General features: G+C 51.1%; 2 protein-coding genes across 5 annotated transcripts in view; both read right to left on the reverse strand.

Moving 5' to 3' along the window:
* Window positions 1-16945: 16945 nt before the first annotated feature.
* On the reverse strand, window positions 16946-39675 carry MATN1 (matrilin 1; the record flags this gene model as incomplete). The annotated part of the gene is made up of 8 exons (XM_084222732.1): window positions 16946-16995; window positions 18930-19010; window positions 21182-21334; window positions 24177-24590; window positions 24836-24961; window positions 28845-29067; window positions 34216-34562; window positions 39588-39675. 8 exons carry the CDS (start codon window positions 39673-39675, stop codon window positions 16946-16948), a joined length of 1482 nt encoding a protein of 493 aa, XP_084078858.1.
* A 10848-nt stretch (window positions 39676-50523) lies between these two features.
* The window catches only part of LAPTM5 (lysosomal protein transmembrane 5), a 26742-nt gene continuing 6730 nt past the window's right edge, over window positions 50524-70535 (reverse strand). Inside the window, exons 3-8 of one of the 4 annotated variants that reach the window (XM_084222697.1) lie at window positions 63671-63747; window positions 62147-62236; window positions 59977-60102; window positions 58917-59012; window positions 54761-54904; window positions 50524-52043 (exon numbers count right to left, since the gene is read on the reverse strand). In XM_084222697.1, coding sequence (XP_084078823.1) covers window positions 51969-52043; window positions 54761-54904; window positions 58917-59012; window positions 59977-60102; window positions 62147-62236; window positions 63671-63747 — 608 coding nt within the window. In that variant the 3' untranslated portion in view covers window positions 50524-51968. Of the gene's footprint in view, window positions 52044-54760; window positions 54905-58916; window positions 59013-59976; window positions 60103-62107; window positions 62237-63670; window positions 63748-70535 lie in introns of all 4 variants that reach the window. The other 3 variants (XM_084222696.1, XM_084222698.1, XM_084222695.1) reach the window with 3 other exon arrangements.

Genomic DNA, 70535 nt, shown 5'->3' on the forward strand with positions numbered 1-70535 from the left:
GGTTTGGGTGGTGCCAAAGCAGCCCGGTCACCTCCTGCTGCCGTGCTGCAGCTGCCGCCCTTGGCTGTGACAAGGACCTTCCAGACTGCTCCTTGCTGGTCCCAGCTACACCACACGAGGAGTTCCTGGTGCTCTGAGTTCCCGGGAACGGCTGATCCCTGCCCCAGCTCTGAGAGCAGCATCGCTGCCCTGATTCCTGCACAGACATCCTCATTTTATCCATTCCCTGGCAGGAGCTGCAGCTGCTTTCCCAGCGCTGCCAGGGAGCATTAGGAGATCTTTGATTGCTGACCTTGCCCCTGCCTGGCTGATTTGCTCTTCCCTTGTACTTCCTGACAGCTGCCTCTTTTCCAGCCGGCTCCGCCCGGGGCTGCGCGCTGCCCTCGGGCAGCTCCGCTTTGCGGGGAGCGCGGACGGCTCCGGAATCGCTGATGCTCCGGCAGCTCAGCGCTCCTCTTCCCCCGTCCTGCTCACGGATCATCCCTGCGGCAGCCGGGCAGAGCTCGCCAGGAGCTGCCAGAGCCCTGGCATTGCCAAGTTGAGTCCTGGTCCCTGGGGCTGCTCCTCCGAGAGATTCCGGAGCGAGGGGAGCGGCGCCCGGCGCTTCCCGGCCCCTCTGGGTGGCGGTGGCTGCGGAAGGGAGGGGGAATTTCATCAATAAAAGCCGCGATTTTGCCTCCCCCGCTCTCCTCCCTCACGCCTGGCGTTTGAAAGGCAGGATTGAGAGCTCGCAGCTCGGGGGCTGCTGCAGATGTGGAGCGGGGCCGCTCCCCGGGAGTGCTTCCAGCAGCAGAATTCCGATGGGAGGAAATGGGCCGGCGACACCCCGCAGACAATGCTCCATTGGAAGTCTCCTCTGCAGATGTGCTTCCTCCTCATCAGCACTCGCGATCCGCATTGAGGCTCCTTCCCTCCTGCCCCGCGCTCTAAAGGGGCTGAGATTTCATCTTGGGTTTCTTCCCAGAAGGATGAAAGAAAGGAGTGAAAGGGAAGAAAGGGAAAGCAGCCGCTCTGGGTGGGACCGGCTCCCGCTGAATGGGAATTCTGGGTCACACCGGTTCCACTGAAGGTTTGCCAGGCAACTTCTGGAGCTCAGATGGAGCTGGGGTGGGTCTGGGCTGGATTTTGTGCTCCCAATAAAAGGACAGAGCGTTTTTTTCCTTCAGAACTTCCTGTGAGTTGGTTTTCATTGCTCCCCCAAGCTGAGAGTAGCCTTGAGGTTCCCAGGATTGCTGAGGCTGGATAAAACCTCTGGGATCATCGAGTCCAGGCTGTGTCTGGTCCCCCCCTTGTCCCCAGCCCGGAGCTCTGAGTGCCACCTCCAGGAATTCCTGAGACACCTCCAGAGGTGGGGACTCCAAACCTCCCTGGGCAGCCCCTGCCAAGGCCTGGCTAAAAGGAAATATCCTGCAATCCTCCTTTATCCTGGAGCAAAGGAGGCTCAGGGGGCCCTTGTGGCTCTGCACAGCTCCTGGCAGGAGGGGACAGCCGGGGGGTCGGGCTGTGCTCCAGGGAACAGGGACAGGAGCAGAGGGAACGGCCTCAGGCTGGGCCAGGGCAGGCTCAGGGTGGGCACAGCAGGAATTTCCCCATGGAAAGGGGGCTCAGGCCTTGGCACTGCCCAGGGAGGGTTGGAGTGCCCATCCCTGGGGGTGCCCAAGGAATCCCTGGAGGTGGCACTCAGAGCTCTGGGCTGGGGACAAGGTGGGGATCAGGCACAGCTGGGATTTGATGGTCTCAGAGATCTCTTCCAGCCTCAGTGGCCCCAGGACTCCACGATCCCAAGAAAGGGATGGTGCTGTGGGGTGGCACCTCCAGCATTTTGGGACCTGCAGCAGAGCAGGGCTGGAGGCAGAGCTGGTGCCAGTGGGGATGGAGCTGCACTGGAACGGAGCTGGAATTTGGGGAATGGTGATGGATGGAATGAGGGGAATGGAAGGAAATCAGCAATTCCCAGCTCCTGCCACAGAGACCTTAGGGCAGTCAAAATTCCCATTCCTGGTCTTTGTAGGGCTGTGGAAGGTCTGGAGTTGGGAAGGCAGAGCCCCAGAGGCCATCCCAGAACTTCCCAAGGAAATGAGGCAGGAAAACCTCTGGCTGGGCGAGTTCCAGGTGAGGGGAATATTTTGTTAACCTACAACACCTTTTTTAAGGGTGAGGAACAGGAAAACCAAGCACAAGGAACTCCCTTGGATCTTCCAACACCTTGAATGGTGCTGGTTGTTTGTTTTCACCCAAATCTGTGCATTTTGATTTTTTGTTTTAAGCAAAAAGCGTTTTTTAAATGTCTCTGTCTGTGCCCTTCTTCCCCATTGTCTGCAAACCCAGCTTCTTTTTCCCAAATAACATTTTTTTCAGTCCCCAAATCCCAACCAAAACATGCTACATTAATTTGAATTCTGAGTTATTTTCTGATGGTTCTTTCTGGAAAGTGTTTTATTTTTTTGTCTCTTTTGTACTGGAGTTCAAATATTTTCAGAGCAAAACAGTGGCTAAACATTTTTAATAGGGAGCTCTTTTATCCAAATCCTTCATTGAGGAAACAGCTCCAGTGTGGTTTTATTTCCCTGCATCTAATTTAATGTATTAAACCTTCTGAGCACTGGCTTTCATTTAAATGACCTTTTTTCTTTATTTGATTCAGGGAGGGTGAGTGGGGGGAAAAAAAATCCGATTCTTTTCTGATGAAACAACTGCAGGAAAAGGTTTCTGTCTTGAGCAGAATGAAAATGAGGATCTGAATGCTCTCTCCCACACTGGGACTTGTGGAGGAGCTTTAAAAAACACAAAACCAAAATAAAACAAAACAAAACAAAAGAGACGACCTCAAACAGTTGTTTCTGTTAGAAATGTTTTGGTTTGTTCTTCCCTGAAACAACCCCAAGCCTCTGGATGCCCAGACTGTTGGGGAAATCATGGAATTACAGAGCAGTTATGGCTGGAAAAACCTCCAAGAGCCTCAAGGCCAAACTTTGACTGAATCCCACTGAACCGAATCTCCAAGTGCCACATCCACCCATTTTTGGGCACTTCCAGGGATGTGGCTCCAGCGCTGCCCTGGGATGTCCCTTCCTGTGATGAACTCCTCTTTCCATGAGGAAATTCCTGCTGCTGTCCAGCCCCAATCTCCCTGGGACAACCTGAGCCTGTTCCCCTCGTCCCACCCTCGCCTTTGCAGCACACCAGGGCTGGCTCTGACTTTTGGGAGCTCCAGGGATGCAGGAAAGCCTTGGGATGCTCCATGAAGATATCCAAGTGGTCCTGGAGGGATCCAGCTCCAGGGGCTGGATGGGGGCATCCTTTGGGTGCCCCCATCCCTTGGACACCACATTTCCCTGGATATCGTGTTCCCTTGGACACCTTGATCTCTTGGACACCACAATCCCTTGGATTTTGTGTTCCCTTGGATGTCTTGATCCCTTGGACACCACATTTCCTTGGATATCGTGTTTCCTTGGATACCACACTTCTCACTGGGCAGAGGCTGGGCTTTAAGCAGCCCCCAGGCTCTGGCTGCACAGCCCCAGCCCTTCCCAGGGGATTTTTCCTGGTCAGAGCAGAACCCTGCAGGAGCCCAGGCTCGCTCCTGCCACAGTGGCCACCAGGATGAGCCACCTGGGATCCCTGGATGTGGGCAGAGAATGGAAGGCAGGAAAAGTGGATTTGCCTTCCCAGCCTTTGTCCTCCTCCTGGGTGGGGGTTTCAAGCCAGGACCAAGCAGATGATCCCTGGGATCTGCGCTCCAGCCTCACCCCCGAGATCCCAGCACTCGAGCAGGCACAGGGTGACCCAGAGCTGGCTCTGCTCTCCTCCCACCCTGCCCAGGAGCTCTCCTTGGATCCGTGTTTTCCTCCTTCTCCTGCTGCTCTGGACAAAACAAAACAAAACAAAAAAGAGCACACAGCTTCATCTTGCAATCTCCAGAGATGTCGGAGCAGAGGCAGCCACAGAATGAAGATCTCGTGTTCCCAGGAAATAAATCAGATGTTGATTGGCAAGTGAAATCCTGCCCAGCCTGCCTGGAATCCCAGATGAGCCCACCTGCAGCACGGCTGGGGCCATTCCTGCTCTCCAAATGCATTTTTCACTGCGTTCCTCTGAGCCTGCAGGACCAATACCACATCCCAATTCTCCATTTGGACAGAAACACTGAGCTCCCCTTGGGACCTTGGGCTCGTGTCTGGGATTTCGGGGCAGATCAGAAGGGCCTGGGGCTTACCAGAACCATTGGCAGCAGATAAGGGGCTGCTGTTACAGCAGCTTGGGTTTTTATTTTTATATTTCCTCCTCTGATGGCTGTGGGCCATTTTCCTGTGATGTGGGAAACCATGTCATGCAGTTCCCAGACATTTAATGGGATCAGCCTTGTCACACAGCCCAAACACCTCTGTGAGCTCTCTTTGGAGGGAGGAAGATGCAAAATGTGTCCTGGGGACATTGAAGGCTTGTGTGACAAAATCAGGCACTGGAGAGGGAATAAACCCCGAGCCTAAGGATCAGCAACCCTAAAGACCAGCAACCCCAAGGAGGGCAGGAGCAGCAGGAGGATCTCCCATGTCATCACCCTCAGTTTCCCAGGAAAACTGAGCTCCCAGCCTGGGGAAATGAGAGTGCAAAGCCCAACGGTTGATCAGCTCCCATCACAGTCTCCACTGCCCTCTCCTCAAGGAAATAAAGCAGCTTTAATGAGCTGGGAATATTAATATCCCAATATTGATATCCTGCTGCTGGACCCCTGAGCCCTGGAATTCTCCCATCCAGCCCTCACCTGTGCCCAGTTCATGCAGTTGGGTTCCTCTCCCTCCCTCCCAGCCTGTCCCTCTGCCCATCCTTGTTCCCTGCCCCCAGGGCAGTCCCCTAACCCTGGGAATTCCCATCCCTTCCTTCCCTGCACCTGGAGCTGCCTGGCCTGCCCTGATCACCTCGGGGTTCCCAAATGCTCCAGGCACAGGCAGGGCCGTGGGAGCCGTGGTTATCACAGGATCATGGAATCAGCTGGGCTGGAAAAGATCTTTGGGATTATCGAGTCCCACCTGGGACCCAACACCCCCTTGTCACCAGCCCATGGCACCTAATGCCACATCCAGGCTTTCTTCAAACACCTCCAGGCACGGGGGCTCCACACCCTCCGTCCCAGTACCCAGTGCTCCCATCCCAGTGTTCCCAGTGTTCCCAGTGTTCCCATCCCAGTGTTCCCAGTACTCCCATCCCAGTGTTCCCAGTGTTCCGATCCCATGCCCAGTGTTCCCATCCCATGCCCAATGTTCCTATTCCCAGTGCTCAGTGCTCCCATTCCAGCTCCCAATGTTCTCATTCCAGTGCCCAGTGTTCCCATTCCAATTCCCAATGTTCCCATCCCAGTGTTCCCAGTGTCCCCATTCCAGTGCCCAGTGCTCCCATTCCAATGTTCCCAGTGTTCCCATCCCAATGCCCAGCGTTCCCATTCCCATATCCAGTGTTCCCATTCCAGTGCCCAGTGCTCCCAATGTTCCCAGTGTTCCCAGTGCTCCCAGTGTTCCCATCCCAATGCCCAGCGTTCCCATTCCCATATCCAGTGTTCCCATCCCAATGCCCAGTGTTCCCATCCCAATGTTCCCAGTGTTCCCAGCGCTCCCAGTGTTCCCAGTATTTCCAGTGTTCCCAGGGTTCCTATGCCAATATTCCCAGTGTTCCCAGTGTTCCCATCTCAATGCCCAGCGTTCCCCGTTACCATATCTGGTGTTCCCAGTGCTCCCAGTGTTCCCAGGGTTCCCAGGGTTCCCATTCCAGTTCCCAGTGTTCCCAGTGTTCCCAGTGTTCCCAGTGTTCCCATTCCAGTTCCCAGTGTTCCCAGTGTTCCCAGTGTTCCCAGTGTTCCCAGTGTTCCCATGCCAACCCAGCCCATTTGGCTCATTTCGGGAGGAACCAGCCCCGTTTCCCAGCTCCCGGGCAGGGCTGAGGAGGCAGCTCAGGGCGGCATTGCCGGGGCCCGGCGGTGCCCGGGGAGGGACGGGGAACATCCCTGGATCCCGGGAGCATCCCTGAATCCCGGGAGCATCCCTGAATCCCGGGAGCATCCCTGAATCCCGGGAGCTTTCCTGAATCCCGGGAGCTTTCCTGAATCCCGGGAGCATCCCTGGATCCCGGGAGCATTCCTGGATCCCGGGAGCATCCCTGGATCCCGGGAGCATTCCTGGATCCCTGGAGCGGCTCCAGCCTCCCGCAGCCTCCTGGCGCCGCGCACCCCGCGGAGCTGCTAATTTCCTCATTTATTGATTTATTTCGTTATTTATTTATTTATCTATCCGTTCCACTTTGTTTGCGGCGGGTTAAACAAATCAAAGCTCGCCGCTGCGGTGCCGATGAGGAGCGGCTAATGGGTGCTGTCATTAATTACCGTCAGTGTCGCGGACAGGAGCCGGGCGCGGGCTTTGGGGATGCCAGCCGTGATTTCTATTCGCCTGGCGACATCTAGTGACAGCGGCGACACGGGTGCGAGCATCCCGGGGATGGGGAGCCTGCATCCCAGCCGCTCCTGCGCTCCGGCTCTGCAGTCCCTGCTGCTCCGGCACCCCAGGGCACCCTCGGGCCGTGTCCCCAGTGGGTTTTGTCTCGGGCGTGTCGCCATGGGGCAGGGCACCCCCAGAGCTGTGTCACCCCCGCGGGATCCCTGCCGGGATGTGATGGGGGCAGGGATAAGCCTGGCTCAGCTTTGGGCTCCTCTGCTGCCCAGGGGGAGTCACAGGGACAGAGGACACCCCTGTGCCGGGGGCCGGGGGTGTTGAGCCCCCACTGACCGCGCCGGGGGTGACACCAGGCAGCAGGAGGGTCCCCAGTGCTCCCAGTTCAGCTCCTGCAGGTCCCGGTTCCCCTCACCTCTGGACAAATCCCACCCCCGCCGGCAGAGTCTGCCTGGCTCCCGTTCCTGTGGCCCTCCCTGGGGCTGAGTCTCGTCCTGTGCACGGCCCGGGCTGGGGTGTCACCTGGAGTGGGGTGTCACCTGGAGTGGGGTGTGACCTGGAGTGGGGTGTCACCTGGAGTTAAGTGTCACCTGGAGCTGGGGGTCACCAGAGTTAGGTGTCACCTGGAGCTGGGTGTACCCTGGAGCTGGGTGTACCCTGGAGCTGGGGGTCACCTGCAGTTAGGTGTCACCTGGACTTAGGTGTCCTGTGGGCACCTCTCACCCTGCAGCTGCTGCTGGGGGGGCTTCCCCCGTCCCTGCTGTCCCAAATGTCCCCTGCTCACACAGCCTCCCCTGCAGAGGACAAGTTTCATTTTTTGCTACTCCAGGCCTGGAGCTTTTCCCCCCTGGATCTGTCACTGTCCCTGTCACACCCCAGCTCCCTGTGCTCTGGGCATCTGCTGTTATCCCAGAATGGTTTGGGTGGGAAGGGATTAAATCCCACCCAGTGCCACCCCTGCCATGGCAGGGACACCTCCCCTTGTCCCAGGTGCTCCAGCCCCAATGTCCAGCCTGGCCTTGGGCACTGCCAGGGATCCAGGGGCAGCCACAGCTGCTCTGGAAATCTGTGCCAGGGCCCAGAGAAATAGGACAAAATGTGCCAGGGTAAAAAAGTTCTTATCCCTAATAAGAAATAGGTTTATGGCTTTTTGCAGAGCAGGCTGGTGTATGACAGACTGGAGGGTTTGGTGAAAGGAACGTGCCCCACATGGCACCACAGAGTGAGAGGTGAGGCTAGAGCTGCCCTCCAAGCCCCAGCGCCCATCTGGAGCAGCACCTGGGGCTGTGACACACTCATGTCCCTGTTACTGTCTCTGGGAGCTCTCCCTTCACCCCCCATTTCAAGGGGGAATGGCTCTGTGGGCTGAGGATTTTCCATCTCTGCCCTAAGGGCTGCACTGAGCTCCAAAACCACTTCCACCTTTACCATTTTATCTCTCTGCTCCAATTTACATCCACCTTAAATTTTTGCCTTCCACCTGCTGCTATCAAGATCTCCCCCACACAGGTCTGAAATTAATCCTTTATTTCCCAAAGCAGACCTTGCTATCAGTAATTAACTTTTTTCCAATTAGCTGCTGAGACACAGTGGCTAATTTATGGACACGGTGATAAAATCCCAAATCCAGATGATTTGCACTGGAGGCACAGGAAAGGGCAGGGAGTGACTTTCCCATGGGAATTTTTAATTTTGTGCTGTTCTGGAAGGTCCAACAACAGAAACCCCAAGACTCCAAGGAACCCTGGCCCAGGATCCTGGGGTAACCTCTGGGATTCCCCAGAGCTCTGGGCCAGGAGCTCCCTGTGCCACCTGAGCCCTGCCAGGCTGTGCTGAGGTGCCAAACTCCCTGCTCCCACTTCACAAGGAGTGTGCAGTTCCCAGTTTCCAGCCCTGGCACCAGCTGGGTCTGGAAGGCAGAAACAGCTTTTATCCTGCTTTGCCCTCTCTCCAGAGTGGGAGCTGGTTCACCAGGGTAAGGTCACACCAGGGGGCACAGGGAGGGGGGGCGCAGGGAGAGGGACATCCCTGCTGTGACCCCAGGGACACCCTGCCACCTCAGAGACATCCCTGCTGTGACCCCAGGGACACCCTGCCACCTCAGGGACATCCCTGCCACCTCAGGGACATCCCTGCCAGGTCAGGGACATTCCTGGCACCTCAGGGACATCCCTGCTGTGATCCCAGGGACATCCCTGCCACCTCAGGGACCTCCCTGCTGTGACCCCAGGGGCACCCTGCCACCTCAGGGACATCCCTGCTGTGACCCCAGGGACACCCTGCCATTCAGGGACATCCCTGCCACCTCAGGGACATTCCTGCTGTGACCCCAGGGACATTCCTGCCACCTCAGGGACATCCCTGCTGTGACCCCAGGGACATCCCTGCCACCTCAGGGACACCCTGCCACCTCAGGGACATCCCTGCCACCTCAGGGACATCCCTGCTGTGACCCCAGGGGCACCCTGCCACCTCAGGGACATCCCTGCCACCTCAGGCACATTCCTGCCACCTCAGGCACATCCCTGCTGTGACCCCAGGGACAATCCTGCCATTCAGGGACATCCCTGCCACCTCAGGGACATCCCTGCCACCTCAGGGACATTCCTGGTGTGACCCCAGGGACACCCTGCCATTCAGGGACACCCTGCCACCTCAGGGACCTCCCTGCTGTGACCCCAGGGACATCCCAGCTGTGACTCCAGGACCATCCCTGCCACCACGGGCCGTGCCCAGAGCTGCTGCTGGGGCCATGTTCAGGTCCCAGCAGGCAGGGTGGAGAACCAGAGGGGATGAGGATGCTCAGGATTTGCCTCAGGACAGCCCTTGGTCCCCAGGGCAGGAATTCCTCCTTCCTGCCCATCCCTCCAGCCCTTTGAGGGCATTCCCAGCACTTCCCCACACGCTCTGAATTCTTGGGGTTCACTTCCTCCAGTCAGGATGGGGGAAACCAACCTGATCCTCCCCAGGAAGCCCTGAGGGCAGGAAGCCACTCCTGTTTATTGGGATCCCAGCCTGATCCGTGCAGGAAGGTGGGAACTGCCAAACACCACAAACCCCACAGAACAGCTCCTGCCCTGAGCGGTGACTGAAACATCAATAAATCCCAGAGACTGCTGGCAGTACAGAGCCACTTCCAATTTCTGGCCAGAGCTCTGATCCTCAGGAAGTTCCTCGCTGCAGGAATTCCAGGGGAGTATTCTTGGCCCTGGTGAAGCTTCTCCCTGAGTCTAAGTGAGAAATAATAATTTCTACATGGCTCAGGCTGGAAATGCAAGAAGTCTCTGGGTATGTGTTCTGTCCCCCCGTCAGAGCTGGGCAGTTCTCTGCTGTCCATGGGCAGTTTTCTTTCTCTCTCCCACAGCCCATCCTCCCTCCAGCAGATCTCTGCTGTCCATGGCCACTGAGTGTCCCTGCAGGGCTGATCCAATTCCATCATCCCATGGGGAGATGCTGCGCCCAGGGCAGGAGCCAAGCATTCCTACCTGGATACAATCTGAGCCTGGAGCAGCACAGCAGCCTTTGCCCCCTGCATTCCCAGAGGAGCAGCTTTCTCCTGCCCTGCATTCCCAGAGGGAGAGCAGGCCCATCTCCAGCAGCCCTGCAGCTGCAGAGGAAAACTCCCCCCTTGTGCAGGATCCTGCTGCAGCAGAGCCACAGCTGGCACTGCAGGAGGGCTGAGCCCCCCTGGGATGGGGCTGTGCCCCCAGCCTGACCCACAGCGTGCCAGGGCTGCTCTCACTCTGCCTGGCCTTTGTTTTGTATTACTGCATGTTTTAATATTGTTTTTTTATTTTCTTCCCTAATAAAGAACTGTTATTGTAATTCCCACATCTTTGCCTGAGAGCCCCTTCACTTCAAATTTATAATAACTCAGAGGGAGGGGGTTTGCATTTTGCATTTCAGGGGAGGCTCCTGCCTTCCTCAGCAGACACCTGGCTGTTCAAAACAAGTCAGCACAACAGAAATCCAGTAGCACCTTCAGCTGCCCAATCACTGAATTACCTCACAGGAGGGAGGAGAGGAACTTCAGTGCTGTTCCCAAAGAACAGGAAATTCCTCCAGCCCCAGACAGATTCCAGGCCCTGGAGAAAAACCTGGATGCTCTCAGCACCTCCTGATGCTGTGAATTCCTGGGGTTCACTTCCACCACCCAGGAAACCGGGAAACCAACCTGATCCTCCCCAGGAACTGCTGGGGACAGGGAACTGCTCCATTTATTGGGATCCCAGCCCATTCCAGGGCCTGGAGGAAAGCCACAACAGTGCCTGGTGCTCCCTGCCCATTCATTAGCAGCAATTACAGGGTGTGAGAGTTACAAATTGCTGCTGAAAGATGTCAGTGAGCTCCCAGCCCTGGGCTTAATTGAAAGCACTTTTTAATTTGATTACTAATGGCCCTGTGTTATGATATCAGTGCCCTGCAGGAGGAAATGGCTTCTCCAGAGGGAGAAGAGCTTCCCTCTGCCTTGGGGAGCTTCAGGCTTCCTGTGGCTTCAGCACCAATGGGAGGCAAGGGAAAAGTGGCCAAGGACTTTTTTCCCATGCCCAAACCCCAATAATTTATAAATTATTTTTTCTGAAGACCGAAAGGATCTTGGGACTTCTGGTGGACAGCATTTTATAAATCATTTGGCCGTGAGATCTAAAGGAATTTGGGATTTTGGGAACAACATTTTACAAATCATTTTGCCTGAAAATCTAAAGGAACTTGGGCATGGTGGAAAAGTGAAAAGAAGGAGTGGGATATGTGATTAGGAAATTATGGAATGGTTTGGATTGGAAAGGGCCTTTAAAGGTCATCTGGTCAGTGAGCAGGGACGTCCTCAAGGAGATCAGTTTGCTCCTATCGCCATCCAAACCAGCCTGGAATATTTCCAGGAATGTGGCATCAGCACCTCTCTAGAAAATCTCCCATAACCATGAGGAAGCAAAGAGAAGGGAAAGGAGTTCCCTGTGTGCAGTGGGATCATCTCACCCTCCTGCACCCAGACCTCTCCCAGCCCATTCCTGTGGATTTGGGATATTACACATTATAATACTGGCTTTTTGCAAATATTAAAATAGATTTTATATATGTGGTGTCACAGTAACTTTGCTATACAGTTTTTGTTTCTGCTGCTCATGAAGCTCAGTGCCATAGCTGGTATCAGTGTGCTGTGTTCAAATGCCTGCTGGGATGGGATAACACCCAATGCACACAGGATGAGCACACCTGGACAGATGTGCCAACCATCAGCACTCAGCGGCTGGAGGCAGTGTGGGCCAGGGCCCAGAACTGGAGGGGATGAGGATGGACTGAAACCACAGCCACGGAATTGACATGCTCTGAAAAGGCAGATCTGAGGAGGAGCTGTGCTGAACAGTTCTTGGAACATGGAAACCAGTTTGGAGGAAAGTTTACTATGCATAATTGTTTATAAATATGCAACAGGCTGATGCACTAGAAATGGTCAATAAAGGCTGTTTCCAAAATAGCAGGGGGCTCCTGGCTGAGTGCCAGGATGCACCCAGCTGTAATCTTTGCTTTATTGTCTTTGTCTCCTATTGTCCTTTATTAAACTTTTAAACTTGCTTTTACTTACTTTAGTTTTAACTTAAAAACTATTAAAACTTTTAAACGTTAGACTTTTTAAATTTTCACATGGCAGTGGAGTGTTTTTCACAGGGACATCAGGTGGTGTTGGGCTGTGCAGGATCCTTTGTTTCCCAGATCAGCCACACTGAGCTGAGGATTCTCCTCTGCCAGCTCCATCCCGCTGCCCGGGGCAATCCATTAATGACACTAATTAGGACATCAGAACCCGGTGACTAATTGACTTCTAGGCTGGCTTTTGTTGTTTTAAGGGGATGGGAGAAGGGAGGAAGAAGGATTGTTAATTAGTTTAGTTCTGCTTTATCTGAACCACAATATTCCTCACGGAAACAGTTCTGGGCCTGACAATGATCTTGGCCCTGGAGCACTGGGAGGAAAATTTCATTTTGTTTTTGTTATTTATGGCCAATTCTGAGGTTGGGCTCCTTGAGGGGCATTTTCCTGGGTGAGGGGTGATCCAGAGTTTAGCTGGGATTGGGGTTTTAATGAGCAATAACCAGAGAAATCTGGAGATTGCTCCTTGATTGATGGAGGGGATGGATGGGCAGAGAAGCTCTGGGAAAAATGCAGAGCAAAACAAGGATATAATGGTCTTCTGTTTGTAAAAAACCACAGGGAGGAAGATCTGCTGTGTCTGCACTCCTGAAACAAGGAAGGATCCACTGCCCCAGGTCCTGCCCCGAGGTGCCTTGAAGGAACAATGCTCAGGATCAGCCCTTTCCACCTGAGAATTGGGATTGCAATCCCTGCCCCAGGAATGGCCCTGCCTGGCTCAGCCTCCCCAGAAAGGGCTGGAAATTGTTTTCTTTCCCCCAAAAATGAGTCTCATGGAAATTGATGGGTTCAAAGTGGGCTGAGTGGTGGAGGCAAAGATCCAGCCAGGAATTTCTCCCATTTCCTGAAAAATCAGGGAAAAGCTTCAGCTGCAGGATGGCAACAGTGAAACCCTCTAATGTGGGCACTTCCATGGTCCCACGGCAGAAACTAAAATCAAATCCATCCTCCAGATCCTGAGGCCATTAACTTTTTACTTTTAGGGCATTTAAAGAATAAATAAATAAGCACATAAGGGAATTACCCATGGGAGCTCATTTTCTTGATGGGGAAAGGGATTATAGCTGGAAATAAAAGAAAATTAATCAATGATCAACCTTTTCAGATGGGGATAAGTTTTGATCAGCTGATTGAAGAGAGAGGAAAATGGAAGAGGAGAAAAACAGAGTGAAGGATGAGAAAAAAGCTGAGAGCCAGAACATGCAGAAATTACTCCTGCTGTCCTGCAGGGGTTTTTCTGTTCCCATTTTAAATATATTTAAGATGGAAAGTGATTCCACATGAGGTAAAGGATTCCTTGGGTGGCAGCAAGCGTGACTTGCTCCTCTGGGAGAGGGGTTCAGGAGGCACCTGCACATCTGAATTTGTTCTAATTTATCAAGAGAGGTGGCTCAGGGGCTGTCAAAGGTGCACTTGGAATAATCCCACAAATGATCACAACAGGATCTGCTCCTGTCAAGACACAAATTTGAAACGTTTGCAATTTACATGTGAAAGTAGACAAGAACTCATCCCAAGAAGTTCAGGAGCTGGAGGGGTTACCCTGGATCTGGGATATTCAGGATTTGCCTGCAGGGTGAGGTTTGGCCATCAGGAGCTGCCTGCAGCCCTTGACTCAGGGCCCAACTCATCCCTGCATCTCCAGGAATGAAAGAAATTATTTCTATTGTAAAAGAGGCTCTGTTTGGAGAGAAGGGTGTTGCCCTGTCCTTCTAAAGTTCTTCTAAGCCTTCTGATGTTTACATTTCTGTAATGGGGTTTCTCACCACTTTTCATGTAAATAATGTTTGTTTTGCATTCCTTTCTGGAGGAGGAGAGAACTGGTGGTGTTGGTTTGACCAGTGTGGTTGGAGAGGTGGCAATTTCATCCTCCAATCCAGGGTCACTTTTAGAATTCTACAAATATCGAGATTCAGTAATGAACTCCCCTTTCTTTGCCTTGGACATCTCGGAGTGCAAGTGTCACATTGTGACAGAAGGGTCTGCCTTTCCCTCTGCACCCGTTTCTTCCCTTTCACAGAGGTAAGAGGATGTGACATGAGACGATTTCCTCCTGCTAAAGTGTTGCAGTGTGATTGCAGGGTTTACCTCAGCACCCCGGGTCCCTCCCCTGGAGATTCCCCCCCAGCTGTGTCAGTCCCCTCTCCTTTCCCCTCCCAGCACTGTCTGTCAGTCCTGGCATTCCAGAAGGGCACAGAGTGATGGGCAGGTTCAAAGGATGCCCTCTACCCCCGGAGCACTGGGCCATCCAGGTGTCCTTTGTCCCTTGAGACCTCCCCTCCTGTCCCTGGCTGGTGGCTCCTGCCCCTTCCCTGCCCCTCTCCCGGGGTTAAAGGAGCAGCAGCCACGGGCTCAGGAGTTCTGCTGGAGCTGCTGTGGGTTCAGAGGTTGTGGGCCAGAATAAAGCTCTGGATCCAAACCCTCCAGCAGAACCCACTCCTTTCCTTCCCCATCGCCCCAAAGCTGCTCTGCCAGAGGGAACCCTGAGGAGCAGCCCCTGCTATGGGGGGAGGCTCCATCCCAGCACCCCCAGAGCTCCTGCACGCCTGGACTTGTCCCCACGTGCCCAGGGCAGCACCCAGCCAGCCCAAAGTGTCTGTGGGGTGAAACACCACCCAGCCATGGCCAAAAGTGTCTGTGGGGTGAAACACCACCCAGCCATGGCCAAAAGTGTCCCTGAGGTGAAACACCACCCAGCCATGGCCAAAAGTGTCCCTGGGGTGAAACACCACCCAGCCATGGCCAAAAGTGTCTGTGGGGTGAAACACCACACAGCCATGGCCAAAAGTGTCTGTGGGGTGAAACACCACACAGCCATGGCCAAAAGTGTCTGTGGGGTGAAACACCACCCAGCCATGGCCAAAAGTGTCTGTGGGGTGAAACACCACACAGCCATGGCCAAAAGTGTCCCTGGGGTGAAACACCACACAGCCATGGCCAAAAGTGTCTGTGGGGTGAAACACCACACAGCCATGGCCAAAAGTGTCTGTGGGGTGAAACACCACACAGCCATGGCCAAAAGTGTCTGTGGGGTGAAACACCACACAGCCATGGCCAAAAGTGTCTGTGGGGTCAAACACCACTATGCTGCTGTTTGGTTCAGCAGCGAGAGCCAGACAAGCCAAGGCACGTCCTGTCAGCAATATTGGTAAAAATATCAATACTAATGAGCCCTTGGGGAGGTGCTGTTGTCAGGCAACCTCCTCAGCACTCACACAAAGGATGACACTGGCTTCCCAAATTTCCAGCAAACTTTTAATATTCCCCCAAAACCAAAACGCATCTGCCCTGGTGATGCTTCTGAACAGGCCAAGTCGCCCCGAAAAGCTTTTCTCACGTAGTCTCAAGTATAAATATTTTGATACAAAAAATAAAACCCCATAAAGAAACCCATAAACGCCATAAACCTCCCCCAAGGCTTCTGTGGGGATCCATGGCCAGGTACAGCTGCAGGGACAGGCAGCCTGAGGTGCTCCCAGCCCACATTCCCAGGGAATCCGGGAGCAGCAGAGTCTGCAGGGTCTGGGCTGAGCCTGGAGATGCTCTGAGCTCTGGGCTGAGCCTGGAGGTGCTCTGAGCTCTGGGCTGAGCCTGGAGGTGCTCTGAGCCCTGGGTGAGCCTGGAGGTGCTCTGAGCTCTGGGCTGAGCCTGGAGGTGCTCTGAGCTCAGGGGTGAGCCTGGAGGTGCTCCGAGCTCTGGGCTGAGCCTGGGAGGTGCTCTGAGCTCTGGGCTGAGCCTGGAGGTGCTCTGAGCTCTGGGCTGAGCCTGGAGATGCTCTGAGCTCTGGGCTGAGCCTGGAGGTGCTCTGAGCTCTGGGCTGAGCCTGGGAGGTGCTCTGAGCTCTGGGCTGAGCCTGGGAAGTGCTCTGAGCTCTGGGTGAGCCTGGAAGTGCTCTGAGCTCTGGGCTTAGCCTGGAGGTGCTCTGAGCTCTGGGTGAGCCTGGAGGTGCTCTGAGCTCTGGGCTGAGCCTGGAGGTGCTCTGAGCTCTGGGCTGAGCCTGGAGTGCTCTGAGCTCTGGGTGAGCCTGGGAGGGCACAGGGACCCGGGCTCTGGTTCCAGGGCAGCTCCAGCAGCATTCCCAGGGTGGGGGATGGATTGGAGCTCCAGCTGAGGGTGGGGGGACACAGCAGGGCACATGTGGCCAGTGGCAGAGCCACAGAGGGTCCCTGAGCCTTGTCAGGGTCACCAAGAACAGAGGACATCTCCCAGCTGGTGGCACTCAGGGCCACAGCAGGTCCCCTGCACGTCCCCCAGAGCAGGCTCAGCCCAGGCTCTGGGACACTGCCACTGCCAAAACTGGGAAAGCTTTTCCAGTTCCCCAGCTCAGGAGGAGCCCAGGCAGGAGCAGCCTGGCCCAGCCTGCCTGCAGAGCACGCTCAGGATCAGGACTAAACCTCACCTAATTACTGACAACAACCAGGAGCTCAGCTTTGGCCTTTACACCCAGCAGCTGAGGGCGAGTCTAAGTCACTCTGACTTTTAAATTAAATTATCTCATGCATAGAAACAAAAGCTGCAGCAGAGGATTCACAGAACTCATCATCAAGTACTCAGTAACACATTGTATATATATTAAGCTTTAAATAAAAACTCTTTCAAGGTTTTTTTTTTAATATATGCACTCTATAGGATGCAGCAAACTCGAGCCTGGTCCAACTCTCAGTCACACCCTGTGCTCTGCCCTTTATACAAAGTCTGCTCTACTGTAATAATTCTTCCTTTTAAACAAATGCAGGTAGCCTAGACCTTAATAAAAGCTGCCCAGAGCCCTGGGGCTGAGCTGCCCTCCCTGAAAAATGGAGCAGTTCTGGTTCTGTTACTTTGGGAAGGAGGTGAAAAACTGCTGGGATGGGGTTTTAGATGATCTTGTTCTCCAGGGCCTCGATTCTTTTGGCCACAGCTTCCAGTGAGGAGGAGTTAAGGAGGAAAAACGGCAATTTTTCTGGGAATGTTGGGAGGGAGACTTTTTATGTGGGCACAGAGTGATGGGGCAAGGTTTTAACTAAAATTGGAGAGATTTAGATGGGATTTTGGGAAGGAATTGTTCCCTGGCAGGGTGGGCAGGGGCTGGGCTGGAATTGCCAGAGCAGCTGTGGCTGCCCCTGGATCCCTGGCAGTGCCCAAGGCCAGGCTGGACATTGGGGCTGGAGCACCTGGGGCAGTGGGAGGTGTCCCTGCCACTGCAGGGGTGGCTCTGGGTGGGATTTCAGGTCCCTCCCATCCCAAACCATTCCAGGATTCCTGGATATTTGGATCACTCCTTGCCTGTTTCACCCTTCACATCACCAGCTGAAATCCTTTCCCAACACAAATCAGGGAGGAAGGAATTCCTGGCACGTTCTCCATGAAAAGGGCTCTCACTTGGACTCCTCCTTCCTGTGACCATGACACCAAAAATGTCCAAAATTACCCCAAATTCCACTTCCTGTCTTTGGAGAAGCACCAGACCCAAACAGACCCAGCTCCAGTCACTGACCTCCTACATGAGTCTGAAGCTTCATTTACTGCATAAATTCATTTTAAAGTTTCATGGGTGGGCAGGGGCAGGGCTGGAATTGCCAGAGCAGCTGTGGCTGCCCCTGGATCCCTGGCAGTGCCCAGGGCCAGGCTGGAGCAGCCTGGGACAGTGGGAGGTGTCCCTGCCAGGGCAGGGTGGGATGGGAGGAATTTTAAGGCCCCTTCCACCCAAACCACTCAATAATTCCTCAGTGCCAGGCTGGCAGCACAGGTAAGGAGGGGAGCAGGAGCAGAGGGGATCTGTGCCCATCCCCTCTGGTGCTCCCAGGCTGATGGAGCTCCCTGCAGGAAGGAGCTGCCTGTGCTCACACCTCCTCCCACTGCCACGGGCTCACTCCCAGAGGAGGAGGGAAAGGAGGGGCTGACAGAGCCCCTGACCCTGAGGAGAGGAGCGAGAGCTTTTCCTGGCATGCCAGAGGAATTTTCTGCTCTTCTCACTAATTCCTGTTGATGGTGTGCCTGGGAGAGCCGCCCACCAGGTGGGAGCTGTGACTTCCCTTGACCTCTGCACCACACAGGTCACAGATCTCACCCAGCCTGGCTCCGGGAGGAGGAACAGAACAGTGCCACAGCAGGGCCCAGAAATGTGTGAAGAAATCAGAATGTTCCTTTTAAAATTAGATCCTCTCCTGATCCTCAGTGGTGAGACATCTCCCCTGCCCTTGTGAGCAACCCTGAGGCTCCATGAATTCTGTTTTTCAGAAGTTTTAATCCTACTCACAATTTTTTGGGGGCCTTTTTTCTCTTTCTGCCACTTAGGGAAAGGCCCAGCACAGCAGAGCTCAGTCCCACCAGGTGGGTTCTGATGGGATCCAACTCACCTGGCTGGAGATGCTTCCAGGGAACAGTTCCATCAGGATTTATCTCCCAGCACTGAGGTTTGGCCAGCTGGGAGAACCTGGCATGGGTGGATGTGTCCATCTGGATTATCCACACCACCCTCCCACAGTCTGAGGTGTTCTGATGCCCCTCTGTCCCGGCAGTCCATGAAGAATTCAGGCAGTGTTGGATGTTTGTTCTGAAGGAACTCCCTGCCTCCCATTCCAGCTGCCTCAGGACCTATCTCCCCACAATCCCAGAATCCCAGAGCTTGGAAAAGCTTGGAAAAGCTTGGAAAAGCCCTTGATCCCAGGGCCATCAAGTCCAACTTACAACCAACCCCCACCTCGTCACCAGCCCGGAGCTCTGAGTGCCACATTTGACCCCGCAGGTGCCTCATTCCCACCTTCCTGAGCCCAGCCCAGCTGCCTCCCCCAGGAACAGACCTTCCCTCTGGATTCCCAGCCCAACCCACCCAATCCTGGCCAAACTTCCAAAGGATATGTTTCTGCTGCAAGGAATTGATGAGCTCTTCTACTTTGGTTTGGAACTTCACGATGGATTTGCACTCGCACGGATCTTCCTCTGTGGGTCACAACAGTAAGAGGATGAGTGGCACAAAAAAATTGATTTAATCAAAATCCCTGAGGCCAGTGAAACAGCACAATTCTTATTTTCTGTGTCAGAAATGGGAAGGAAATCAAAATATAATTATTTCCAATTATCTGATTGATCTCTTCTGGCTTTTACCTCAGATGAACAGAGAATGTCACATTTTTCTGTAATTCCAGCCATGAGAAGTCTTTCCTGGGTTTCCATCTCTCTGGAAACCCACTGAGCTCTGCTCCTGATGCTTCAAGTTTGCCCTAAAATTGGAGTCTGACCGAATAAAACCAACCTCTGTCTCCCCAACAAGATGCAATAAAAATTGGAGGCACTACTGCCATCAAGACTGGTTTGAGCTTTGCTTCAGTAATTCCACTCCTTGAGGGGGTGGAACCATGAGCGTTAATCACTCTGCTAATTTATGTCACTAATTTACATCTGTTCTTCAAGGAAAATTAACTCAGACTGGAACAGGAGGGAGAAAATGCCTGGGAAAGAAAGGGAGGTGTTACAAGGCCACTCTGAGCTGAGCAAAGGAGGAGTAGATAAAAGACAGAATTTTTAAAGGAAATGAATTGCTTACACCAAAACTCAACAGGTTTAAACCAGCCAGGTGTAACCTAAAGCTGGAGATTAACAGAAGATTTCAAGGCAGCTGTTGAGAAATACAAGCTGGCACTGGGAATGAAAAAAAATGCAAATATCTCCTTGCCTTCCTTTTATTTTTAATACTCAAATGTAAACATATATATCCAAATTAATATTTTACAAAAAACAGTTTTTTCTGAAATTTACTTTTTTTTTCTTTTTTTAAGGCTGAAGCTTAAATGTATTTGAATGATTTTAAAGCAGAATTTGTTGGGGGTTTCATATAGATCCCATCCTCTTGTTCTTGGATTGATCCTAATTTTTTACTGAGAATTGTCAAAGAGTCTCTGCCTTGCAATCCTGGCTCTGCAGACACAGGGATTATCCCTCTCCAACTTCTCCAGGAGGAAAGGAAATCCCATCTTAAGGAACCTGGAGACAAATTCATCATTTCTGAAGAAAAAGAAGGGCAGAAAGGTGGAGGAGAAAGGAAGGAGAAGAGGATTTGAGAGAGGAGGCTGTGGCTGAGGTGTGGGGGTTGCTTTGCCTCAGGTGCCCACCCAAAATATCGATGTCTCCTGATGCTCCCGTGTGTTCTGCCAGCTCCACACACTCGGAACAGGAGATTTTTATCACATCCACCCAAAAGGGCATTCTCATCCCTCTGCTCCAGGCTGCAAATGCTGTGACTGAGCCCCTCCATCTCCAACCCCCCTCCCACCAGCACAGATTTCAGCTGCAGTTTCTCCAGGGCCATTTCCACCCCTCCAGTCCAGCCCTGAACACTGACTGAACCCCTCCCTCCCAGGTGTGATAAATGGGTTATGAAATAGCTGACTCTCACAATTAAAGGGCAAATATCCTGTAGCTATGTCAGGAGAAGTTTTATAGATTTACAGTTGTGTTTTACCCCCTTGTGTTGTTATCAGGGGTGCCCTGGGTTTGGGACATTTGGGAGGGTCACTCGTTACCATGGCAACAGCTGCCCCCCAGTCCAGGTGTCAGGCAGTGATCCCCACCCCTGGGCAGGGAAGGAGGAGTGGATAGACAGAACTTTGGGGGCCAAAGGGTTAAAAGGGGAAACCTCCATGGTGTGGGTGAGCACATGGTGGGGAAATGCTGCTGGTGCTGGGATATTTTCTCTATTCAGTCTTCTGTTGTATTTTTGATAAGGTTTTAATAAACCTTTTAAATTCTTGGAAGTGAGGATCATTTCTCACACCAGTCCTCTCTCACCAACACAGATCGAGGGTCTGCACCTTCTCCAAAGCCATTTCCATCCCTCCATCCCCAGTCCCCCTCTCACCAGCACAGATATCCATCTACAGTTTCTCCAAGGCCATTTTTATCCCTCTACTCCATCCCAACCCCATCTCACCACCACAGACTGAAGACCTGCAGCTTCTCCAAGGGCGTTTTCATCTCTCCACTCCAGCCCTCAAACACTGGGACAAATCCCCCCCATCCCAGTCCCCACCTTCACCTGGTGGTTTCTGGAGGGGCATTTTCCCCCCTCTGCTCCACCCTTCAGATGCTGTGGCTGAACCCCAGTCCCCTCTCACCAACACAGATCTTCATCTGCAGCTTCTTCCCGATCTTGCTGATGGTCCTGAAGTCGGCAGTGTAGAAATAATGCTCAGCCACGGGCTCTGAGGCGATCTCCCGCAGCTCGTCCTCCACGGCGTTGCCCACTCCCACGGCAAACATCCGAAATCCTGCCGGGAACGGGATCCTGTCAGCGCCCTGGAGCTGGCACGGGGCCACCCTGCCAGGCTGGACATCCCCTGAGCCCCACACAGCTCCAGATCCTCACTGAGAATCACCCCCTCCACCCCCACTGTTCCACACTCCTTGCAGCCAGGGCAAACAGGCCGAAAATAATTTTACAGGCAGAGATTTTATTAAAATTTACCACAGACCATGGGCACTGTGGCCACAAGAACAAGGTTTTGGAGATGCTCCTTTCAGCCAGGTCAAAGAGGGGCCAAAATAGTTTTGCAGGCAGAGTTTAACTAGAATTTCCCAGCCAATGACAACAAGAGCAAGGTTTTGGAGATGCAAGACAGGACAGGTGATGACAACACCATCCCACTGATGTGGAAGTGATAATGTAGCAAAAGGGAACTGTGGGAGTTCCCAGAACAGGCTCAGCCACTGTTAATCAACCCCTGTTAATGAGCCCTGAGTGGCACAGTCCCCTGCAGTGGAGACCTGGGGTCAGCAGAACTGAGCCGTCTCTGTCTAAAATTGCAGCCCCCAGTGGGAGTTCAGAGCTTGTCCTGCTCTGTCAGGAGATTGATCTGCTTTAAACCTGTTTCTATTGAAGTGAAATGCAATTTTCCCATTTTGGGAGGTAATAATTAGCCCTGATTAGAAATACTTGTCCCTACTTGTCCATGCCCAGGCACTGGAAATGTTTCCCTGCTCCCCTTTGTGCCTTTCTTTCTCTGGATATATCCAATATGTGTTGTTTTTCCAAGGCTCAGCTCACTGAACAATTTTGCAGTCTCACTTTAAGCACTTGTTTATCCCACAGCAATAACTCATGGACAGATAAGAGATTTCCTTGCAGGGACAAGAGAGGAGAGAGAGACAAGGCACAAAGTTTTATCACCAGGGAGGAATAAATTCTATAAATACACTTTATAAGAACCTTTTGTTTTATAAGAGCTGAACAGCCCCATAAGATGTCAGAGTGCTTTGTAAACATTGGTTTTTCACGAGCTCCCTGACCTTTCTGCTTATGTGCTGGCCCCGAGTCCCATCTAGTGGTGGAGAACGAAGTTAAAAGGAAGGGAAGGATTCAGCAATTCCTGACTGAATTCCCAGGGGCTGGATCCATTTAACACAGGGGTGTCAGAGACTGGGAACGTGCTCAGCAGGTCAGCAGAGGGGCAGCTCTAGAGGCATTAATATTTCATGGGGCTCAGGCACAGGAATCTATCAGTGTGTGGTCACTGAGTGTTTTTCCTACAATAGCAGCTGAGGAAATTCCTTATTAATGTGCCTGGGGTTCCTCCTTAACCCATGTCTGGGCTTTGTTTATTGTTTTATTGCTTTTTCTTTGCCTTTTCCAGGCCTTGAGGCTGATGCAGCCAAGCCACACTTGGCCCTACAAATCCTGGGGTTCGTTGTCTTTGCCCCCGTGTGCCTCTGGTGCTGGGCTGGGCTTCCTGACCAACCCCAGACAAATCCCAGAGTGGATAAGGGTTGGGTTAGGAGGGATCTTAAAGCTCCTCTGCTCCACCATCTTCCACCAGCCCAGGTTGCTCCACGCCCTGTCCAAACCTAAAGGTGCTGAAAACTCCTAATTCGAAATTCCCCCTGCAGCCTCATTCCACATTTGTGTGGAGCAATTAGACCTGGGTGCATCCCATTCCCGGGGTGGAACTCCATCCTGTCCATCCCATTCCCAGGGGTGGAACTCCACCCTGTCCATCCCATTCCAGGGAGTGGAACTCCACCCTGTCCATCCCATTCCCGGGGGTGGAACTCCATCCTGTCCATCCCATTCCCAGGGGCGGAACTCCATCCTGCCCATCCAGTTCCAGCGGGTGGAACTCCATCCTGTCCACCCCATTCCAGGGGGTGGAACTCCATCCTGTCCATCCCATTCCCGGGGGTGGAACTCCACTCTGCCCATCCCATTCCAGGGAGTGGAACTCCATCCTGCCCATCCCATTCCAGGGAGTGGAACTCCACCCTGTCCATCCCATTCCAGGGAGTGGAACTCCACCCTGTCCATCCTATTTCCAGGTGTGGAACTCCATCCTGTCCATCCCATTCCAGGGGTGGAACTCCATCCTGTCCATCCCATTCCAAGGGATGGAACTCCACCCTGTCCATCCCATTCCAGGGGGTAAAACTCCACCCTGCCCATCCCATTTCAGGGAGTGGAACTCCATACTGCCCATGCTATTCCAGGTGGTAGAACTCCATCCTGTCCATTCAGTTCCAGGGGGTGGAACTCCATCCTGCCCATCCCATTCCCGGAGGTGGAACTCCATCCTGTCCATCCAGTTCCAGGGGATAAAACTCCACCCTGTCCATCCCAACCCAAGGGATGGAACTCAATCCTGTCCATCCCATCCAGAGGGATGGAACTCCATCCTGTCCATCCCACCCCATTCCAAGGGAGTGGAACTCCATCCTGTCCATCCCATTCCACAGGGTAAAACTCCACCCTGTCCATCCCATCACAAGGGATGGAACTCCATCCTGTCCATCCCATTCCACCCCACCCCATCCCATCCCAAGAGATGGAACTCCACCCTGTCCATCCCATCCTAAGGGGATGTCCATCCTGTCCATCCCAAACTCCACCCTGGCCAGCAGAAACTCCTCCAAAGACAGAGAGGGGAGCTAAAACCAGCTCTTGGCAAACCAAGGCGCACCTGACGCCCAGACTGAGGTGTTCCAAGCTCTCTGTGAGCAAGGACACTCAGGGAATATCTCCTCAGAATTACTCAGTATAACCTGTGTATACCCTAAGAGACAGATCCAGGGTCCTGCCAGGGCCAAGTGAGAAAGAAGCCTCAGGGAGTTCAGGAGCCCTACCTGAGTCCTTGGCTTTCTTGGCAGCATCTGAGATATAATCCTGTGAGCGCCCGTCAGTGAAGACAATGCCCACCTTGGGGACCCCCGGCCGGGCTCCGTTGATGACGGAGAAGGAGCTGTCAACGAGGTACTTCAGAGCCTGGCCTGTCATGGTCCCCTTCTCCATGTAGGACATTTTCTTCACTGCTGCTTTGATGTCCTTCTTGCTCTTGAACTGCCCCAGGGGGAACTCCTGCCGGACGGAGCTGGAGTACTGCACCAGCCCCACCTGGGCCTGTTTGTCCGACACCTCCAGCGAATCCACGATTTGGTTGATGAATTTCTTCACCAGCTCAAAGTTCTCAGGCCTCACACTCTTGGAGCCATCGATGAGGAACACAAGATCCAGAGCAGACCCCAGGCCACCATTGCAAGCTGAGGGAAAACACGAGAAGAGGGCAGAAGAAAACAGAAGCAAAGACTCGATAAATGATGTAGGAAAATCGAACCCTAACACCATTTATTGCTGAGAAAACAGGGTTAATCAATGAAAACCCAACAGGAGAGCACAGAAATGTTTTGAAAGTGATTCTTTCAAAAGCAGGATTTCCCTTTCTGCCTTCCCTGAGCAGAACATCCCAGTGCTGTCCCCACGGTCCCCTCAGGGTCCCCTCACGTACCGGTGCAGGTCTTGCCGTCGCTGTTGAGGCTGAAGCCGTCCCTGCAGGCACACCTGTAGGCCCCCGGGGTGCTGACACACACCTGCTCGCAGTCGTGGTCCCCCGTGGCACACAGGTCAGACACCACTGCAAGGAGAGGAGGGGGTGGCTTCCAGCAGGGCCAGCCTGAGCCCCCCACCCACACCCAGCTCTGCACAGCCCCACATTGGCCCCATCATTAAATCTGCTTTGCAGTGGGACACAGCTCATTGAGCCTGGGCAGTGCTGAGGCAGTGTCTGAGGCTGGAAATGGGTGTGTGTGTTGTGTTTGCAGTCTGTCAGAGCTGGGCAGTTCTCTGCTGTCCATGGGCAGTTTTCTTTCTCTCTCCCACAGCCCATCCTCCCTCCAGCAGATCTCTGCTGTCCATGGCCACTGAGTGTCCCTGCAGGGCTGATCCAATTCCATCATCCCATGGGGAGATGCTGCGCCCAGGGCAGGAGCCAAGCATTCCTACCTGGATACAATCTGAGCCTGGAGCAGCACAGCAGCCTTTGCCCCCTGCACTCCCAGAGGAGCAGCTTTCTCCTGCCCTGCATTCCCAGAGGGAGAGCAGGCCCATCTCCAGCAGCCCTGCAGCTGCAGAGGAAAACTCCCCCCTTGTGCAGGATCCTGCTGCAGCAGAGCCACAGCTGGCACTGCAGGAGGGCTGAGCCCCCATGGGATGGGGCTGTGCCCCCACCCTGACCCACAGCGTGCCAGGGCTGCTCTCACTCTGCCTGGCCTTTGTTTTGCATTACTGCATTTTTATTTTATTTTTATTTTCTTTCCTAGTAAAGAACTGATATTCCTATTCCCATATCTTTGCCTGAGAGCCCTTAATGTCAAAATGATCATAATTCCATGGGAGGGTGTTTGCATTTTCCATTTCAAGGGAGGCTCCTGCCTTCCTCAGCAGACACCTGGCTGTTCAAACCAAGACAGGCATAAAGACAAGGAAGAAATTCCCACGAGTCTCCCTGCTCCAAGGCACAGCCAGGACTGGAAATCCTCCCCATCCTGAGGGCAAACCCACCTGGGTGTGGGGCAAATTGCAGCACACCTCACTCTGCAAAGCTCCTGGGTGAGGTTTGGGTCCCAGCTGCCCCCTGGGCTGGCCAAAAGGACAGCTGCAATTTTTGCAGCTCTGCAGTACAGTCCTGAGCAGGGAGCTCAGCTGCCCTTCCTGGACAGCATTCCTGTGGGAACACACCTGGGATTCCCCTCAGAGCTGTCCCTGCATGTGCAGCTCTCAGATCCCTGCTCTCCAAACCTTCCTGCTGCCCCTCCTGCCCTGGCTGTGGCTCCTGGGATGCTGAGCAAACAGCAGCTGAGTGGCAGCACCGGGAGCCAGCGGCCCTGGGGGTGACAGCGCTGTCACAGCCGTGGCACCAAGGGTGGTGAACAACCTCCAGAGCAAACAGGGCTGGGGAGGCAAATTCACCTACAAATGCCAGGGAAAAGTGTGCAGAAATCCAGGCCCTGGGCTGGAGTGAACAGATAGGAGGTGGAGCAGAGTCTCTCTGAGCTCAGGTTTGTTATTTTGAGCCATTTGTGTCCTGCTCTACTCATGTTTTGTTCCTTTTTTTGGCCTTTCCCCTTCCCGTGGCTGTGCCAGCACTGGCAGGTTGTTCCAGCCCAGATCATTGGGAATTTTAGTGCCCCTGGAGCTGTCTGTAGTTCAGTGCTCTGGTTAATCTCACCACAGGCTGGAGAATGAGTTTGCTGAGCGCTGTGGGAAGCGCTTTCCCTGCTGTCAGTCCCAGATCCTGTGCTGTGCCCGGGCAGGGGGTCTGGGTCCATCTCTGGGGTGGTTTAGGGCAGCTGCGTGTGCAGAACACGGCAGCAGGGACTTGGGCATTCCCCAGGGCTGTCCTCTGCTCCCTGCAGCAATCCCCAGTGCTTCCCTCACCTCCCAGCGCTTTCCCATGGGAAGAGCTTTGCCATCTGCACAGGGAGGCACAGAAAGGATTTTCCCCCCAGCTTCAAACCCCACCGTGAGGCCTCAGCGCTGCTGCTGCCTCCCGACCCCAGGGCAGCCATACAAACTCCACAGATATTCATGGCCTGGATTCCACTCCTCAAATTCTGTCTCTCTCCCTCCCTTTGTCTGAGGTGTTTGTTTCCCTCTCCCACGAGCTGCTGCTGCAGTGACACCTGATAATACCTGACTCATTCTGTGTTACCACCTGAGGATAATCCACAGCTCACTCTGTATCTGAAATTTCCCTCCTCTCCACAGAGGAGCCAAGTTTCCATGACAAAAAAGCTGCTCCCCTTCATCACTTTCAGCCTGGGAGCTGGTCCAGGAGATTTTACACCTGTCAAAAACTGGGAGTTCTCCAGGCCCAGCCGTGTGTGTTTGGAGTTCCAGGTGGATCACACCTTTCAGGAAGTGTTGTCACACATCTTTCCTTCCAGGGAAAGGCCCCTGGGCCTCTCCTGCTGACAGAAAATGGGGATTTATGGCCCATTCCTGCTGCCTTGGGGCACATTTGGAAGCAATAAAACATTCCCAGTCCTTCAGCAGCTCCTGTAGGAGGAAAGCTGCATTTGTAGGGTGGTGTTTGTATGATGCTGTTTGGAGGATGCTGTTTTGTAGAATGGGGTTTGTAGGATGGGGTTTGGAGGATGATAGTTCTATAGGATGGTGATTTTATAGGATGGTGGTTTTATAGAATGGTGGTTTTATTGGATGCTGTTTGTAGGGTGCCGTTTGTAGGATGCTGTTTGTGGGGTGTTGTTTGTAAGGTGGTGTTTGGAGGATGCTGTATTTACAGGATGGTGTTTGTAGGATGCTGTTTGTGGGGTGTTGTTTGGAGGATGCTGTTTTTACAGGATGGTGTTTTTAGGATGCTGTTTGGAGGATGCTGTATTCACAGGATGGTGTTTGTAGGGTGCTGTTTTCATAGGATGATGTCTTTAGGATGGTGTTTGTAGGATGCTCAGGCTCTTTTGATGTGCTGTGCAGACAGGAATTAGATCCTGCTCCAGCCAGGAGAGATTCCTGCCCCATGAGGCTCCCAACACCAAAACCAGCATCAGTCAAAGGCAGCTCAGCCTCTCCCAGGAGCTGGGACCATCCCAGCTGAACTGGGAATTCTGGAGCCAATGCTGGCAGGGTGAATGCAAAACAAGTTCTCTCAACTGCCCCAAAAGGGTGTGTTTCAGTGTGCTAAAACCCTCTTTTCCAGGTTTTTTTTAGTGCCTCCAGGAGTGTGTGGATCGTGTTTACAAACTCTCCAGTGCCGGTGAAATCTGGAGATTTCTTTAACTGAAACCTGAAATCCCCTGAACAGAACCCTGCAGTTCTGGAAAGGCAACTTCAAAGAGCCCCTGTGTCCCACAGGGCTCTGATCCTGCTCTGTCCTGCTTGGAGCAAGGAAGCAGAGGGGTGAAGTGTGGTCACAGGTACAACTTCCATGGGAAAGGCTGGAGGAGAACTTTGGAAAAGGGTCTGGAGGGACAGGACACAGGGAATGGCTTCCACTGCCAGAGGGCAGGGCTGGATGGGAGACTGGGAAGGAATCCATCCCTGTCAGGGTGGGCAGGCCCTGGCGCAGAGTGAAGGGTCCAGGGAGAGCTCAGAGCCCTGGCAGGGCCTGAAGGGGCTCCAGGAGAGGGACTGGGGACAAGGATGGAGGGACAGGAGCCAGGGAATGGCTGCCAGTGCCAGAGGGCAGGGCTGGATGGGATCTTGGGAATTGGGAATTGTTCCCTGGCAGGGTGGGCAGGGGCTGGGCTGGAATTGCCAGAGCAGCTGTGGCTGCCCCTGGATCCCTGGCAGTGCTCAAGGCCAGGCTGGACATTGGGGCTGGAGCACCTGGGGCAGTGGGAGGTGTCCCTGCCCATGGCAGGAGTGGGATGGGATAAGCTTTCCACTCCCTTCCAACCCAAAGCATTCCAGGATTCTGTGCAGAGCTTGAAGGTCCTTCCCAGCCAAACCGTTCCCAGTTCCTGGCTGGCAGCCCCGCAGCCCCCGCCAGCACTCACCACAGAAAGCCTCCTGGAACTTGTGGGTCAGCTTCTCGATGACGCTGTAGCTCTCCACATAGTCCACGTGCTCGTCCAGGGGCTCGCTGGCCATCTGCCTCAGCGTGCCCATGTCCACCCTGCCCACGCCGATGGCGAAGATCTCGATGCCCGCGGCCCTGGCCCGGGCGGACGCGTCCTGCACCCCGTCCTGGGGCCGGCCGTCGGTCACCACGATGGCCACCTGCAGCGGGGAGGGACGGCCTGCCTGGGCACTGGGGTCCTCATCCACATTCCCAGCGTGTTGGTGGGACAGGCTGGGGTAGGAGGGAAGGGCTTGCATTTCTAAAATTAATGGAAAAGGGAATCCCACCAGCTTTTCCCATTCTTTGGGCATCACACCAACCATGGTTTTTTGAGGTGGAATTAGTTTGTTTCCGAGCTGGAAAAGTTAAACTGCCATGGATTGATGGTTTCACCAAAGGACAAGTGCCAGGGGTTGATGGTTTTTCACCAAGGGACAAGTGCCAGGCATTAAATTGTTTCACCAAGGGACAAGTGCCAAGGATTGATGGCTTCACCAAGGGACAACTGCCAGGGATCAATGGTTTCACCAAGGGACAAGTGCCAGGCATTAAATTGTTTCACCAAGGGACAAGTGCCAAGGATTGATGGTTTCACCAAGGGACAACTGCCAGGGATCGATGGTTTCACCAAGGGACAAGTGCCAGGGATTGATGGTTTCACCAAAGGACAACTGATGCATCCCCCTCTAAGGAAACTAAAATAAAGTTTCTGTTGTTCATAGCCAAACTTGAGATCAAGCCAAACTAAAGATCTTCAGGGAAACTCAGGACAAGCCCAGCTAAGTGTGGGGCTTCACAGCATCTCAGGAAATGCTGTGGAAATGTGAGATGAAGGCTTCATCCCATTTATAGGTGGAGGAGCTGAAGGATGGAACTGGAACCATCTCCATGGGGAGAGAGGGGAAGAGGCCTGAGGTCACGCTGTGTGTCAGGGCCTGCCAGGATTTGTGATTCTCTGTTCCAAAATAAACAGCAGGGATTAACCCCCACCCCTGCTAGCCCCAGCACTGAAGTGGCAGCTGGTTTAAGTAGGAACTGGATTTCAGCTTGGATTAAACAGTGTCCTGAACCAGCTAAAAGCCTCCCAGAGTCCTGCTCCTGGTTTGCCCCTTTCCCTCTTTATTTTTCTTCTGAAAGAGACTTTGTCACAAGACCTGAATTCTTGCTCTTTGCCAATTCTTCTGCCCCTGCCACTTTTCCTTACAACTGATTTATTGTGACACCACTGCCAACTCCAAAGGAATGGCTTGGGCTGGAATGCAGAATGGGGAAAGAGCTTCCCCTCTGTAAAAACCAGGAGAAATAGGAAAAATGTGGAGCTTTGCAATCTCATTTCAGCTGTTTATCTGCACTTCCTAAGGGCTGCACAATTAAAAATTCCCAGGAGCATCATGATTCCGCAACTGGTGCTTCCACAGGGGAAAAAATAAACAAATTCAAGTCTTGCTCTTCTGGTGTGGCAAAAAAATAAAATGCAAAGCAGCACCTGTGTCAGATGTGGGGGAATGGATGTGCCCAAGGAGCTCCGGGGTTTTCCTGGGGCGGGAGCGGATCCATCCGTGCAGTGGAGCCTTTTGCCAGGAGAGAGAGCCCTCGGCTCAGCCTCAGCTCCAGCCGGGCTGCTCCGCCCGAGCAGCGCCCAGAGCGCCGAGGAGAGGAGGAGAGACCCCAAAGCCCGGCTGGCAGGAGCGAGGGAGCCATCAAATCAGGGGTCAGAGGGGATATCACATCAGGGAATGAGAGGAGATATCACATCAGGGATCAGAGGGGTTATCAAATCAGAGAATGAGAGGAGACATCAAATCAGGGATCAGAGGAGATATCACATCAGGGATCAGAGGGGTTATCAAATCAGGGAATGAGAGGAGTCATCAAATCAGGGAATGAAGAGAGTCATCAAATCAGGGACCAGAGGCATTATCAAATTAGTGATCAGAGGAGTCATCAAATCAGGAATCAGAGGAGATATCAAATCAGGGAATGAGGGGAGCCATCAAATCAAGGGTCAGAGGAGATATCACATCAGGGATCAGAGGGGTTATCAAATCAGGGAATGAGAGGAGTCATCAAATCAGGGGTCAGAGGAGATATCAAATCAGGGAATGAGGAGAATCATCAAATCAGGGATCAGAGGGGTTATCAAATCAGAGAATGAGAGGAGTCATCACATCAGGAATCAGAGGAGATATCAAATCAGGGAATGAGAGGAGTTATCAAACAGGAATGAGGGGAGTTATCAAATCAGAAATCAAAGGCATTATCAAATCAGGGAAAAGAGGTGTTATCAAATCAGGGACCAAACCCTGCCAGCAGGTCCTGTCAGCAGCCGTGTGTCCTCCTGCAATTTTCTTCCTAAATCAAGAAATTCTCCAGCTTTATTGGCTCCTCTCCATCTTCAGTTAAGCCCATGTCCAGTTAAACCCAAGCCTAGATAAACCCAGACGGGGTGTGGCTGCAGTGTCTACCCCTGGATGTGATGGGGAAGTTCCTAATAATGCCTCTGTGTGGAAATCTGCCACAAAGGTCTCAAAATTCGCGTTGCTTTCTGCTCTGCTGTTGGAGAAAACAAAACTTCTGGATACAGAGTTGGGATTGGGAATTAATCAGAGAGACCATGGGAAAAATGAATGTGACAGTGAGAGGGAGCAAGGGCACCTGTCTGTGACAGCCTGACAGAAAGAGTGTAAAAAATATCTCTTAATATCACAGTTGTTTAAGGAATTCCTGTTTTTTTTCCTAGGATCCCTACCATAGATATTTTCCCTGCATCCAGCCTGAGTCCTTGTGAAAAAATGTCCCTTTTTCACTATTATTATTTTCAAACCTACCTCCAAATTACTTGCAGTCTGAGGATCTCTGTAATTCCCTGTCACTGAAAAAGCTGAGTCCTGGTGTGGGCCTGGTTTGGGAAAGGCTTGGAGGGAAGGAGCAGCCTCTGGATCTTGGAGAGGCTGGCACTGCTCAGCCACGTGAGGGGAATTATGAAAAGGTGAAGCTTCTGCTGCCTCCAACAGCTGGATTTTGCCCTGATCCTCAGTTTTACCCTGGGAAAACTCAGAAATTTTGCTTTTCAAGGTCAAACCATTGAACCAGCAGATTTCCCTGTGAATTCCTGACATTCTGGATCCCTCATCCTTCTGTCAGACAGAAATCCCACGTGGTCTGATACAATTTATTCCTGTTTATCTCAGACACCCGAGCATTCCCGAGCATTCCTGAGCATTCCCAGGTATCCCCAGCCCGGGCTGACATTTCCCAGGCGATCCTGCAGCTAACGAGGGAGTAATGGCTCATTATGCCCTGGGAACGTGATGTTCCAGCAGCGCTCCGAGGAGAATCGGGCAGGAAGCTGCATAAAGCCCTGGATTCGCTCAGCAATTTGCCAATTTATTTGTTTTCTTCCCTAAAAAACAAGGTGGAAGTAATTGGGCTCCCCGCCGGTTTTGAGGAAGGTGGGAGCAGGTTTTTCTCGGAACTCCTCCAGAAACAAATCGTGCTTTTCCCTGCCCCGGGGTGACATTGCTGCACAAAGCAAGAGCAAAGCACCGTGTGATGTTTTGGGATGTTGACAACCAGATTTGCACGAGGATTTGTTGGATTTCTGCTGTGGGAAGGAGCAAGGACCGTGTCTGGTGTTCCTGGAAGCTTCACCTTCCTAAATCCCTGTACAACCTGTTCCTCCTCCCAGGCAGGGGATGGGGTCACCCTGAGCAGCAGGGAAAATCTAGCTGGATTTCAAGGCAGAGGGAAAAAGTGAAAAAATAACCAGGGAACCAAGCACACAAAGGGTTGTGGAGTTTTCCACCTTGCAGACATTAAAGGTCACCTGAGCATGGTCCTGGGCAGTCCTGCTGGAGCTCAGGGTCAGCTCCAGAGACCCTCCCAAACCTCTTCCTGTGATTCTGCCTCTTGGATCAGCTCTGGAGCGGAAAGGAAGAGGGAAAACAAGGAGTGATTTCCTTTTTTCCCCCTTTATTTTATTGCCTCAGATAAATAATTCCAAAGCTCACTGCTCTCAGCTCTTCAGCTGTCCAGGAAAGGTGTCAGGGAGACCCTGGAAATCCAGGACAGTTTGTTCCACACAACCAGAGGTGACAGGGAACAGCAGGGCTTGGGGGAGCAGCAGGAAAAGAGTGCATGAGGAGAGGGATGTTGAATGGTGTGGAAAAGATTCCGGAGATGAGGACACAGCACTTTCATGGACAGCTCAGTGGAATGTCTCTCCAATCTGCAGGAGTGGCCAATGCTGTGTGCAATTGTCAGACTGCATTTAGAACAAAAACTGAGACTGACTACGTTAGAATGGGTTTTGTACTTTTCTTTCACTAAGCCCCAAAGATGAGCTTCTTTTTCAAGAAGAATTGAGAAGTTTGAACCCCCCGGAGATTTTTCAAGAACTGAGAGATTTGAAGCTTCCAGAAGTTTTCAAGAACTGAAAGGTTTGATCTTCCCAGAGGATTCCAAGAAGAGTTGAGACGTTTGAACCTCTCAGAGGATTCCAAGAATTAAGAGGTTTCAACCTCCCAGAGGTTTGCAAGCAGAATTGAGAGGTTTGGACCTCTTGGAGGTTTCCAACGATTGAGAGATTGGAACCTCCCAGAGAGGTCTTCAAGAATTGAGAGGTTTCAACCTCCCAGAAGTTCCCAAAAAGAGTTGAGAGGTTTGAACTTCCCAGAGACCTCCAAGAATTGAGATGTTTCAACATCCCAGAGGTTTGCAAGGAGAATTGAGAGGCATGAACCTCCCAGACGTTTTCAAGAAGAATTAAGAGGTTTGAACCTCCCAGATGTTCCCAAGAATTGAGGGATTTGTACCCCCCAGAGTTTCCAAGAATTGAGAGGTTTTCAAACCTTCATGGAGGTTTTCAAACCTCCCGTTTACACCTCCCAGAAGTTTCCAAGAAGAATTGAGGGGCGTGAACTTCCTTCAGGTTTTCAAACTTCCCGTTTACACCTCCCAGAAGTTTCCAAGAAGAATTGAGGGGCGGGAACTTCCTGCAGGTTTTCAAACCTCCCGTTTACACCTCCAAGAAGTTTCCAAGAAGAATTGAGGGGCGTGAACCTCCTGCAGGTTTTCAAACCTCCCGTTTACACCTCTCAGAAATTTCCAAGAAGAATTGAGGGGCGTGAACCTCCTGCAGGTTTTCAAACCTCCCGTTTGCGCCTCCCAAAGGTTTTCCACCTGTGACAACCAACCCCCAGGTGTCCACACACAACCGAAGCCCAGAAAACGCCACCTTCCTGCTTCTCCCAACCACTCCATGATGAGTCCCGAGCGAGGAGCTGGAGGAACCTGCCCCTTTTTACCTTTTTGAAGTCGGGCGCGCTGCCCCGGGCGCCCTCGGTGGCGCTGAAGGCGCGGCTGATGGCGAACTGGATGGCCAGGCCGGTCATGGTGCCCGTGGAGAGGGGCTGGATCCTGCGCACGGCCTGCAGCAGCGCCGCCTTGCTCTGGGGGCCCTGCAGGGACAGCTCGCTGCGCACGGCGCTGGCGTAGTTGATGACGCCCACGCGGGTGGCGTTGGGGCCCACGTCCAGCGCCTCGATCACGCGCGACACGAACACCTTGATCTTCTCGAACTCGTGCGGCCGCACGCTGCGCGAGCTGTCGATGATGAACACCAGGTCCGTGGGCTTGGTCCTGCACAGGGAGCCTGGGGATGGAGGGGACAGAGGGGAGGTCAAAGGGAAAGAAGGGAAAGTGTCAAAGGAAAAGTGGTCTGGGAGGGAGAGATCGGTGCTGGTAAAGCCGGGGTCGGGGCAGGAACAGGCCAGAGGCAGGCTCGGAGCAAAGGCAAAGAAGGCAAAGAAGGATTCATTCAAAAGAACCGCGCGGTTTTTATAGAGGGGTACGATAGATTTTATCTATTGGTTCACTAACAGAAACATCTTTCTCATTCACTGTCCTTGAGAGGAAAAGAAAAATAAAGTAGAAAAACAGCACCTGCAAACTAGTTATCACTTCTTTCCAGCTCCCTAAAATTTCTCACAAGCTGCTGTGAGAAACGCTTGCTGTTTCTCTCTCTCTGTCCCGTGGCATCCGCACTGGGCGGAGAGGAGCTGCAGGTTTTGGTCCTTTCTCTGTTTCACAGCTTTAACTGAATATTTTAAATGTTCTTAATGCTTTTCTGGGGAAGCACCTTTAGGAAAGCAGAGTTCTTGGGGGGTGACATGGACTTGTGGTGAGCAGCATGTCTCTTGTCACCCCAGGACACGGGTGTCCCTTGTCTCTGAGGAAATCTCATCCTCCTAGGGCAGCACGGAGAGAAGGAGGGAGGGATAAATGTATGGAATGGCAGGACAGAGGGAGGGGAGGGAGGGAGGGAGGGAGGGAGGGAGGGAGGGAGGGAGATGAAGGAAGGAAGGAAGGAAGGAAGGAAGGAAGGAAGGAAGGAAGGAAGGAAGGAAGGAAGGAAGGAAGGAAGGAAGGAAGGAAGGAAGGAAGGAAGGAAGGAAGGAAGGAAGGAAGGAAGGAAGGAAGGAGAAGGAAGGAAGGAAGGAAGGAAGGAAGGAAGGAAGGAAGGAAGGAAGGAAGGAAGGAAGGAAGGAAGGAAGGAAGGAAGGAAGGAAGGAAGGAAGGAAGGAAGGAAGGAAGGAAGGAAGGAAGGAAGGAAGGAGAAGAAGGAAGGAAGGAAGAGGAAGGAAGGAAGGAAGGAAGGAAGGAAGGAAGGAAGGAAGGAAGGAAGGAAGGAAGGAAGGAAGGAAGGAAGGAAGGAAGGAAGGAAGGAAGGAAGGAAGGAAGGAAGGAAGGAAGGAAGGAAGGAAGGAAGGAAGGAAGGAAGGAAGGAAGGAAAGGAAGGAAGGAAGGAAGGAAGGAAGGAAGGAAGGAAGGAAGGAAGGAAGGAAGGAAGGAAGGAAGGAAGGAAGGAAGGAAGGAAGGAAGGAAGGAAGGAAGGAAGGAAGGAAGGAAGGAAGGAAGGAAGGAAGGAAGGAAGGAAGGAAGGAAGGAAGGAAGGAAGGAAGGAAGGAAGGAAGGAAGGAAGGAAGGAAGGAAGGAAGGAAGGAAGGAAGGAAGGAAGGAAGGAAGGAAGGAAGGAAGGAAGGAAGGAAGGAAGGAAGGAAGGAAGAAGGAAGGAAGGAAGGAAGGAAGGAAGGAAGGAAGGAAGGAAGGAAGGAAGGAAGGAAGGAAGGAAGGAAGGAAGGAAGGAAGGAAGGAAGGAAGGAAGGAAGGAAGGAAGGAAGGAAGGAAGGAAGGAAGGAAGGAAGGAAGGAAGGAAGGAAGGAAGGAAGGAAGGAAGGAAGGAAGGAAGGAAGGAAGGAAGGAAGGAAGGAAGGAAGGAAGGAAGGAAGGAAGGAAGGAAGGAAGGAAGGAAGGAAGGAAGGAAGGAAGGAAGGAAGGAAGGAAGGAAGGAAGGAAGGAAGGAAGGAAGGAAGGAAGGAAGGAAGGAAGGAAGGAAGGAAGGAAGGAAGGAAGGAAGGAAGGAAGGAAGGAAGGAAGGAAGGAAGGAAGGAAGGAAGGAAGGAAGGAAGGAAGGAAGGAAGGAAGGAAGGAAGGAAGGAAGGAAGGAAGGAAGGAAGGAAGGAAGGAAGGAAGGAAGGAAGGAAGGAAGGAAGGAAGGAAGGAAGGAACTGTTGAACTGTTAAATGGCAGCATTAAAGGAAGGAGGGGGGAAGAGGGAAGGGAAGGAGGGATGAAGCTCTGGACTGAAACCTGAGCTGCATTTCTGCACCCAAAAAAAGGCTGGAAAGGGATTACTGCACCTCAGACCTGGATAACCAATCCCCATGGGTTAATGGGAATGGGACCAGAACCAGGCACAAGACTCAGCAATCAGCTGGGATTGGGAACAACATTCCCGGGTTAAGGGTTAACATTCCCAGCACAAGAGGAGCCAGACCCCTGTTCCCCAGTGATGGCACCAGTAATAAACCCCAGTAACAGCACAGAGCTGGCTCACATCTATCAGGGGGAAACAACAGAGAAATCTGGAACCCATAATTGATAAAAATAGATAATTAATCTCTGCAGCCCCATGAATACCCACAGTGAAAAGAAGAGGCTATCAGGAGGAATCAGCAATGCAACAAACTGAATAAATGGTTATTAATATTATTATTTTAATTTTTCGCTTTCATGCCATTTTCTATCTTCATTTTCAGCTGTGGCAAGACATAAAAAAAAAAGCCTGGTGTTTTTTTATGATTTCCTAAATGAATGGCCCCATTTTCCCCAGCAGATCTATGGCATCCTGCTCTTTTTAATTTTTTTCTTCTCATTTAGCCTGTCTCTGTCAAGTGCTCTGTTAATATTTGATTTCTGCAGGGCCCAGGGAGTTCCTGTCATAAAGGAGATTTCTGTGGACAGATTTTTAAAATGGGAACTTTTGGGCCAACAAATCTGTTCCAAATGATGGCATAAATATTACAGCTGGTCCTCGGTGTGAGATCTAATGGGGCTTTCAGTCTTTGAGGCAGATAAAAATAAATACTCTGTGATGGATCTGTAAATGAAATAATCAGGTTTCTTTCCTGAGAGGCATCGAGGCTGAATCTGCTCCAGAAAGGTCTGGGAAGGTGGGAGAAAAGCAGGCAGTGGTCACTTTGTCAGGAGCTCTAATTCCCACTCCAATCCAATCTAACATTTTCCCATATGGATGAATTTCATTTTCCCCCCATAATTCATTGCACAGGAAGGAGAACTCCCAGGGAGGTCCATCTGCAGCACTGGAAATCCCTGTTCCAGGGGTGCCCAGTTTACAGGTGAGAAATGAAGGTCCAGGGAAAGGCTCAATTAATTCCTCCAGAAATAAACCACAAATCCCCCTTTGTGCTGATGAATCATCCCTGGATTTAGTGACAAACCAAGCAGGAAAAGTTATTTTATTTCCCTAAGAACAGCTGGAGCCAACAGAAATTTTGAAGTCTATCTATTTTATTTATTTCTGCTCTGTGATTTGGCCCTAAATAACATCTTCAAGCTCTTTTTATGAGAGTGGAGTTTATTTCAGAGAAGGGAAAAGTAAAGAAGGGATATCAGGTGGGAGATTTTTGGGATTTCAGCCACAGTCAGGATCTGCAGGACAGGCCCATTCTCTCCAGGAGGTGACAGTCACTTGCTCTGATTGACACCTTGACTCAGCATAGTTTAGTTCAAACTGGAATTAAACCAGAAATAAAACCTTACACTATATTTACAAATATCCACACTAGGAATCATTCAGGAATAGCTGAATTAATGCCGTGACTTAGCAGAAAATTCCTCTCAGGGCATCTTTGCCATATCCATTAAAGCACTGGGAGAACAGTGCAGTAACCCAGGACTAAAAGGGATTATTTATTTTACAGAGCTGACTGCTCACAGCAGGGCTCAGCTCAGTCACTGCTCTGTTTCTCTTTGCACAGCAGAGAGAACCCTCCTTTCCCAAACTCCTGATGAGAAAGGGCTCAGTTTATCTGAAATCCTCCCTCCCTCAGCCCCAGGTGCCTCTGCAGTCACTGTCACACCTGCACAGCTCAGGCTGCCCATGGCCGTGGGTGAGCCATCATCATCACACTCTCCAAACACTTTAAATTCCCACCAGTCTGGCCTTGCAGCCGAGTCTGCCTCTCCTGCAGTGATTTCTGGAGAAATCCAGAAATCCCTGGGCTGCCTGGAGCCCGGGGAAGAGCAGAGATGCTCCTGAGGACCAGACCCTCCCTTCCCTGGGTGTCCAGCCCTATTCTGGGTGTCCATCCATCCCTTCCCTGAGTGTCCAGCTCTGCCCTGGCTGTCCATCCCTTCCCTCGGTGTCCATCCCTTCCCTCAGTGTCCATCCCTTCCCTCGGTGTCCATCCCTTCTCTGGGTGTCCATTCCTGCCCCAGGTATCCATCCCTGCCCTGAGTGTCCAGTCCTGCCCTGAGTGTCCATCCCTTCCCCAGGTATCCATCCCTTCCCTGAGTGTCCAGTCCTGCCCCAGGTGTCCATCCCTGCCCTGAGTGTCCATCCCTTCCCTCAGTGTCCATCCCTGCCCTGGGTGTCCATCCCTTCCCTACATGTCCATCCCTGCCCCAGGTGTCCATCCCTTCCCTGATGTCCATCCCTGCCCTGGGTGTCCATCCCTTCCCTGTATGTCCATCCCTTCCCTGCATGTCCATCCCTTCCCTGCATGTCCATCCCTTCCCTGCATGTCCATCCCTTCCCTGCATGTCCATCCCTTCCCTGCATGTCCATCCCTTCTCTGGATATCCAGCCCTGCCCCGGGTGTCCAGCCTTTGCTGGCACTGGTTCCAGGCTGGGGTTTGGAGCCCGTGCAAGCTGCAGAGCAGGCAGCTCACCTGCTCCTGGCTGCCCACCTGGGAAGCCAAACACAGCAGGATTTTGCTCAGGATCGGATGAAGGAAATCCAAGGAAAGTCCCGATCCCAGCAACCTGACCCAGACCTCCTGCTCGGGAGGTGATGCCAGTGCCCAGCCAGTTCCTGTTCCACCTGTGGAGCCGGAGAGGGAAGGGAAGGCAGAGCCCCTGTCCCACCTGGGCCTCCTCCAGCGCCAAGGGGTGACCCGGGCCACCCGTGCTGTCCCCACAGGAGCCATCCCAGCCGCAGGTCTCGCTGCCTCGGGGGCACACCGGACACAGCTCCCGCACTTCCCTGACTGTTGCTGGGCATTCCCTCCCCTTCCCCGTCCCCAGCGGCAGGCCGGAGGCACAGAGGGACCTCCAGCCCCCCCCCCAGCCCCCCAGCCCCCGGTCCCCACTCACCGCGGGGCTGCGGCGGGGCCCCGCAGGCGCCCGGGCTGTGCAGGAGCAGCAGCAGCGAGAGCAGCAGGGCACAGCAAATCCTGGCCATGGCTGAGCCGGGCTGGGAGTGCGGGGCAGAGCGCTGGCCCCGAGTATTAACCTGCCCTTCTGAGGAGGCTCCGAGCCAGCCCCTGACACGGCGGGGCCGGGGGGGCAGCGAGGGGAGAGGGGCAGGAAGAAGGAGCAGGAGGAGATGCTGCTCCAGGGTGGGGAGGGGGCGATGCCCAGCCCTGCCCTGCCCCCGGGGCCCCCCAGCCCCCCACAATGGCCCCATTGCTGCCGAGGGCACGGGGAGCTCTGGGGAGCGGGGGAAGGTGGGGAATGCGGGGCTGGAACAGTGGCAGCACTGAGAGCAGCCCTGGGTGGGGCTGTCCGCCCGCGGGGCTGCCGCAGGGCCGGGGGGACAGCGAGGGGACAGCGCCGGCGGCACGCGGTCCCCTCTCGGTCCCCTCTCGGTCCCCGCTGTGCCCAGGGCAGGACAGCATCCTGCGGCACCGGGGGCTTTGCTCAGAGAGAGGCGCAGGAGGGCCGGGGGTGCCAGGCTCGTGTCCTTCCTCTGGCAGAGCCCAGCGAGGGGACAGCGCCGGCGGCACACGGTCCCCTCTCGGTCCCCGCTGTGCCAAGGGCAGGGCTGGAGATCCTTTGGGATCCCTGCCTTGGGGGAAGGCTCAGAGCAGCAGCGGAGAGAGGCACAGCAAAGCAGAAGGATGAGGTGCCAGGCTTGTGTCCTCCCTCCTGCAGAGCCCAGGGAGGGGACAGCGCCAGCGTCACACGGGTCCCCTCGCAGTCCCAGCTGTGCCAAGCCCAGGACAGCATCCTGTGGGATCAGGGACTTTGCTGCCCTCAAAGCAGCAGAGGAGAGGCTCAGGAAGGCAGAGGAAGGTTTGGGAGCACGGTGACAATCCGCGATGCAGAAGAATTTTCCTGCAAGGGAACAGGCTGAGCCCCTGTGAGCAGAGCGGGCTCCAGAGCCCAAAGCAGATAAACAGGAGAGGCTGGGGATGGACAGACAGACAGCTGTGTGCTTTGACTGAGCTGGCAGTGCAGCGTTCAGCTCCGCACACACGAGGGAGATGCAGCTCCTGACAGAAACCCAACAGTCTCAATCAGCCTGCAAGGCTGAGGGTGCTGCAAATGAGGCGAAATTTCCTTTGTGGAGGAGCAGCAGGGAGATTTGGGAGCGGGGGAAGAGAGGTTTAATGATGGATTTGTCACAAAGCAGTGCATCTTTTTCTGTTTTTTTAATGACTGTTTTACACTGCTGTCACTTGATTAAAGCCCTGCTCCTCACATGGATTGGGTTCTGCTCACCTTTTCCAGCAGCACATCCTTGGATCCCTCATCCATTTAATCTGCATTGTGTGAGTGCAGGGCCATGCAAAGTACCTTTAACTCAAAGCACACTTTCTCTTCCCTTATCCAGAGTCTTTCTTCCAAAAGCTCTTCAGCAGCCTGGGAGCTCCCTGGGAGAAAGGCTCTTTGATGAGGGGAAAGAAGGACCTGTCCTCACTGAAGCTCCCAGGCTCCTCTTAACTCTTTAACATTAAAAATGTTAATTAAAATATCAAAATCTGGCAATGTTCTCATGCAAAATCAGCATGGATTTGTCACACTGTCTCCCACAGCATCAGTCCCAGGCTTTCAGCCAGCTCTGGAGCTGACAGCTCTGGGGATTTTCAGCCAGGAGGAGGAAATGCTGCAGGTAAGGATGGAGCAGCTGTGCCATGAGGAAAGGGTGGCAGGATTGGGATTGCTCAGCCTGGAGAGGAGAAGGTTTGGGGTGGCCTCATTGAGACCTCCTGCTGCCTGAAGGAGCTGCAGGAAAGATAAAGAAAGACTTTGGACAAGGGATGGAGGGACAGGAGCCAGGGAACTGCCTCAAACTGAAAAAGAGTAGGATTGGATGGGATATTGTGATGGAATTGTTCCCTGGCAGGGTGGGCAGGGGCTGGGCTGGAATTGCCAGAGCAGCTGTGGCTGCCCCTGGATCCCTGGCAGTGCCCAGGGCCAGGCTGGACATTGGGGCTGGAGCACCTGGGACAGCAGGAGGTGTCCCTGCCATGGCAGGGGTGACACTGGATGGGGTTTAAGGTCCCTTCCACCCCCTTCCCTTCCTCTGTGGATGCTTTCATGGATATATTTATAAAATCAGGGATTTAGGGCAGTGCAAACACAACAATCCCCTCCCATGTTCACACACATAGAGTTTGCTCCCCAAATACATAAAACTGCCCCCATCAATTTATGACTGTCTGGGCCCAGAGTGAAATAAAACCCTGAAATTTGGGAGATTTTGCCCTGGACCCGTCTGGGCTGGGGTTTCTCCTGTTTTCCTGCCCTGCACACAAGGATCTCTTGGTGCAGACAGCACTTGCTCCCCATGAATGGGGATCATTCAGAGCCCTCCGTAAATGAAGCCTCTATGGCTGTTCTTGCAGGGAAAACATAAAGTTGCTCTGTGTCATTCTGCTGTTAATTAGCAAAGATAAATACATTTCAGGTGGATATTTTCACCAGCAGAGCCTGTGGCACACAAGCAGCATTAAAGCTTTGAAAAGAGGGCGAGAGGCAAAGGTGTGCTGGGAGCTCTGGGGATGCATTGATGCCTCTGGAAAAGCAGTGTTTATTTTTAAAATATGAAACATCATTTCTCCCCAGGCCGCTGAGAAGGAGAACACTGGAGTCAATATTTCAGGAGGAAAATATGCATTTTGAGCTCTTCCTCAGCCTCCTGCAAGGTAAACACAGGAACTGTGAACAGCCCGTGCTGGCCCCGGCGTGGCCCCGCTGCTGTTGTGGCCTTCACGTGTCCTGGCAGGGCGAGGCTTTGCCTCTCCTCCAACACCCTCAACCCCATGGATCCTGACTCCAGAAGTGATGCTCTAATGTGGAAACCCAGAGCACACAGGGAATATTTCTTTGTCTGCACCGGGGTGCCCTGACCCCCAGGGGAGCACTGACTCTGACCCTCATCCATGGAGAAAGTTTCCTGGGCTTCAGGATAGACTGGAACCCACAAAAGTGTGAGATAGATTATAGAGAGCACTGCAGGTGTGTCACTGGGTGAGAAATTGAGGGTTTGGGATTTCTAACATGTTGTGGATGGCAGCAAGATGGAGGGCACAGGGTTTGTCCTGGATTTCTTCTTCATGCTTCTTCTTCTTTCTTATCCATGGGTTTGGGTGGCTGTGATAGAGGCCACGGGGCCGCTTCCAGCCGGATAGCAGGATCCGTGCAGGATCAGGGTGCCCCAGGCGAGCAGTCTCGGGCTGGGCAGCTCAGCCTTCCACAGGGCTGGGTGTCTGAGCCCTAAGAGCTGTCTTAGCCTGGCACCTTAGCGAGCTCAGTGATTATCAGCTCTCAGTGATTTTCAGCTCTTTTATAGTTTCAGCTCTTTGCTTGCTAAGGTGCTTCGGCCTCAGTGACACCCACAGAGCAGACGGAGAGAGAGGAGAAGGCAGCCCCGGAGATTACACCATGGTTTATTTGCAGGGGGTTCACGAAGGGTTCTGATGGGCAGCTCTTCTGCCAGAATGGGCCAGGGTGGCTGCTTATATAGGGTTAGGGGGGATTGGGAACTGACCAATTGTAAGGGTGTTCCAGATTGCAAGGCAAGATGTGTTCTATTGCCATCTGTTTGGCAGTTGTCTGGTGTCAAGTGGGCAATTCTCCTTATCTCTCTTCCTGAGTGATCATAATCAAGGTCCCTCAGCAGGGAACATCTGCTGATAAGGAGCTATTGAATGTCACCACATGACTGATAAGAACTGTAACATCCCATTGTGAGATGCTCTGCCCAGAGGGAGGAGCCAAGCATTCCTACCCAGATATAATCTGGAGATTCTGACACACCAGCACGGCTCTGCTCCACTGGACTCCCCAGAGGAACAGCAGCTGCTTCTACTTCCACGGATCTGCGGAGGAAGAATTCACCCCTTTCCTACAGGACCCCCTGCTCCAACAGAACCACGCCTGACACTCCAGGAGGACTGCAGCCCCTTTTCCAACTGGACTGCTACCAACACCCTGACCCACAGGGTGTCAGGCTGAGTTCTGACTCTGTCAGTGTTGTTCTGGTGTATTGCATTGTTTTATTTTATAAATTTTTTCCCTTCCCTATTAAAGAACTGTTATTCCCAGCTCCCATATTTTTGCCTGAGAGCCCCTTAATTTAAAATTCACAGCAATTCGGAGGGGTGGGGAGGGTTTGCATTCTCCATTTCAGGGGAGGCACCTGTCTTTCCCAACCAAGACAAAGCGTTAGGGAGAATGGCCTATGGGGTGACAGAGAGATAAGCCAGGCCTGGAGGACCTAAGTGAAGACTTCAGGCTTAGCTACTCTGACTTGGCATTCCCTTATCTCTAGACCTCCATCCTCCATGGAGCTCTAGCCATCTCAGTGTCTGCTACAGGTGGCATTTTGTAATTGGGCAGAAAAGTCCCCTTTGGGGGTTCTTTGGGATCAGTTATCGGGTTAAAAGGGAAAATAATCCAGGTGTCGGTTCTTCATTGGATAGTTTAGTCTTCAAAGACCTTGTAACCAGAGATTGTTGGCCATTTTTTGCCTTCTAATGAGAAAGCTGCTGAACTCACAGCAGTGAGACGGTTTTACTGATAAGAAATAATAAACACCTGAGTCCCAACATGAACTGCTGTCTCAAGTGCCTTCCACCAAGACCCAGAGAAACCCACAACTGGTGCCCCAACACTCTAAAACACCAAACCCTCCCTTTCCTTCCACTGATGGAGAACCAGAAAATGTTGGTGCCACCTTGCTCCTGCTGGAGGCAAAAGGTTCAGAGTCCCCTGAGCTGGCCATTGGTGAGGTCACACCTCGAATTTTGGGGGCAGTTTTGGATAAAGACCTGGAGGGGCTGGAGCAAATCCAGGGCAGGGAATGGAGCTGGGAAGGGTCTGGAGCCCCAGGAGGGGCTGAGGGAGCTGGGAAGGGGCTGGAGAATCCCTGAGGGAGCTGGGAAGGGGCTGGAGAATTCCCGAGGGAGCTGGGAAGGGGCTGGAGAATTCCTGAGGAGCTGGGAAGGGGCTGGAGAATTCCTGAGGGAGCTGGGCAGGGGCTGGAGAATTCCTGAGGGAGCTGGGAAGGGGCTGGAGAATCCCTGAGGAGCTGGGCAGGGGCTCAGCAGGAGCAAAGGAGGCTCAGGGGGCCCTTGTGGCTCTGCACAGCTCCTGGCAGGAGGGGACAGCCGGGGGGTCGGGCTGTGCTCCAGGGAACAGGGACAGGAGCAGAGGGAACGGCCTCAGGCTGGGCCAGGGCAGGTTTTGGGTATTTGGGAACATTTTCTCAGGGAAGGGCTGTGAGGCTTTGGCTCAGGTGGAATCAAGGAAGTGGTGGAGTCCCCATCCCTGGAATGTCCCAAGAGGGTGTGCAGGTGGCCCTTGGGGACAGGGTCAGTGGTGGCCGTGGTGGTGCTGGGGGACAGAAGGACTTGGTGATCCCAGAGGTCCTTTCCAGCCTGAGGAATTCTGTGATTCCAAGACTCCAATGTGAGCTTGGGAGCTGCAGTTCATCCTCCCTAGCACGGACAGCTGGGAATCATCATCTGCACCCAGGCAGGAGAGAACTTTGGGTTCCCCTCACTTGCAAAGCTCTGCAAGATTCCCCACATTCCTCATGGTTTCCTTGTGGTTCTTGTTGTCCTTCAGCTCCTCCTCTGTTGTTTTCCAGACAAATTTCCTGCTTTGCAAATCCCTGGTTTGCCAATTCCCCGTGGCAGACTTCCACTCTGCTGGACACCTTCACCTTTAAAGTGCCAAATCTGCCAGTCTTGGGGCAGGGAAAGTAAAGCCCAGCTTAAGGATAAGTCCTGAAAGCACTAAAATGAAAATATTAAAGCAAAATTAAAGCTGGGAGAGGGAGCAACTCCTCATTTGTCATCACACAAATAACTGATGGAATGAATTATATAAATGCAGATCTTCCTCCATCACAGCCCTTCCCAGGAATGCTGATAAGCTGGGAAAAGCCAGGAAAAACAACACTGGATTTTCCATGGGACTGGAAATTCTTGTTTAGAAGCAGCATTGCACTCATGCCATGTGTTCTGCTCGAGTTTTAGTTCAAAACTGCATTTTAGCTTTAGATTTCCCTATTTCCAGTGGACACCCCTGATTGCATTTAATATCTCGCTGTAAATTTCAACCTGCAGCGAGCCCAAGTGTTAAAATCAAAATGCAGCAGCAGTCCCTGAGGCACTGCTGTGGAAATGACCCAGAAAGATTGGAAGGTTTTCTGGGGGGAAAAAAAGGAAATCTGTGATCTCAAGACGTTCCCAAACTTCCAGTGGAGCTCCAGCAGAAGGATTAGGAAATCACCTCAGGTTGGGCCAGGAGAGGTTTTGAATGGATATTGCGAAAAATTTCATCATGGAAAGGATGAAATTTTCATCATGGTCAGGAATTGGCACAGGCTGCCCAGGGCAATGGTGGAATCAAATCCCTGGAATTGCTCAAAAAATCTGTGGATTGGGCACTTTAGGATGTGGTTTAGTGGTGACCATGCATGGACATGAGGATCTTAAAGGTTTTTTCCACCTTAACAATGCCATGGTTAAATACTGGATTTTTCTCTATTTTTTGTAGCCCTGGGCCAGAAATTCTTTTCCAAAGGGATCTGGAGGGTGCCTGAGTCCCACAGATGAGGCAGAATGAAAAGGCTGGGAAGGGAGCAGCAGCCAAACTCGGAGTTGTTTCCTGTTGGTTTTTATTTCATTCTAAACAAACCTGGGACTTGTAGTAAACACAGCTCTGCTGCCCTCCAGCCTCCAAAGTTTTACAAAATGCTCCATAATTTCTGCCTATTTCTGGCTTCCTTTGATGTCCCAGGTGGGTGTTCCAGGCTGGATTCCCAGCTCCACTTTTCACCCACAGAGAAATGATGACAAAAGCTCCAATTCTTGTGTTTTACCCCCACGATGTTTCTATTTCCCTTTGAGGGATGGAGGGACCCCTCCCAACCTCCTGCATCCCCATTTCCCACCCTGGCAACGTGGAATTACAGCAGTGGGGGCAGAGCAGAGCATCCAACAAATGATGCAGAGGAAAGGCTGGGGAGGCGGGATTGGCTTTGAAAATAACCCCTGCACCGAGTCAGGATCAAAGGAATTTCTGTTTATCCTCCCAGCTGCAAGGAGCTGGCAAATATCCCTGGGGCTGCTGCTGGAAATAGCAAATGCTGTTTATGGCTGGGCCTTGTTTGTGTGTTTTATGGGTCACACTTATTTCACGGGGATCACTTTTTGTTTGCTTCCCGTGCCCACAGCTTCCCCTGGGACTGAGCTGCCTCCTGGGCACGGTTCCTGCCTCTCCTGCTGGCCACCTGCGGGGCTCTGCTCCTCCATCCCCGCCTGGATTTCTCCACCTGTGCAATTCCTCACTTCTGGCCTGGACTAAGAGGCCCTGAGGTTGTTTCTGTGCTAGAAATGGCTGGGATGGCACCAGAACTCTGTGCAATTTTGGGTGGCACGATAGAAAAAAGGTCTAAAGGTGTTAGAGAGCAGCCGAGAAGGGACGTGGGGATGGGGAAGGGTTTGGAGGAGCAGCTGAGGGCACTTGGAGTGTCCAGCTGGAGCAGAGAGCTCAGGGATCTGCAGCTCCTCCCGAGGGGCAGCTCCCATCTCTGCTCTGGGACAGGGACAGCAGCCAGGGCACGGCTGGAGCTGGGCCAGGGCAGGCTCAATGCCTTGGGAAGGCTGACCCAGAACAGAGACCAGACTGAGCTAAAGAATAAAGCAGGGATTTATCCAAAGGATCTCCTCCATGGATCCACCCTGGGCAGCACCAGAGCCCAGCCAGGGCTGCACCCAAGATGAACCAAAACGGCCCCAAAATGCACGGCCGGGCACGGGGTCTCTCCCTGGGATCAGCTCTGCTCCATTTGCACCTTGCAGTTCATTGTCCCATCCCAGCCCCAGCCCCTGCAGTCCCACCCTGCTTGTTTTTCTCTCTCCAGCCCACGGGGTTTGTGCTCCTGGGCTGAGATTTGGGTCATTTGTCCTTGGTGCCCAGCTGGAGCAGGAATTGTTTTGTCTCCCTGCTCTGTGCACAGAGCTCAGCATCCCATAATGTGAAGCCCAAACCCACACACTAAAGCAGAATCTGAGAAATAGAAAAGCCAAACCTGAGGCCTCAGGCTCAGGCTGGAGATCAGGGCAAGGTTCTTCCCCCAGAGGCTGCTGGCACTGCCCAGGCTGCCCAGGGAATGGGCACGGCCCCGAGGCTGCCAGAGCTCCAGGGATGCCCAGGGTGGGGTTATTGGGAGCTCTGGGCAGGGACAGGGGTGGATCCATGGTCTCTAGATCCTTCCAGCTGAGGACATTCCATGATTTGGTGCTCCTATGAAAGAACAGCAGGATAAGATTTACCAGTTGCCAATGTGGTCACTGTGTGGGCACCTCCTTTTCTGCAGGAGGAGTGACCCAAAACCCCTGATGGACCAAAGCAAGGCACATAAAAGCCCCCAGGAATCAGAGGATCCCACAATCCTGGTATAATTTGGGCTGGAAGGGATCTTAAGGCCCATCCAGTGCCCCCTCCTGCCACAGGTAGGGTCACCTTCCACTATCCTAGGTTGCTCCAAGCCCATCCAAAATCACTGCAAAATGCTTCCATCGGCAGGAGTGTTCCACAAAATCCCCTTTCCACTGGAGCTTTTGCTGGGTGGAAAAGCCACAAGCAGCCAGGGAATTTAATGGTCATCCCTGGAGTCCAGGAGCATCTCAGACTCCAGGAGATGTTGTTGGTTCAGTCAAGACCCTCTCATTTATCTGTGCTGAGATCCTCAGCTCAGTCATCAGCTCACCCTTCCCCTCCACCAGAGAATTGCTGCTCATTTCTCCTCTGCTCTGACCAAAATCCAGCTTGGAGCAGCGCTGAGACCTTTGCCTGAGCTGGGTCTCACCCTGGGCTGGGGACACATCCATAAATCAGTTTGGAGAAGCCACACCAGAATAACAGGGGTATTTAAAAGGGTCTTTTCTCAGTCTCCAGTCCAGCCCAGGTGGGGCTCAGGAGCAGCCTGGGCCAGGCTGGGCTCAGTTTGTGTTGGCTGAGCCCTGTGACATTTCAGAAACCCAACCCCACGTCCTGTCTGCAGCTCAGCCCTGGCCTGGCTGGGAGCTCACAATAAATCCACACATTTTATCAGGGTTGGGAAACCTGGAATGCTGGAATGCTGAGCCCTGGAGGGAAAGCTCTGCCCCAGGCAGGAGATGGGCTGGCTTGGTTAGAGCCAGGCTCAGTTAGACCAGGTGTGAACCCACACTGAAACCAACCCCAGCTCTGCCAGACACGTCCTGACCATTTTTTAGCCACTGCAGCTCTATTAACAAAGCCAATTAAAGCAAGAGGCCCAGGGACTGATTTACCCTGCTGCAGCCACTCAACAGCCAGGAACATTCCCCATTATTAGCAGGAATTTAATTAGAGGGAGAATCTGAACCACTGAAAGAGGTGGAGGAGAGGTTTTAACAGGATTTAGCAGGACCACATAGAGGTTTGGAAACCAAGAGAATTGCCAGCATTTCACGTTTGGGCAGCCCCAGTTAATGGGGTTTTGGTGGGAGGAGCCTGGTCAGATATCCCAGAGCTGTCCCACAGCATCCCAGGCCCTGATAAGGAATATTTAGGGCAGGATGTGCTTTTCCAAAGGGAATCTCCATCCTGGCAGCCCATCCCAAGGCCCCCTCCAGGCCTGGCTTGGAGCAGCCACAGCGAGAAATAAGAAAAGCTCCCAGCCTGGTCCCATGGCTGTGAGCAAGAAATGTGGAATATTCTGTCCCAGAGCTGCCCCAGGCTCTGATATGGAATATTTAGTGCTTTTCCATAGGGAAGGCCCACCCTGAGACCCCCTCCAGGCCCTGCTTGGAGCAGCCAAGGAGGGAAATGAGAATGGCTCCAGCGCCCAGCCTGGTCCCCTGGCTGTGAGCAGGAGATGTGTGGAGTGCTCAGTGACCAGTTGATAATTCAGAGATCACATTTAATCTCTCCACAGAATAAAGCTGCAATAATCTGGGCTCTTCTGCCAAGTTTCCTGGTGGAATTTCGAGTTGCTCTCTCGTTCTTTGGTTTCAGTTAAACGATTGGCAGACGTGGGGGCAGAAAATTGATTTTCTGCTCAGAGGATTGGAGTGGTTTGAGCTTTTGGGGGGATTTCTGAGCATGTTTAAAAGCACTGGAGCTGCTGAGAGTCATCTGGGGCACCCTTCCAGACTCCAGGTCTGCTGTGGAGCATCTTGGTGCCCAGAACAAGGAGATGGAGTGCAGACAAACAGAATTATCCCCCCTTAATGGGAAAATCAGCTGGAAAATATGCAACCAACATCATCCTCTTCATCCCCATTACAGAAACGCACATTGAGTGAAAAGAGCAGGGGCAGCAGCACATTTCTTATTCATCCTCTGCAAATACTCCATTGAAGTTTGCTGTTAAATATTCCATTGAAGCCTGGTTTGTGCTGGTTCAGAGTGGAGCAGCCCCCCCAGGCTGTGATCTGAGCTCTGCTGGAATGGAGACTTTATTCAGGACTGAGAAAACCCCCCTTTTTTCCCACTGTGATGTTTGAAAAGAGCAGGAAATGATCCCAAAAGGGGAGCAGGTGTGGAATTCCAGGGACATCAGCAGCACCATCTGCAGGGCCTGAGCTGGGCAGAGTCACTGGTGAACAGGCCACAGATCCTTATCACTGCTGATAAGGCAGAGAGGCAGGTTTTGGGAGGAAATTGAAGCAGAAATATCAGCTTTTCCTTTGCAAGCAGCACAAGCATGAGAAAGATCAGACCAAGGTCAAAGCACCATTTTTTGCTCACTAATTTATTTTAGAAATCAAATTATTTTTTCCTTCAGTCAGCAATCAGACACCCTCAGAAACCAGACTCACAGTTTAGAAGCCATTAACATTTTTATTTTAATTGGAACTCATCTTCCAAGTGACATAAAAGCACAGAAAAAAGCCCCCACTCAGGTGGGAAACAGCAGAGCTGGATATTCTGAGTGGTGTCCATCACCACAAGCAGACAGGGTGAGGGCTGGAGTCCCTGGGGGATTTTTGGTGGATCCCTTTGCTGTAGGAATTCTGGCTGGTGGAGCTGCAGGGCTGGGCTATCCCAGAGAAAACTCCTTCCCCATTCATCCCTGTTGTAGTTTGACATGGGATTTCCATGTCCCATGGAACATTTCCATTTCCATGGAACATTTCCATTTTCCTTCCATGTCCCATGGAACATTTCCATTTTCCTTCCATGTCCCATGGAACATTTCCATTTCCAGGGAACATTTCCATTTTCCTTACATGTTCCATGGAACTTTCCATTTCCAGGGAACATTTCCATTTTCCTTCCATGTCCCATGGAACATTTCCATTTTCCATTTTGGCTGGAGGGACGATAAGACACTGAGTGAGCCAAGATACAGCCCACAGAGGGGATATTTTCAATTTGTCATCTCTTTTGGAGCAGCAAGAAGTTTTATTGTTTAATATTGTTCATTTTTTGTGCTGATGAATGCTTTGTCTATTAAATAAACAGTTTTTTTCCCCACTTTTCTCCAAGGAAATCTTTTTCCCAAGCTAGTTAGGGGAGGAACCACTTGAATTTGTTTTTCTAGAAGAAACCCCTTTAAAAGTTTTTCTCCCAAGTTGCCCTCAACCAGGACAATCCCTTAATCCCACTTCCTGAAGGTCTCCCTGCTGAGCCAGAGGAGAACCACCATGGCACAGAGCGAAGCTGGCAGGGCTCAGGCCAGCCCCACACCCTCAGCAGCCAAATCCCAGATTCCAGGGATGGCAACCAGAGCCAGGGTCAGGAATTTGGGGTGCCAGGGTCAGGAAATTGAGGAGCCAGAGTCGGGAATTTGGGGTGCCAGGGTCAGGAAATTGAGGTGCCAGAGTCGGGAATTTGGGGTGCCAGGGTCAGGAATTTGGCGTGCCAGAGTTGGGAATTTGGGGTGCCAGAGTCAGGAATTTGGGGTGCCAGAGTTGGGAATTTGGGGTGCCACGGTCAGAAAATTGAGGTGCCAGGGTCAGGAACTTGGAGTGCCAAGGTCAGGAAACGGAGGTGCTAGAGTCAGGAATTTGGGGTGCCAGAGTCAGGAAATTGAGGTGGCAGAACCAGGAAATCGAGGTGCCAGGGTCAGGAACTTGGGGTGCCAGAGTCAGGAATTGGGGGTGCCAGGATCAGGAACTTGGGGTGCCAGAGTCAGGAATTTGGGGTGCCAGGGTGGGACAAGGCTCCAGCAGTTCCCTGGCAGGATGTGGCTGGAAAAGGCTGGGAACTGCTCTGGGTGGGGGCTGGGGCTGCACCCAGGGTCAGCTCCCCCCCAGGCTGGGCTCAGATGGCCACGTAGGGAGGGGGGCAATCCTTGGAAGGCAATTCCAGGGCTTCCTCATAGGATGGCAGCACGGCCTGGAAGAGATCAAAGGTTATGGGATCACAGGGAATTCATCCTGGAGGCTTGAGACAAACAATTAGAAATTTAATTTAAAGTAGACACTAATTTTAGATTTAGCTGAAAAGTGCTGTTTCAACTCGTTTAGTCTATGGCTTGCTAAACTTATTTAATCGACTAGCTTCCTGTGCTCACAAAAAACCTACAGGAAAACAACAAAAAAATTAAAGTTACTTAAAAAAAATACAAGTTTCTAAACTAAAGAGAGATAAGGAGGGGCCCCACCGACCTTGAAAGGAAAACTAAAGCTAAGTTGCAGACACAGCGACGTTACTAGAGAGCTGCACGGGCTCATAAAAACTGATGAGACAGTTTTAATATGAAATGAGGCTGGGAAATAAATATGCATGAGCCTATCGTGAAACTTTATGCATATGCAACAGGTTAGGGGATAAACTAGACTCAGGAATTCTCAGAGGTACACGTGTCTTTTTGCATCCAACCCTGAAAGAAATCAGAGCAGCTTTACAATTTTACAGACTGTAGAGTTGGTTTTATCTGCAGATCAGGGTTCCTCTGCCTGGTTCCAAGCAGGGACAAAGAACCACTTGGGATTTAGGGCACAAAGGGCAGAAATCCAGCAGGGTTTGGATGCACCTCGTGCCAGTGCCAGCACCCCCATTCCCCGGACAATGAATGGCTGAAGGTTCCTGAACGTGCAGAACCAAACCTCATTCCCAAGGAAAGCTGAGGAATTTTGCACAGCTGGGGCACGCTGCTGGCAAGGGAGGGCCCAGCAGAGAAAAGCCAAACCACAGCATTCCCCACCCTCAGCATTCCCTGTCCCTCACCATTCCCTATCCCCTCAGCATTCCACATCCCACATCATTCCATCCCTCAGCATTCCACATCCCCCTCACCATTCCCTGTCCTCACCATTTCCTATGCCCCCATCATTCCCTATCCCCTCAGCATTCCCTGTCCCTCACCATTCCCTATCCCCTCAGCATTCCACATCCCCCATCATTCCATCCCTCACCATTCCCTATCCCTCACCATTCCTTATCCCCTCACCATTCCCTATCCCTCACCATTCCCTATCCCCTCAGCATTCCACATCCCCCATCATTCCATCCCTCACCATTCCCTATCCCTCACCATTCCCTATCCCTCACCATTCCCTATCCCCTCAGCATTCCACATCCCCCATCATTCCCTATGCCCCCATCATTCCACATCCCCTCAGCATTCCCTGTCCTCACTATTCCTTATCCCCCCACCATTCCCTATCCCCTCAGCATTCCACATCCCCCATCATTCCACATCCCCCATCATTCCCTATCCCTCACCATTCCCTATCCCTCACCATTCCCTATCCCCCATCATTGCACATCCCCCCACCATTCCCTATCCCCTCAGATTCCACATCCTCATCATTCCACATCCCCTCAGCATTCCCTGCCCTCACCATTCCCTATCCCCTCAGCATTCCACATCCTCATCATTCCACATCCCCTCACCATTCCCTATCCCTCACCATTCCCTATTCCCTCAGCATTCCACATCCCCCATCATTCTTTCCCCCCACCATTCCCTGTTCTCACCATTCCTTATGCCCCCATCATTCCACATCCTCTCACCATTCCCTATCCCTCACCATTCCACATCCCCCATCATTCCACATCCCCTAACCATTCCCTATCCCTCACCATTCCCCACCCTCAGCATTCCCTGTCCTCACCATTCCCTATCCCCTCACCATTCCCTATCCCCCATCATTCCACATCCCCCATCATTCCCTGTCCTCACCATTCCCTATCTCAGCATTCCCTGTCCCTCAGCATTCCCTGTCCTCACCATTCCAACCCCTCACCATTCCTTGTTCTCACCATTCCCTGTCCCACATCATTCCATCCCCTCAGCCTTCCCTATCCTCACCATTCCCTATCCCCCATTATTCCACATCCCCTCAGCATTCCCTGTCCTCACCATTCCCTATTCCCCATCATTCCATCCCCTCACCATTCCCTATCCCCCATCATTCCACATCCCCCATCATTCCATCCCCTCACCATTCCCCACCCTCAGCATTCCATCTCACCATTCCCTATCCCTCAGAATTCCATGTCCCTCCTTCTTTCCTTCCCACCCATCCTTACAACACTGAAAATCCCAAACCCTCAGACAGGAAAGAGAAGAAAAAGCTGATTTTAAACATTTTTAGCTTTGGAAACGAAAGTCCAGCTGGAATTGTCCCCAAATTCCTGGATCAGGGATCACAGGGAATCCATTCCCATTTATCTGTCGTGCCTGAGTTTCACCTTCCTTGCGCATGGACTTTAAAGATTTTATGCAGAAAATAAAGAAGTAAAATTAAATGGATATATTGTAATTAAAAACTGATTATTAGCACTTGCTACTGGGGATGTGAAGGGTTGGAAATTCTCTCAGATCCCGAAAAAGCAGAGATGAGGATCTCCAGTCTAAAGGATTCCTAAAAGTGGCATAAATTCACTTTTCCTCTCCTCTCCCACTGCTTTTGAGTCCATTTTCAGGAATAAATTCCCTTTTACACCCCTTTTCCACTTGTGGAAGTGCAAGTGCAATTCCTGGGGGATTTTTGGCTGATCCTTTTACTGTAGGAACTCTGCTGGTGGAGCTGCAGGGCTGACTTATCCCAGAGAAAACTCGCTTTTCCACTGCCTGTGGAATTAAAAAATTAATTTTTCCTCACCTTTTCCACTGTTTTGGGTCCACTTTCAGGGGTAAATTCACTTTTCCTCACCTTTTCCACTGCGTGTGGCTCCACCTTCACCTCCTCCCTCCTGCTGGCTTTGATGAATTTGAAGCAGCTCAGGACACACTTGAACATGTAGGCCTGGAAAAGAGGGAAAAGGGAAGGAAAAGGGCATTTTCCCATGGCACTGCAGGGCAAAAAGGGCATTTCCCCTTTGGCCACCAGCCTGGGATTTTCCTGCTCTTTTCTCTGCAGGGAGAGGTTTGAGACCACGATCCCAGGGCCCTAAATCAGTGTGTCCATCCTTCCCTGGGAATGGGATGGATTCAGAACAGCACTGGGTGGGACTGGGATCAATAATTCAGGAAATGTGAAGGGATTAAACACAAACCCCATTAAACTCAGCACTGAGAGCTCTGAGAGCACCTGAGCAGGAAAGGAAATTGTGGCCTTGATGTCATTTTCCAGAGCAGGTTATAAAGTCTGAATTCCATCAATTCAGAACAATAAAAGTGCTATAAAGTGATGCATTAATATAAATTTATAAATATATAAATTGATTAAAGTGATTAATTCCATGAATTCAGAACAATGCTGGGATGGGACTGGGATCAACAGTCCAGTAAATATAAAATAATTAAACATAAAATCCATTAAAACACAACATTGGACACCTCTGAGATCACAATATCCCAGGTAGGAAAGGAAATTGTGGCCTTGATGTCATTTTCCAGAGCAGGTTATAAAGTCTGGATTCCATCAATTCAGAACAACAAAAGTGCTATAAAGTGATTCATTGATATAAATATAAATTTATAAATATATACATTGATTAAATTGATTAATTCCATGAATTCAGAACAATGCTGGGATGGAACTGGGATCAATAATCCAGTAAGTAAAAAGTGATTAAACATCAAAATCTATTAAAACACAACATTGAGACCTCTGAGATCACAATATCCCAAGGTAGGAAAGGAAATTGTGGTCTTGATGTCATTTTTCAGAGCAGGTTATGAAGTCTGGATTCCATTAATTCAAAACACTGAGGTGGGACTGGAAATCCAGTAAATATAAAATGATTAAACTTAAAATAATCCCATCCCAGTGTTGGGATGGGACTGGGATCAACAATCCAGTAAATATAAAGGGATTAAACATAAAATCCATTAAAACACAGCATAGGACACCTCTGAGATCACAATATCCCAGGTAGGAAAGGAAATCAAGGTTTTGATGTCATTTTCCAGAGCAGGTTACAAAGTCTGGATGCCTCAGGAAAGCACCAGAGGCACCACAGAGATCCAAGCACTGCCCCAAAAATCCCTTCATTCAGCAAAAATCCCATTTTTGCACTTCCCTGACAGGACCTCCTGGCACCCCACGGATTTATCCATGCAATAAATGGAGATTTATCCATGCAATAAATGGAGATTTATCCATGCAATAAATGGAGATTTATCCATTTTCTGAGGAAAAAGGGCTGATTGAGGGGCTGTGGCCCAGGGAAATAAGCGGGGTCTGTGGGGCTGGCCCTGTTAAATCAATATTTTCCCTGCTCTGAGCAGCACCAGTCGTGTGCCTGGTGTTTGTGTTGGCCTGGGAAGGGGCTGGGAGCAGTTGGGATTTTCAGGGAACACAGGGAGCCACAGATCCCAAACCCAGGCTGTGCAGCTGAGCACGCCCAGGACAATGAGGGCTCTTTGTGTTGGCACCAAACCAAGAGAAAGAGAGAAAAAAATGAAATATTTGAGGTGAAAAAAGTCAATCTCAACATTCCAGAGATCGGAGATAAATCCAAACTTTGAGCATCTTTTGGGAATGTTGCAAAACTCTTCCTGCTTCCAAAGCCTCTTCATCCAGAGAGTAAACCTGGAGCTGTCTAGAAACTGGGTAGAAACCTCCATTCATCCATGGAAAAAAAATCCTAAAAATCCTAAAAATCTAAAAAATAAATCTAAGAAATGAATAAAAACTACACAGCAAAGGAATGCATTGCCTGAGTTTGGTTTTGAAATAAAATCAAAGGACTTCATTCCCTGATTTTGGTTTTGAAATAAAATTGTACAACAGAGGAATGCATTCCTCAGTTTTGGTTTTGACGTAAATAAAAATCACTCAACAACGGAACGCATTCCTTGATTTTGGTTTTGAAATAAAAACTACACAGGAAAGAAATGCACTCCCTGATTTTGGTTTTGAAATCAAATCATACGACAAAGGAATGCATTCCCCAGTTTTGCTTTTGACATAAATAAAAATCACTCAACAAAGGAACGCATTCCTTGATTTTGGTTTTAAAATATATCAAAATTATATGACAAAGGAATGCATTCCCCCATTTTGATTTTGAAATATATTTAAATAATATAAAAAGGAATGCACTTCCCGATTTTGATTTTGAAATAAATCAAAATGACAAGGAATATTTTATTCCCCTTAATTTCTGCTTTTTTATCCCCGTGGTGCTGGAGCTCTTTCTGACTCCAAAGTGAGATGAAGATTATTGGAATATTTGCCCACCTGCCATCCCTGGAAGTGTCCAAGGCCAGGCTGGAGCACCTGGGACAGTGGGAGTGAGATGGACCTGAGGGTGCCTGCAGCCCAGCTCACCCCATGGATTTAGGATCACCCATGGGTGCAGGGGGAATTGCCCTAATGGTGCAATGGCAGCATCACCCTGCCCTGGGAAGACTTTTTCCAAGGAATTTCAAACAACTGATCCTGTTCCCACTGGAGTCCCACAGCCCCAGCCCCACCCTGCCCTTGGAAGATTTTTTCCATGGAATTTTGAACTGGTTCTGCCCCCACAGGTAATGCAGAGCCAGCCCCACGCTGCCCTGAGCTGGGAGAGAATTCCATGGGGTTTTACCCATGGGAGAGGGGAGGGATTGGCACTGGGATTAAAGGACGGGGGTCCTGATGGCTTTTTGGGGTTTTGTTATCCCACCCCATCCGCCCTGTTACAAAAACCCTCTGCAAGTCCAGCCTTTTGTGGGTAGAGCTGTGGAAAATTCCAATTAATCCATGTGCCAGGTCAGGGAGATTCCTGCCAGCTGGGGCTCGGGGTTATCTCCACTCCAGCTGCACACTCCATGCAAATATTAAAGGAGATTTTAAAGCCATGCTTTAAATGCATCCACACAAAACTCTCCACTGCCCACTGCCTTATCTGGCCCACCTGGAGGGCTTGGAATGTGAAATTATTCCCGGATCACAAGCAGCACTTTCTGTCCAAGCACCTGCAAGATTCTGGTTCTCTTCATGGGGCTGAAGGTGAAAAATCAGTTCTCTGAGCTGCTGAAGCAATAAAAGAATAAAACCCCTCTCTAGTGGAGCTTCCTGAGGCACCAGCAGGGTTTAGCTCCTGGTTTTAATTTCCTTTGGGAGTGTCAGGGGGGAGAACCCTGCTCCCATCAGAGAGGACACAGCCACTCACCCCATGAGAGATCTCCCCTGCTGCTCAATAATCTCATTTACTTGGGCTCTTTACAGCAGAGGATTTTGCTGTGGTTTTTTCAGCCTTTTTCTCCTTCTAGACAGGAATGGACAGTGATAATTTGGGGATGTAAGAGGGATTTTGCTTGGTGACTCACACAGAGGAGTAAAACCAGGGGTTTGGGTAAACCATATGGAGGCACAGCTCCCACTGTGCCTGAGTGTTGGATTAAGCTTTTTTCTGACCCACAGATGGGGTAACTGAGAGGGGCTTTAAAAACTTTTATTTCATTTTCAGTCTCATGTGAAAGGTGAGACAATACAGATGTTATAATTCATGCTACCACAATCAGAAGCCAGCTATTTCCTAATTAATAAATATATTATAAGCATTTCTTGGCCTACCAGCTTTAGCCACACCGTGCTGGAGATGCCTTAAAGCCAATTATCTCAAATTACTCCTCGTGGGTCCCACTGCAATGCATCTTTCATAGTTCTATTTCTCCAAAGTCTCTAGCCCTATTTGCAAGGCCATCCTTTAAAACTTATTTCTATTCCACTTCTCTCTCAACAGTGTCTGTTCTATTCCATGGCATTTCTAAGTCAGCATTTCTTATCTCAAAGTTTCCCACACCCGAGGAGGGCCCAACAGGGCAGATCTGGGAGAGGATTAAAGCTGAGTTTTCCTGGGCAAGCCTCACTTCAGAGCCTTTACCTTGAGGATGAGCACAGCCACGAAGGCGATGGTGAAGGTGATCATCACTTTGGCATATTCCTCTGCTGGCAGCTTCTCCAGGGCTGGCAAAGAGCCCTGGGGGGAAAGAGAGAGGGTCTGAGCCCAAACCACTCAGATCTCAGCCCAAACCACTCAGGTCTCAGCCCAAACCACTCAAATCTCAGCCCAAACCATTCAAATCTCAGCCCAAACCATTCAGGTCTGAGCCCAGAGCACTCAGATCTCAGCCCAAACCATTCAGGTCTGAGCCCAGAGCACTCAGATCTCAGCCCAAACCACTCAGGTCTCAGCCCAAACCATTCAGGTCTGAGCCCAGAGCACTCAGGTCTCAGCCCAAACCATTCAGGTCTCAGCCCAAATCACTCAAGTCTCAGCCCAAACCACTCAGGTCTCAGCCCAAACCATTCAGGTCTCAGCCCAAATCACTCAGGTCTCAGCCCAAACCATTCAGGTCTCAGCCCAAACCCCTCAGGTCTCAGCCCAGAGCACTTGTTCCCTCTGCCAGGGGCACCCAAGGTTCAGGCAGAGCAAGGAATGAGGGATTTTCACTGGCAGCAGGATCACAGGGATATTGTTTCCACTCCTTAGGCAAAGCCCTGTTTAAATGAACTTTTAAAATTTTAATTTCCTCTTTTGCCAGCAGCCTGGGATTTTCCTGCTCTTTTCTCTGGAGGGAGAAACATGGGCCTTAAATCAGTGTCTCCATCCTTCCCTGGGAATGTCATGATTCCAGGAATTCATAACAACACTGGGGTGGGACTTATTAAATATGAGTGTTTAATAAAGATGAAATTTGAGGCATTTTCCATGCAGGCAGCTCCACCTGAATCACTTTGCTCTGCAATTTGCATCCATCAGATTCCTACAAGGAGGAACAAGGTGTATTTTTAAGGAACACGGGAGCTGTCAGTCAGGAGCAGTGATGGGAATATGTCAGACTGAGCAGTTCTGGATGCTCCAGAGGAGCTGCACAGCCATGGAATGGGAATTTAGAAGAGTTCCCAGGGTGGGGAATGAGCAGAGCTGGCTCCAGACTTACCTCACTGTCCACAGCCTTGAGGCTGAGGTAGGTGGGCACCTCCATGTAGGAGCTGCACAGGGTGAGGATGCTCAGGCAGAAATCCAGCAGCTGCAGCACCAGCAGGGGAGTCCTGGAGTGGCCCTGCTGAGGGGACAGGAATTGGGATACAATCACAGGATTGGGTCACTTCTGCACATTATTCACACTTTACACAGAGCCTGTGGCTGGTTCACACAGAGTCCAAATTCCCATAAATTCAACCCAGTGCTTCCCTTCTGCTGGCCCAAAGAGTGAGCAAACTGTTTGTGGGGCTTCATCTGAGCTCTGGCCTGGGCAGTGACAATCTCAGTTTATCTCCAGTGATGCCTTGTGCAGGCTGCCCTAGAACAGAGACTAGACAGGGCTGAAGAATAAAGCAGGGATTTATTAAGAGGTCTGAATAGATCCACTTTGGGCAGCATGACCCAAACTGGCCACAAAAATGAATGAGATCACGGGGTCTGTCACTGGGATCAGCTCTGCTCCATTTGCACCTTGCAGTTCATTGTCCCATCCCAGCCCCAGCCCCTGCAGTCCCACCCTGCTTGTTTTTCTCTCTCCAGCCCACGGGGTTTGTGCTCCTGGGCTGAGATTTGGCTCATTTGTCCTTGGTGCCCAGCTGGAGCAGGAATTGTTTTGTCTCCCTGTTCTGGGCAGAGAGCTCACCATCCCATAATATGAAGCTCATACCCACACACCAAAGCAGCACAGAATGTGAAAAACAGAAAAGCCAAACCTGAGGCATCACCAGCAAACCCCTCCTGTGGGGGGCACACCCAGAGCCACCTCCCTCAAAGCCAGGAGGAAATCAACATTTCAAGACAGGGGGAGATAAATATCCCAGCTGCCACTGGCTTCCTTCAGCCTCCAAGGATTGTATCCTGTCTAGCCATGAGAAACCACCTCACATCTGGAATCAGGATCCTAAATGTCTTTTCCAAATGAAAGGATTCCATGACAAGCCACAGCCCAAGATAACGATCCTTTATTCCAACCCTTCAGGATCCTGAAGGTCTTTTCCACCCTGAATGATTCCATGAAGGATTGCAGCCCAAGGTAATGATCCTTTACTCCAAGCTAAATGATTCCATGAAGAACCCCAGCCTGGGGTAAAGATCCTTCATTCCAACCTTCCAGGATCCTGAAGGTCTTTTCCAACCTAAAGGATTCCATGACAAACCACAGCCTGGGGTACAGATGCTTCATTCCAGCCTCAATGATTCCATGAAGAACCACGCCCCAAGGGAAGGATCCTCTATTCCATGCATTCCCCACCTCAGGAACACCAGGAGTTCCCAGGGGGTGAGGAATCTTGGCTTCTTTTCTGCCAAGGTTGGGGTTAAATTGTGACATGGTATTTCTCATTTGGACTCAGATGTTTGTTAGTTCTTATCTCTGTCACAGTCCCACAAACCCTGAGTTCTGCAGCACTTCACTCTGACACACTGAAAATGGAGCCCCATCTCTCTCTGCAAGGCCTTTTGAAGGATAAACTGTCCAATTAAGAAATGACACCTTAATTATTTTCACTTTTAACCCAATAACCAACTACCCATGGACCACCATGGGGACTTTTTATCCAAATATACAAAAACACCCAAACCCATGGAGGAGAAGGGGAAGGGGAAGGGGAAGGGGAAGGGGAAGGGGAAGGGGAAGGGGAAGGGGAAGGGGAAGGGGAAGGGGAAGGGGAAGGGGAAGGAGAAGGAGAAGGAGAAGGAGAAGGAGAAGGAGAAGGAGAAGGAGAAGGAGAAGGAGAAGGAGAAGGAGAAGGAGAAGGAGAAGGAGAAGGAGAAGGAGAAGGAGAAGGAGAAGGAGCAGTCTCCACCCCAAAACCTCCATCTTGCCCCATATCTATTTCTACATTCTAAACCCCAAACTCTGAGTTTCCCACCCTGTGATATCACACCCTTCTATTCAAACCCCACACCCACAATCCCAGTTCCATCATTCCATTCTGGAAGCTTCTCCACAGCCTCAGGTCAGTGCAGTGTTCTCTGGGGGTCAGTGCCTGGCAGCACAGAAAGTCTGGAATTCTCAGTGCCCGGGGTTCCAACAAGGAGGAGGAGCTGTCACCCCCCAGAGTCCCCAGAGAGGAGCTGTCACCCACCGTGTGGCCCAGGGAGGACACGGAGATGATGGCTGGCACCTGGATGTAGGAGCTGAACATGGTCAGGAGGCTGAGGAGGAAATCGATGACTTGCAGAGCCAGGAAGGGGATCAGGAGCCGCTCCCTCTTCTGAGGAGGAAAAGCAGTGCTGGTTATTTTATATAACCGTGATATAGAATGGTTATTTTCATTCCAAGTGGGAAATGAAACCAGCTGGCAACACCTGGAATGGAGCACCTTAGATGGTGCTCCAAGAATTAACACTTCCCTGGAATTTCTGATATCAGTGACAACTGATCCAGAGAAAGTCATCAAAGCTGATTTTTCTTTCACCCCTTTGGAAAATTCCTGTGAATTCTCACTCTGTGACATTGGCACTTCCCATCAGAGCTGTCATCTGACTGTCCCTGAAATTCACCTCTGCAGAGGGAGGACTGGCTTATTTGGGTGGTGTTTAATGTTTAATCTGCCATCAGATTCCTGGGGTTTCCAGCCCCAGGCCTGCTCATTCCTCCTCCTGCCCTGGGAAACGAGTCCCCACTGCAGCAGGGCACTGACAGCTCTCTCTGACTTGCAACAGGGAAAGGAAATGAGGAAAGAAAACCTTTCTCAATCATAAAATCTCCTTCATTTAACACCAAATGCAGCCCCGATGGAAATGCTGCCCAGATTTGGTCAATCTGGGTGTTTGAAGCTTTTCCCAGGAACCTGAGGCTTCAAACCAGTTCCTCTCCCACTCTGGAACCAGGAGACATTGTTATCTGCCTTTTTTCCTGTGTGATTCTGGGATTTCTAACTCCCTTTTTTCCTGTGTGATTTTGTGATTCTGGGATTTCTATCTGCCTTTTTTCCTGTGTGATTTTGTGATCCTGCGATATTTATCTGCCTTTTTTCCTGTGTGATTTTGTGACTCTGGGATTTTTATTTACCTTTTTTCCTGTGTGATTTTGTGATTCTGGGATTTCTATCTGCCTTTTTTCCTGTGTGTGATTTTGTGATTCTGGTATTTCTATCTGCCTTTTTTTCCTGTGTGATTCTGGGATTTCTATCTGCCTTTTTTCCTGTGTGTGATTTTGTGATTCTGGGATTTCTATCTGCATTTTTTCTGTGTGATTTTGTGATTCTGGGATTTTTATCTGCCTTTTTTCCTGTGTGATTTTGTGATTCTGGGATTTTTATCTGCCTTTTTAACCTGTGTGAGTCTGGGATTTCTATCTCCCTTTTTTTCCGTGTGATTTTGTGACTCGGGGATTTTTATTTACCTTTTTTCCTGTGTGATTTTGTGATTCTGGGATTTCTATCTGCCTTTTTTCCCGTGTGATTCTGGGATTTCTATCTCCCTTTTTTCCCGTGTGTGATTTTGTGATTCTGGGATTTCTATCTGCCTTTTTTCCCTGTGTGATTCTGGGATTTCTATCTCACTTTTTTCCTGTGAGATTTTGTGATTCTGGGATTTCTATCTGCCTTTTTCCCTGTGTGATTCTGGGAGGTTTTCCTGCTTTTTTTGACCACAATTCCAGTGAGCAGTTTCCAAACCCTGAGTGTCATTTGTGGGAAACGTACCTTGAGCACCCCGAGCAGGAGGTGGAAGCTGATGACAAACAACATGAGGATCAGCAGGAAACTGGTGGTGATATCAGCTGAAAAGGATAAAAATGATAAAAGCAATCACCACATCACCAAAAATGTCCCAATTCCATTGCACCCCTAAGGGAGGGTTCAACCTGCCACAAAGAATTGTGTCTGGGCAGGAATTATTGCCATGCAGCTGGAATTAACCCTCTTTTCCCTTTTTGAACCCATTTTTATCCCTCTTTGAAGTTCCTGTATCCACCAGACACTGTGGGTTGTGAGCTTGGGGTAACCAAGGCCTGAAATGTTAAATACCCTAGGCTACAAAATGAAGAATTAAAAAAACCCAGAGGGCTTTTGGCTCATAGCTCTGAGCTGGGAATTATTTAGAGGCTGAAAAGCAGATAAAGGAACCATCAGTGAAATGGTGAAAGGAACCATCAGTGAAATTGTGAAAGGAACCATCAGTGAAATGGTGAAAGGAACCATCAGTGAAATGGTGAAGGATCTTCAGAATCTCTCAGAGAAGAGCATAAATTTTTACCTCTCAGGTCAGGGGGATCTCTCCCCCAACTCTGCAGCTGTGGGATGCAAGGGACACCTCAAAAATGCCACGTGAGGGGGTTTAGGGTGATTTTTGGCAGCTGATTTGGGTGCAGGGGATCATCTTTTATATCCACAGAGCTCCTGCTCAACCTTTGCCTGGAAACAACTTTCCCTCCTGGAATCACAGCCTGCCCTGCTGCTGATTCATCTCGCCAGAGGCAAAACTCTGCTGCTTTTTTTGGTCTGTCTCTGCACAACCTTCCTCAGAGCTTCCTCCAACTCCTTTCCTTCTGTTTCACCTGAGTTTAAATCACCACTTGCTAATTTGGGTTGTTCAATTCCTAAGTGCTTCAAGAAAGGCTTTAATTCTGCTAGAAAAGAGCCAAACTTTTAATTTTTCTGTCTTTTTTTTAAAGCAGCTGATCCTTCCCACAGGACTGATGGTCCTTGGGGGTCCCTTCCAGCTGAGGATATTCCACACAACCATGAATAAATCCAGTGTCTGACTCTGTTTTATCCATCATGCTCCCACTGTTTTCATAAAGAACCCTGGGAATTGTGCCTGTAGAATCCCTGTCACATTCCAGCTGCTCTGAAATCCTTAACTGCTCCATATCCCCTTTTTTTTCCCAGGAAAATTCATCTCCATCTCCCCCAGCTCTGAGCATTCACCTGGAGCTTTGGAGCCCCTTTGGTGAGGGAAGATCTCAATGTTTGGGCAGATCTCAAATCATCCTTTATTTCCTTTCTAGAAGTGGATATTCTTTATTTCAGTGAATATTTCTTAATTAAATATATTGATTTTTGGTTGGTTGGTTTGGGGATTTTTGAGGGTTTTGGGGTTTTTTTCTTCTTTGTTTTGGTTTGGTTTGGTTTTTTGTTTGGTTTTTTTTTGGTTTTTTGGTTTGGTTTTTTGGGTTTTTTTGGGTTTTTTTTGGGGGGGGGGTTTGGTTTTTTGTTGGTTTTTTTTTTTTTTTTTTTTTTTGTTGTTGTTGTTGTTGTTGTTTCCAAGAGGATAAAATCATTCCTAAAGAAGTCAAGGCAGAGAAACCTGTCCCTCTTTCTCAGGCAGTTGACCCCAACAAAGATAATTTTATCAGAATTTGGACATTTGCTGGTTTTAGGGGGAAATGCAAAGGTTCCCCCTAGGGGAAAGGGACACAAATCTACCCCCAGATCCAGAAAGGACTGATAATATCACTGAGAAGCTCTGGAACAATTCCAGGTTTATTGAAAACCTTTCCTGAGCTGCATCTGGGCAGGTGGCAGCAGCAGTGCCACCCCTCCCATCCTCCCCCTGCTGACAGAGTTCATTTAAATGCAATTTAAATTCCTTTCAATTGATACAAAAGAGATTTCCAATTCCCCTGCTGTCTCTCTTTAAATCTCCTCCAGAAATGAACTTTGCTGATGGGAAACTTTCAGTGGGCAAAGAAGCCCTGCCCAGCACTTCCTCCCCCAGCACGAGGAGCCTCTTCCTTCCCCAGGCTTGGGGGAAAAACCCTCTGGGGAGGCTGCAATCCCCCAGGAACCAGAAAAATTGATCTGGAGGGGAAATGGAGCCATCTGGAGCTGTGGGATAGAGGGAATGATCCTAATGATCCACTCACCCTGCACCAGGAAAGGAGGGCTGTGATGGTGCAAAGCAAGGGAAAGGATTTTCCTCATAAGCTGATAAAACCCCAGTGAATTCAGAACAGCACTGGGTGGGACTGGGATCAATAATTCAGGAAATATGAAGGGATTAAACACAAACCCCATTAAACTCAGCACTGAGAGCTCTGAGAGCACAATATCTGAGCAGGAAAGGACAGTGTGGCCTTGATGTCATTTTCCAGAGCAGGTTATAAAGTCTCGATTCCATTAATTCAGAACAACAGAAGTAATATAAAGTGATTCATTAATATAAATATAAATTTATAAAAACATAAATTGATTAAAGTGATTAATTCCATGAACTCAGAACAATGCTGAGATGGAACTGGGATCAACAATCCAGTAAATATAAAATAATTAAACATAAAATCCATTAAAACACAACGTTGGACACCTCTGAGACCACAATATCCCAGGTAGGAAAGGAAATTGTGGCCTGGATGACTGCTCTTTGATGGCTGCTCCTCCCCAGGCCGTGGGGATTGAGACCCAGAGGAGGAGGAGGAAATCTCTGTAAACAATGAAGAGAGAACCCCCAAACCCAGCAAACCCCGAGGGAGAGGGGGAAAGGGCTTTGTCTCCTGGAGAAAATCAGGAACACAAAGGGCAGCTCCCTCCAAGGGCAGCCACTGCTGCTTTCCTTCTGCTCCCACAGGTGTGGGAAAGAGAATTCCAATTGGAATTCCAAGGCAAAACAACAACCCCAGCTTTGAGGAGCAGGGGAGTGGAACCAAGGCTGGGATGTTGAGCACAAAGAGCCAAAGATTAACAAGGAACAGCCTAAAACCAAAACAGCTCTTAAAAAAGGAGCCAAACTCAGCCTTTGTGGGACCAGCCCTGAAGGAGCCAATCCCAATCCCATTAAAAGCCAGACTCCCAAAACCTTTTCCCTAAAGGAACCAATCCCATTGAAGCCCAAATTCCCAAAGCCTTTTCCCTAAAGGAGTCAATCCCATTAAAGCTCAACCTCCCAAAGCCTTTTCCCTAAAGGAGTCAATCCCAACCAATTAAAACCCAAATTCCCAAAGCCTTTTCCCTAAAGGAGTCAATCCCAACCAATTAAACCCCAAATTCCCAAAGCCTTTTCCCTAAAGGAGTCAATCCCAACTCCATTAAAACCCAAATCCCAAAGCCTTTTCCCTAAAGGAGTCAATCCCATTAAAACCCAAATTCCCAAAGCCTTTTTCCCTGGGTTCTGCCCAGCACCAGCACTCGGGAGTTTGCCCAGAGAGGATTTCTCTCCTTATCCCAGGATTTTCTGGGGTCCAGCACAGCCACATTTTCCTGCCTCTCTCTCTCCATGGGCTGCTGCTCCGGCTCTCTGGCACGATCCCTAATTAATTGGGAAGTGGCCATTGCCAGCTAATTGCCCAGCTGGATTTTCCAAGCAGAACCTGGATCAACATCCCCAAACAAAACCCCCATGAACACAAAGGGATGGAAAGAAAAGGAAAACCAAGGGAAAACAACTTTCCATGAGCTGGCTGCCTCATGTTTGTTCCCAGACAACAGAGTTATCCTCCCTGCTGGCAGCAGGGGTGGGTTGGTGCCATGGACAAAAAAAAAACAAAAAACACAACAAAAAAAAAAATTCCCAACCCCCTTCAAAGAAACAAAACAAAGGCCCCAAACAAACAAAAAGCCAAACAAAAATAAAAAACCCCAAACAAACAAGAATCCAAACCAACAAACAAGAAACCAACCAAAACCAAAACAAAAATCCCAAACAAAAACCCAAAATTGTAAACAAACAAAACCCCAAACCAACAAACAAAAAAACCCGAAAAACCAAAAAAAATCCAAGCAAACAAAAAACCCAAATACACAAACAAACAAAACCCCTAAATAAACCAAAAAACAACCAAACAAAAACCAGAAAACCAACCAAACAAATAAAACTCCCAAACATAAAAAAATAAAAAAGCAACAACCCAACCCAACCCAAACCAAAAACCAACCCAAAAACTTCCCACGAAACAGCAAAACAACCAAACCCTGAAAGAGGAAGGAAACCCTTGAGGTCACAATTGCATCGAGTTCTTCAATTCCCATGAAAAACTGGAAGTGGGAACACGTTTTACAGGAATGGATGGATGGATGGATGGATGGATGGATGGATGGATGGATGGATGGATGGGGGATGGATGGATGGATGGATGGATGGATGGATGGATGGATGGATGGGTGGATGGATGGATGGATGGATGGATGGGTGGATGGATGGATGGATGGATGGATGGATGGATGGATGGATGAGGGATGGATGGATGGATGGATGAGGGATGGATGGATGAGGGATGGATGGATGGATGGATGGATGGATGGATGGATGGATGGATGATGGATGGATGGATGGATGGATGGATGGATGGATGGATGGATGGATGATGGATGGATGGATGGATGGATGATGGATGGATGGATGGATGGATGGATGGATGGATGGATGGATGGATGGATGTGGGATGGATGGATGGATGGATGGATGGATGGATGGATGGATGGATGGATGGATGGATGCTCCCAGTTTCCTTGTGCTGTTCCCAGCCCTGGCTCTGGAGCCTGCTGGGTCATTCCCTGCTGGGTCATTTCCTGGGAAAGCTCTGCAGGATGGGGTTTCCACCCTGCACTGGAGGCTGAGCTGAGCAGAGCAGCCTCCAACCTATCCACAGGAATATTTAGGAATATTGCTCCATGGGAAATGTGGGAACCATCGCACTGCCCCTTGCTCAGGTTCCTATCAGCAGGACTCACCCAAATTCCCAATTTTTGCTCACTGCTGATGCCCTTCCCCTTGGAACCAGGTGATTTAAGTCCCTTCCAATCCAGACATTCCATGATTCTGTTGGATAAACCAAACCTTTGAGTGCTGATGCCAAACAGCCCTGGGGGATCCTAGTGTGCCTCTTTCCTTGGAAAAACCTGAAGCCAGCTTTTATAACTTCACCAGGCTGTGCCTATTCCTGGTTTAGTGCTTTTCCCTATTTCTGACTCCTGTCCTGTGGACAGGAGCGTTTGGAATGTGCAAGAGTCTGTACTCAGCCTCCTTTTTCTCCAAGTACAGGGAGTTTTCAGCCCAGGAACAGCCTCTGGAAAACCAGGGATCAGCAATTCCTGGCTGGCAGGGGTTGTGTTTTCTATCTGTGGGCATGGATGGGGCAGGGAGGGAGCCTGAGTTCCTGCTTTTGCTCCCAGGGTTCTCTCAGCTTGTGGTTTTTCACAGAAAATGACTCAAGAAAGGAAAACCCCTGCACTTGTTTCTAAACAGCTCCAGCAGAACATCCTGGTTGGGCAATACTTGAGGGCTTTGGTTTTTTAGATGGCACCTCATGAGACAGCTCCAGGTCTTTTCAAGGATCTGAGCTGGATCCTTCAGGATCCAATTCAATCCTTCAGGAATTGTGAGCTATGGGACAGCTTGGCTGCCTCTTCCAATGTTCTGGAAAAATACACCAGGGGCTGGAAAAATCTGGGAATGGGGGGCCAGGGGGAGGGAGGGGTGGTGGGGCTCTATCCAGCTGAGAGGCAGGAGATCCATGGGAATGCTTCCATGGGAATGGCTCCATGGGAATGGTTTCACAGGAATAGCTCCATGGGAATGGCTCCATGGGAATGGTTACATGGGAATGGCTCCATGGAAATGGTCCCATGGGAATGGTTCCACATTAATCGCTACATGGGAATGGCCCCATGGCAATGGCTCCATGGGAATGGTTCCATGGGAATGGCTCCATGGCAATGGCCCCATGGCAATGGCTCCATGGGAATGGCTCCATGGGAATGGCCCCATGGCAATGGCTCCATGACAATGGCTCCATGGGAATGGTTCCTTGGGAATGGCTCCATGGGAATGGCTCCATGGGAATGGCCCCATGGCAATGGCTCCATGACAATGGCTCCATGGGAATGGTTCCTTGGGAATGGCTCCATGGGAATGGCTCCACGGGAATGGCCCCATGGGAATGGTTCCTTGGGAATGGCCCCATGGCAATGGCTCCATGGGAATGGCTCCATGGGAATGGCTCCATGGGGATGGCTCCCATGGGAATGGCTCCCATGGGAATGGCTCCATGGGGATGGCTCCCATGGGAATGGGTTCACAGGAATGGCTACATGGGAATGACCCCATGGCAATGGCTCCATGGGAATGGCCCCATGGCAATGGCTCCATGGGAATGGTTCCACGAGAATGGCTCCATGGGAATGGCCCCATGGAAATGGCCCCATGGAAATGGTTCTACATTAATTGCTACATGGGAATGGCCCCATGGGAATGGCTCCATGGAAATGGTTTCACAGGAATGGCTCCATGGAAATGGCCCCATGGAAATAGCTCCATGGGAATGGTCCCACGGGGATGGCTCCCATGGGAATGGCTACATGGCAATGGTTCCACAGGAATGACTCCATGGGAATGGTTCCACATGAATTGCTACATGGGAGTGGCTCCATGGGAGCAGCTCCATGGCATGGAGGGGTGTTGGTGTGCTGGCGGCAGTGTCCCACAGCCCACACATCCCTGGGATCAGTGTGCGGTGGGATTTGTCCCCTCTGTCCACTGAGGATTTCTGGGACACTTCAGTGTTTCCCTGGAAATGCCCAGAATGTGAAGGAAGTCAGGAGTGTGTGTGAGGTTGGAATGATCTACAGCTGG

The sequence above is a fragment of the Fringilla coelebs genome (assembly GCF_963513975.1).
Source record: "Fringilla coelebs genome assembly, chromosome: 28".
NCBI classification, from domain to species: Eukaryota; Metazoa; Chordata; class Aves; order Passeriformes; family Fringillidae; genus Fringilla; species Fringilla coelebs.